The sequence below is a fragment of the Pan paniscus genome, chromosome X (genome assembly GCF_029289425.2).
Source record: "Pan paniscus chromosome X, NHGRI_mPanPan1-v2.0_pri, whole genome shotgun sequence".
NCBI classification, from domain to species: Eukaryota; Metazoa; Chordata; class Mammalia; order Primates; family Hominidae; genus Pan; species Pan paniscus.
Genome location: NC_073272.2, coordinates 143,363,549 through 143,435,637, shown reverse-complemented (window position 1 = coordinate 143,435,637; position 72,089 = coordinate 143,363,549).

The window sequence follows — 72,089 nt, the reverse complement described above, 5'->3', positions numbered from 1 at the left end:
GGGTCTCCTAATGTAATCCAGTATGTAAATGCTACAATTTAACACATATAGGACTTCAGAAATCCTTGCAGATTTTCATAATTTTCTGGGAATTTTTAGAGTATAAAAGAGAAACCAGAGGAACAGATGGCAATGAATTATATATAGCAGCATGTTTTTAAATGGCATAAGTAATCTACATTTCAAATATATATTTGTGGAGGCAGATATGTTAATCAGATATAGATATAGTTATATGCATATGTAATATAAGTAACTGTATTATAAATATATCAGAGAGATAAACAGCTTGGTAAGGGCATCCCTGTATCCCTACCGAAGGTGCATTCATTCACAAAAATCAAAATGTACATTGGGGTTTAGATCTATAGCCTTGATATAAATAGACATACTATTGTTGTTAAGAATAATTTTAATTGTTTTCAAATATACACTGTATAATGAAATATAGTAGACTTTACAGCACTGTATTTTAACAAAAAAATTGGATACATATGAAAAGAAACTGGTATGTAAAACCAAAACATCGCTTTGGGACGTGTTGCATTCTGGGATTAACTAGAGTTTAGCTTAAAAGACACAGTGAGAGATCCTAGAAACTGCCTTGGGTTCACTCCCTGCCTGTTCACAGCCTTTTAACTCTGCTGGATTATTTAGTTTCATGTCATTCTCAAACACAATATGTAAGACAGGTGAGTATCCAGTGTTGGAATGGGCTAGGATTTAGTTGACTGTGATATTTTGTTGCAAATTGCAAAAGCAATGGGGTTTCTTACAGATGTTTCACTGAGAAATACAGAAATAAGAGATGCGAAAACAAAGTTGATTAATGCTATCCATAAGTTTGTTTTTAAGTTCTCAGTTTCACATTCAAGGGTGTCCACAATATAGATCTAGCCTAATCTTCTATTCCCATCATATATTACCTTCTACTCTACACTATGTTCTAGTCCAACTCAATTGTGCTTTTCTTCAATAATTTTCCACGAACAATACTTTTATTATATCCTGTAGTCACATTTCTTATGTAGAATCATATATGGGTTTCTTCTCCCTCTTCCTTTTCAAGCTCATGTAACTTAGTAATTAAGGCTCTGGACAGTGGAGTCAGACTAAATGAAGGTCAGATTATAACTCTCTCACCTGTTTTCTTTGTAATCTTAGACATGTGACAAAATTTCTCTGATCACTGAGATCTTCATCTGTAGGTTACAGTAATGTAATATGTACCTCATAGTCAAAAGCAAAGAAATAATGAATAGCATATGACATTAGGTTGTGATGAAAGAAATATAATATATAAATTAATAAATGTATGAATATATATATGTGTGTGTGTATTCAAATATATGTTTCTGTGTGTATTCTAAAGCAGGTTCCAATTTGTCAAAAGGCAGGATGACTTATCCAAGCTAGCTCAGGGTTCATTTAAGAGCACTTTGGCTATAGAAGGCATATGCCCCCACTCTTTTCATGTTTTTCCTAGGGAAATTAAATTACAATTATAGCAGTTTCCTCATGCTATCTTAACAAAGTATCACAAACTGCCTGACTTAAACAACAAAAAATATTTCAGTTCTGGAGTCTAGAAGTCTAAAATGGAGGCGTCATCAGGGTTGGTTCATTGGAAGGCTGTGAGGAAAGGACGCATTCCAAGCCTCTCTCCTTGACTTGTAGATGGCTGTCTTCTCCCTGTGTCTTCACATTGTCTTCCCTCTGTACATGTCTATCCCTGTCCAAATATCCTATTTTTTTTTTTGAGATGGTGTCTTGCTCTGTCGCCCAGGATGGAGTGCAGTGGCGCGATCTCGGCTCACCACAACCTCCGCCTCCCGGGTTCAAGCGATTGTCCTGACTCAGCCTCCTGAGTAGCTGGGAGTAGCTGAGACTACAGGCGCATACCACCACGCCCAGCTAATATTTTTGTATTTTTAGTAGAGATGGGGTTTCACCGTGTTGGCCAGGCTGGTATCGATCTCCTGACCTTGTGATCTACCTGCCTTGAATTCCCCAAGTGCTGGGATTACAGACGTGAGCCACCTCGCCCAATCCAAAATATCCCTTTTTATGAGAACACAGTCTTACTGTATTAGGGCCCACACTGAAGACCTTGTTTAACTAGATTACATTTGCAAAGACCTTATTTCCAAATAAGTTCACATTTACAGGTATTGGAAATTAGGAGTACAACATCTTTGGCAGGGAAATGATTCAACCCATGACAAGAATTAAGGCAGTGAAATAAGCCAGACCCAGAAATGCAAATGTCACATGATCTCACTTGCATGTGGGCGCTAAAAAAAAAAAAGTGATCTCATAAAGGTAGAGAGTAGAATGATAGATGCCAGGGATTGGGAAGGGGATGTGGGTGGGAGGGAGGAAAAGGAGAGGTTGGTCAATGGGTGCTAACATACAGTTAGAGAGAAGGAATAAGTTCCAGTGTCTTTAGCACAGTAGAATGACTTTAGTTAACAACAATTTATTATATATTTGAAAATAGCCAGAAGAGAAGACATGAGATGTACCTAACACATAGAAATGATAAATACTCGAGGAGATCAACACCCCCAATACCTTGATTTGATTATTAAGCAGTCTATACATGTAACAAAATATCACATGTACCCCATGCATATGTAAAATATTATGTATCAATAAAAATAAATTTATAAGGAATTAAGATAGTAAAAATGGACCTGGGAGCAAGAAAGGACACTGAAGTCCAGTGCAATAGCTCTGAAGCTAAAACTCAGAAAGTACAAGTGCCAGCCTGAATGCTTGCTTTCCACACTGAATAGAGACATCTGGCTGACCGTAATTTGTGAAACTTGCTTCAGATTCTCTAAATTATTTTTTAAAATATATTTGAAGGAGTTTAGAAGGTGCTGAAAGTATACGCACAAGTTAAATTAAAACAATTTCTATGAAATTATATATAATTAGCCTTAATGTGGAAATTTTGAATTAGAAATTTCTCTAGAAAGTTCAAAGCCTTACTTTGAGGTTAAATTATGACTCAATATAATTCAAATGATCATTACTTTCATAGAAATAGTAATCATGCATATAGATAAAATTACTTTTAATTGACTATCCAATTGACTTAAATGAAAAGATCAAAGTTATGTATTTAATTTAGAAAGAAGCTCTTTGGGAAGCTACTTGTGAGGTTTCTATACCAATGTATTTAATAAGAAACTCAGAGATCAAGTTTCAGTGTTAATAATTCATCTTATTATTGGATCTGGCATACAAGTCTATAATCCAAATCAGGCTTTAGGACAAGTGCCCACTGTATACAGAATGTCTCCAAGAAAATATTATGCAGAATATTATAGTCCTGGGTGTGCTCACATGTCAACACCCTTCGTTAGGGCTAATATTAATTATTGTTGGCATAAAGCTTTGCCACTGACTCAGCTTATTTTCTAAAGGTATGTTTCTGTCCAGTTAGGTAAAAGTGGTCAGTTTTCTGGCTCCAAAATCTAGGATGTTTGGCTTTTCGTCTTCTTTCTTACTATGCCATATTGCTCTGCTCCACCTTACCATCTGCCACCCGACTCCTCACCCTCAAAAAGTATATCTGCATAAGTTCAGAAAAAAGAAAAAGAAATGAAGTAAAAAGTGGTCCGCTTTTTCCTTGCAAGGTCACATATTTGAATGCAGTATCTTGGCTGTTAAAAAGAAAAATAATACCTTTTTACATAATTAAAGCAAGCACAGGCCTCTGTGCCCTGTTTCCATCTATTTCCTTTTTAACAAATGTTGGCAACTTGGCTGAATATCGGAGTACCTGAGTCATAATTCCCAGTGTTATATTGCTTTATTATCTATAGTCTCTCCAATCCTCAGATCAGATACACATGAGAAAGAAGCCCTGTGTTGTCTCCCTCCTGTAGCAGGGCCTCAGAATCCCCAGGGATGCTGGTCTTACCTGCTCCTTGGTTTAGGTCCTTTCCTTTATATTTAAACATCAAAATAATATTACCTGATTGCTTTCCCAGCTAAATTCTAACCTGATCTACTTTTTTTTTCTTCTTTTTTAAGAATCAAAAGCTAAAAGTAGATAAGGGTGAGAGGAAAAAGCAATATTCAAAAAACAATATGAAAATTCCTAAGAGGGCCTGGACCACATAGGAGCAACTATTTATTCTTTATTCAACATATAGTTTATTGAGCATTCACTATTTACCAAACACTTTGAGGGATCTCAGAAGGCGTAAAGCTTAGTCCATTCCCTCAAGGAACTGCTGACTAGAAGTGGAGTCCATAGGATATAAACAAGGATGACATAAAGTAGAATGCAGTAAGTATTATAATTAGCATACAAACAATGTTCTGTAGAAGGATAGAGAAAACAATTATTTGTTCTGACTATAGGAATATTTTCTCTTTTTTTCCCCCTAACTTTTATTTTAAGTTCAGTGGTACAGGTGCAGGAAGTGCAGGTTTGTTACATAGGTCAACATGTGCCTTGGTGGTTTGCTGCACAGATCAACCCATCACCTAGATATTAAGCCCAGAATCCATTAGCTCTTCTTCCTGATGCTCTCCCTCCTCTCCCCCATTGACAAGACCCAGTGTCTGTTGTTCCCCCCACCCATATGTCAATGTGTTCTCATAATTCAGCTCCCCCTTATAAGTGAGAAAATGTGGTGTGTGTTTGTCTGTTCCCGCATAATAGTGTTATATAGTGTATATGTACCATACTTTTTTTATCCAGTCTATCATCGATAGGCATTTGGGTTGATTCTACATCTTTGCCATTGTGAATAGTGCTGCAATGAACATATATGTGCATGGATCTTTAGAATAGAATGATTTATATTCCTTTGGGTATATACCCAGTAATGGGACTTCTAGGTCAAATGGTATTTCTGTCTCTGGGCCCTTGAAGAATCACAACTCCGTCTTCCACAAAAGTTGAACTAATTTACACGCCCACCAACAGTGTAAAAGCACTTCTTTTTCTCCACAACCTCGCCAGTATCTGTTGTTCTTTGACTTTTTAATGATAGCCATTCTGACTGGCATGAGATGGTATCTCACTGTGGTTTTGAGTTGCGTTTCTCTAATGATCATTGATGTTGAGCTTTTTTTCATATGTTTGTAGGCTACATGTATGTCTTTTTTTGAGAAGTGTCTCTTCATGCAGCTCCTCCACTTTTAAATAAGGTTTATTTTTCTTTTGTAAACTCTTTAAGTTCACTGCAGACTCTGGAGATTAGATCCTTGTCAGATGGATAGCTTGCAAAAATTTTCTCCCGTTCTCTAGGTTGTCTGTTTGCCATAATAATAATTTGTTTTGCTTTGCAGAAGCTCTTTACTTTAATTAGATCCTATTTGTCAATTTTTGCTTTTGTTGCAATTGCTTTTGGTGTTCTTGTCATGAAATATTTCCTTGTGCCTATGTCCTGAATGGTATTGCCTAGAATTTCTTTGGGGTTTTTATAGCTTTGAGTTTTACATGTAAATTTTTAATCAATCTTGAGTTAATTTTTGTATACGGTTTAAGAAAGGGACTTGCCTTGTCTCAGATGAGACTTTAAACTGTGGACTTTTGGGTTAATGCTGAAATGGGTTAAGACGTTGAGGAACTGTTGGGAAGGCATGATTGGTTTTGAAATGTGAGAACATGAGATTTGGGAGGGGCCGGGGAGGAAAGGAATTATATGGTTTGGCTCTGTGCCCCCACCCAAATCTCACCTTGAATTGTAATCCTCATAATCCCTGTGTGTCAAAGGGAGGACCAGGTGGAGGTAATTGTATCATGGGGGCAGTTTCCACCATGCTGTTCTCATGAGAATGAGTGAGTCTCATGAGATCTGACGATTTTATAAGCATCTAGTATTTCCCCTGCTTGCACTCACTCCATCCTGCTGCTCTGTGTAGAAGGTGCCTGCTTCTTCTTTGCCTTCCACTATGATTGTAAGTTTCCTGAGGCCTCCCCAGCAATGAAGAACTGTGAGTCAATTAAACCTCTTTTATAATTAACTCAGACTCAGGTTATTTCTTCATAGCAGCATGCGAACGGACTAATACACCTACCAACCAAAAAAAAAAAAAAAAAAAAAAGCCCGGGACTACATGGATTTACAGCTGAATTCTGCCAGATGTACAAAGAAGAGCTGGTACCATTTCAACTGAAACTATTCCAAACAATTGAAAAGGAAGGACTCCTCCCTAACTTATTATATGAGGCCAGCATCATCCTGATACCAAAACCTGGCAGAGATACAACAAAAACAGAAACCTTCAGTCAAGTATCTTCGAAAACATTGATGGCAAAATCCTCAATAAAATACTAGCAAACTGAATCCAGCAGCACATCAAAAAGCTTACCCACCATGATCAAGCTGATTTCATTCCTGGGTTTTAAGGCTGGTTCAACATATGCAAATCAATAAATGTGATTAATCACATAAACAGAACTAAAGACAAAAACCACATGATTATCTCAAGAGATGCAGAAAAGACTTGTGATAAAATTGAACATTCTTCATTTTAAACACTCTCAATAAACTAGGTACTAAAGGAACAAAACTCACAATAATAAGAGACATCTATGACAAACCCACAGCCAATACCATACTGAATGAGCAAAAGCTGGAAGCATTCCCCTTGAAAACCAGCATAAGACAAGGATGCCCTCTCTCACCACTCCTATTCAATATAGTATTGGTAGTTCTGGCCAGGGCAATCAGGCAAGAGAAAGATATAAAGTCAGCACAAAAGCTTCTTAAGCTGATAAGCAACTTCAGCAAAGTCTCTGGATACAAAGTCAATGTGCAAAAACTGCTAGCATTCTTACACACCAAGCACAGGGAAGCAGAGAGCCAAATCATGAATTAACTCTCATTGCAAATTGCTACCGAAAGAATAAAATTCTTAGGAATACATCTAACAAGGGAAGTGAAGGACCTCTTCAAGGAGGACTACAAACCACTGCTCAAGGATATTTTTTCAGATGTGACATTTGACTTGTGTTCAGAAATACGGGTAATGTCTTAGTCCACTGGTGCTGTTATAACAAAATACCTGTGAGTAGGTAGTTTATAAACAGCAGAAACTTATTACAGTTCTAGTGACTAGGAAGTCAAAGGTCTAAGTGCCAGCAGATTTGGTGTCTGGTGAGTGCTGCTCTCTGCTCCAAGATGGTGCCTTATTGCATCCTCACATGGCTGAAGGCAAGAAGGCAAAAGGGACCTAGCCATTTTCCCCCAGGCCTTTTTTGTTGTTGTTGTTGTTGAGACACAGTCTCACTCTGTCACCCAGGCGGGAGTGCAGTGGCATGATCTTGGCTCACTGCAACCTCTGCCTCCCGGGTTCAAGTGATTCTTCTACCTCGGCCTCCTGAGTAGCTGAGACTACAGGCGTGTGCCACCACGCCTGGCTAATTTTTGCATTTTTAGTAGAGACAGGGTTTCATCATGTTGGCCAGGCTGGCCTCGAACTCCTGACCTCAAGTGATCCACCCACCTAAGCCTCCCAAAGTGCTGGGATTACATGTGTGAGCCACCGCACCCGCCCCCACTAGGCCTTTTATAAGAGCACTAATTCATTCATGAGAGTGAAGCCCTCATGACCCAGTCACCTTCTGAAGACCGGATAACTTCATATTGTTGCATTGGGAATTAACGTCCAACATAAACTTTGAAAGGCACATAAATGTTCAAACCACAGCAGATAGGATTTCAATAATTGATTAAGAGCCTACCACGCTGAATGTTTTCATCCAAGGAATGGAGATGTGTACTTTTAAAGGCAAGTGATCTGCTAAATAATTGTGTATCTAAATACTGAACTCAAACTTTTCCCAATATTTTCCATTATTCTGAAAACTTTCTTAATTCTCTTGGGCCAAGTCAAAAACATTTCACATAGAGCTATTTCTATAGGCTAAAACCAGCCAAAACTATAGACAGAGATACTGTATCTTCATTGGTTAACATGAAAGGTAACTCATAACTTATAAGGGTTTTAAGAAGATCAAATGAGGGAATGAGGGTTTGGCACCACAGACTCTGCTTACTGTACTCATTGAATTTCTAATTATATGTTTTGCTTTATTTTTGTCTCTTAATGGATTTTAGTTCTCTGAAGAATGGTGTTTTTCTTGTTATCCCAGCATGCAGTGCAATATCTAATGTGATGCATGTGCTTAATAAGTATTTTTGATTGAAAAATATAAATAAAAGAAGTTATGGGCCTAGAATTTCTATACAGATATTATGTGGTTAGTATTAATGTTGTATATCGTATTTGACCCATTTCCTATTTGTGACCATAAAAGCAATTATAAAGCCTAAGCCTAATTGAAAATCAATCCAAACATCTTGTCTTTACTTAATGCCACTCTCCCTTTATATCAAATATTCCTTATTGGAAGTAAAATATGTAGCCTAAATTAAGGTGTTTCCCCAAACCTGGAGAAGTAAATATTAGGGATGGTAAAATTCTTTGGTATATTCTAGTACAACTTCAATATTTTATAACTGAGGAAACTGAAGATCAGAGACGGAGAGGATTTACCAATCCTGACATCTTAATAACAAAGCCAGGGATAAACCATCTGATTCAAGTTCAATTCTCATTTCAGAACACCATGTTGAATTTTTGAGCATTCATCAAACTAAGCCATAATCTTTAATGTGCTATGACTGGTTTCCCTCACAGCTATATTTTGAAAGATACTGTTTAGATAATCATGTTCAATGAGTATCCCAACAATGATCTTCAGGGACATTCTTATGTTGCAAGACCATTTCTTTGTCTCGTTCAGTTTATTTGATGATCCAATCAGTATCAATTATTATTAAGTGTATTCCATGTCAGTAAATAGCTTTCTCTATGAACTAGTATGTTAGGGACCGCCAACAAACAATGATCTAATATAACAATTTTATTAACCAGAAAGGTTAGAGTGACAAATACTAGTGTGGCAGCTATTTATTGCTAAAACTACCCTCCAGGAGTGCCAAAGGCATCTGAGCCTGCTGAGGGATATAGCTGAAATGGGGCAATATTCTTTTCCTTGAAAACCAATGGCAAAGTAGATAATTTTTTAAAAAACTAAAATGACAAGTCAAAAAAAAAGTAATGAATATAAAAGCATAGCTATCTGAACAAGAGTAACCTAAACTGTATCACCATCATTATCATCTATTAAAAATTTACCATGTATTATACACTGTTTGGGATGCTTCTTGGTATCATCTAATTTATTCTTCACAATAGTGTTACACTATGTTTTCATACTAATTTTTCAAACAAGGAAACCAAAGCATTTGCAAGTTCCATAAATGTCCCAATTTCACACAGCTAATAAATAGCAGAGCTGTTATTTTAACCCAGGCCATTTGATGCTTGAACTCCATATTATGTTATTATAATGGGATAAAATGCAAGTAAGATAGATTCAGTTGAGAGAAATCCTTTAATGCCAGATTGAATTAAAACTTGGAATAAAAAATAAAGAAGCCTCTGTATTCTTGCCTAGGGTAGGGGATGCTTAAATGAAAAAAAAGTATACATATAATTAATAGGACAAAAAAGTTGCAGGTAGAATGAGCAGAGCCATGAAGCAGAAAAAAACTAGTGTGAAGAGGGCTGAGGCTAGAGAAGTGGCAAGAGCATAAGACAGAGTACATGCTCCAACACACATCCTATAAATAAGTGACATAACTTAATGTGCTATGATTAATGGAGTGTGGGAAGGAGAAAGTTGAGAGAAAAGCCAAAGATAACTCAAAAGTTCAATACTCAGAAATAAGAATGGCCAGCTGTAAAAGGGAGCATCTTGAATGAAGAGTAAAAATGAGAAATAGTTTTTGTTTTGAGTTTCAGTTCAAGGTGAGACTCATGTGATAGCAGTTTGTGCTACTGAGGTCTTGACCTGTCAAAGCCTGCTGCCATGATTTGTAGCCTTATTGTTATGATTTGTAGCCTTATTGTTTCTTAGTGAAAATCAAAATCAAGCCTTTTCCCGAGGCAGTGAAAGATTGTGTTTATATACTACTGATACGGTTTGGCTCTGTGTCCCCACCAAAATCTCATGTTGAAATATAATTCTCAATTTTGGAAGAGGGTCCTCATGGGAGGTGACTGGAACTCAGAGGTGGTTTCTAATGGTTTAGCATCATCACCCTAGTGCTGTCTCATGATAGAGTTCTCAAGAGATCCAGTTGTTTACACGTGTGTAGCGTCTCCCCCTCTCTTTCTTTTCCTTCTGTTCTGGCCATGTAAGATGTGCCTCCTTCTTCTTTACCTTCTACCATGATTGTAAGTTTCCTGAGGCCACCCCAGTCATGCTTCCTGTACAGCCTATGGAAACATGAGTCCATTAAACCTCTTTTATTTCTAAATTACCCAGTCTCAGGTAGTTCTTTACAGGGATGTGAGAACAGACTAATATATAAAATTGGTACTGGGAGTAGAACACTGCTATAAAGATAACCTGAAAGTGAGGAAGTTACTTTGGAACTGGGTAACAGGAAGAGGCTGGAACAGTTTGGAGGGCTCAGAAGAAGACAGGAAGATGAGAAAAAGTTTGGAACTTCCTAGAGACTTGGAGGGCTCAGTAGATAGAAAGATGTGGGAAAATCTGGAACTTCCTAAAGACTTGTTGAATGGCTTTAACCAAAATGCTGATAGTAATATGAAAAATGAAGTCCAGGCTGAGGTGGTCTCAGATGGAGATGAGAAACTTGTTGGGAACCGGAGTTAAGGTTACTCTTGCTATTCTTTAGCAAAGAGACTGGCAGTTTTGTGCTCTTGCTTTAGAGATCTGTGGAAGCTTGAACTTGAGAGAGATTATTTAGGGTATCTGACAGAAGAAATCTCTAAGCAGCAAAGCATTCAAGATGTGTGACCTGGCTTCTTCTAACAGCATATGCTCATATGCGTGTGCAGACAGAATATCTGAAAATGGAACTTATACTGAAAAGGGAAGCAGAGGATACAATTTTAAAATTTTTTCAGCCTGACCATGTGGTAAAAAAGAAAAACCCCTTTTTTCTGGGAGGAATTCAAGAAGTCTGCAGAAATTTGCATAAGTAAAGAGAAGCCAAATGTTAATAGCCAAGACAATGGGGAAAATGCCTCCAGGACATTTCAGAGACCTTCATGGCAGCCCCTCCCATCACAGCCCTGGAGGCCTAGGAGGAAAAAATGGTTTCATGGGCCAGGCCCAGGACCCTGCTGCTCTGTGCAGCCTTGGGACATAATGCCCTGTGTACCAGCCACTCCAGCTCCAGCCCTGGCTAAAAGGGGTCAAGATACAACTTGGGCCATTGCTTCAGATGGTGCAAGCCCCAAGACTTGGTGGTTTCTATGTGGTGTTGGGCCTGTTGGTGTGCAGAAGGCAAGAGATGAAGCTTGGGAGCCTCCACTTACATTTCAGAAGATGTATGGAAACATCTGGATGCCCAGGCAGAAGTCTGTTGCAGGGGCAGAGCCCTCATGGAGGACTTCTACTAGGGCAGTGTGGAGGGAAAATGTGGGTTCACAGCCCTCAGACAAAGTCACCACTAGGGTACTGCCTAGTGGAGTTGCGAGAAGAGGCCCACCATTCTCCAGACCCCCGAATGGTAGATCCACCAACAACTTGCACCCTGTGCCTGCAATGGCCACAGACACTCAACACCAGCCTGTAAAACCAGCCATTGCAGAGCCCTGCAGCCCTGCAGAGCCATAGGGGTGGAGCTTCTCAAGGCCTTGGGAGCCCACCCCTTGCATTAGTGTGGTCTGGATGTAAGACATGGAGTCAAAGGCCATTATTTTGGAGCTTTAAGATTTAATGACTGCCTGCTGGATTTTTTAATTGCATGGGCCTGGAACTCCTTTGTTTTGGCTAATTTATCCCTCTTGGAATGGGTGTATTTATCCAATGCCTGTACCTCCATTGTATCTTTAAAGTAACTAACTTGCTTTTGATTTTACAGGCTCATAGGCAGAAGGGACTTGCCTTGTCTCAGATGAGACTTTAGACTTGGATTTCTGAGTTAATGCTGGAATGAGTTAAGGCTTTGGGGGACTGTTGGGAAGGCATGATTGTATTTTAGAATGTGAAAAGGACATGAGATTTTGAATGGGTCAGGACCAGAATGATGTGATTTGTCTCTTTCCCCTCCCAAATCTCATGTCAAATTGTAATCCCCAATTTTGGAGGAGGGGCCTGGTGGGAGGTGATGGGATTGTGAAGGTGGTTTCTAATGGTTTAGCATCATCACTCTAGTGCTGTCTCGTGATAAAGTTCTCATGAAATCTGGTTGTTTAAAAGTGTGTAGCACCACCCTCCCTCCCTTTCTCTTCCTCCTGTTCCAGCCATGTAAGACATCCCTCTTTTCTTTTCACCTTCAACTATGATTTTAAGTTTCCTGAGTCCTGCCTAGCCCTGCTTCTTGTAGATTCTGTGGAACTGTGAGCCAATTAAATCTCTTTTCTTTATAAATTACCCAGTCTCAGGTAGTTATTTATAGCAATGCAAGAACAGACTAATACAACTACACTAGAGAATATTTCCCTGGGCCAGCTGGCTAGACCAGGTTTCCACAACTAGATACCACCCAAAGGGTAAGTCAAGAAGGGTGCCAGTAAATTGTCCTTCATCCTCAAACTACCCCCTTACCAAAATACTGGGCTTTCCAATTTAAAAGGATTTCCATTATTTAATAAATGTTTGAAATATATCTGCTTTATACTCATGTGACTGGGGCCAACTCTCTGAACACCAAATATACACAGAGGCCTGTATACAGTAAAGGAAAGATCAGACATGATGTTTCCAAAAAAGTCAAAGGTCACAGATCCAGAGAGAGAGAATACTGTAAAGAAGTAATAGGAGGTTATGACCAGAAACACAGTAATAAATATGCCTGATATAGGGAGGCATGAGGTTGCAGAAGGAGGCCAAATGATTATATATGTAAGAGACATTTGAAGCAGAGTGACTCCATCTTGAACAGAGCTGAGTAAAATGAGGCTAAGACCTACAGAGCTACATTCCCAGGAAGTTAGTCATCCTTAGTCACAAGATGTTTATGGTTAAGGGAACAGATTAATAATGTTTACTGAACAGACTTCAGAGTTAACAGACCAGAAAATGTCCTGATGTCTTCATATCCTAAGGACAAAAGCATTCTTTGTTCAAGAAAAAGTTTTGCTTTAAAGATAATATAGTTGGTATGGTGGCACATGCCTGTAATCCCAGCACTTTGGGAGGCCAAGGTGGGCAGATCTTTTGATCACAAGAGTTTGAGACCAGGCTGGGCAACATGGCAAAATCCTATTTCTATAAAAATTACAAAAATTAGCTGGGCATGCTGCTATGTGGCTCTAGTCCCAGCTACTCGGGAGGCTGAAGTGGGAAGATCATCTGAGCCTGGGGAGGTTGAGGCTGCAGGAGCCCTGATGGCACTACTACGCTCCAGCCTGGGCAACAGAGGAGGCCCTCTCTCCAAAAAAATATATAATAATATAGATTATTGTCAAAGTCAGTGGTTACACAAAGATGAACCATCTTTTGTCACAAGCCCTTGAAGTAGAGCACACCTGCCTCATGGTTATTTTTTGCTTTATCTCATATAAAAACAAGCAGTGCACCTATGGTGGATGCATTCACCCTCGTGCTTTCAGGAATGCTCTGTTCTGTCAATAGAGTAGCCATTCTTTTGTTTATTTACTTCTCTAATAGACTTGCATTCACTTTACTTTGCATGCTCACTACAAATTCTTCCTTGTATGAGATCCAAGAACCCTTTCACTTGATCAGGATTCCTTTCTGATAACTGGTAATATGTGATAGAAAAATCATGAAGTAAGAAGAAAGTATGATCAAAAGTAAGTCACAAGCAGTTCAAAGCCAAAGCTTGATTAAGAATGCCAGTGCTTTGGATGATTACTTTTGTATTGTGATGCCTGCATGGTGAAATGACTTGGATTTAATAACCTTGGAATTATGCAGAATTCCACAGAATAGCATGATTTTTCCAGATGGTCTCAGTTACACGCATGAGAATACAAACCAAGAAGATTCAATAAAGCTTATTTGTAGCGTAATATTTTTTTCAGGCTCTCATGTTTCTTTAAAAACTTTAAGCAATTTTATCTCAGGTATGAATTGGAAAAAATTAAATAAATGATAACACACACACACACACACACACACACACACATATTTGTAACTACAAAGAAGTTAAAGACCCCATGAAGGTAAACGCTGACTAAAATATTCAGTCAGAGTAGATGTGACTTAGGCCCAAGCAGTTAGAGAATTCCCTGCAGTAAAGTGCAATATCATTGACTTTCATGGCAGAAGACAAAGCACACAGAGCATATTTTATATTACCAGTGCCAAGTACAGTACCTGGAATACAGTAGGAACTCTCTAAATATTTGTTGAACAAATGAGAGAAAGACATTGCTCAATGAAATGCAGCATTCATTGTAGTCAAAGAAAAGTCTGACATCCATCTGATTATTCTTCTTCTGCCCATTCCACAAATATAAACAGAACACTTGCTCTGTGGTAGGAAAAATACTACATACATGATCGTTACACCTTCTCCCTATGGAACATATATTCTACTGCAAGAGACAGAAAAATAAATAAGTAGACAAAATGAAATAATTTTAATTTTGGTAAGTACTAGAAGGAACTAAATAGCTTTTTAAAAATAGTTTTTAAATAGAGAATAGACAGCCTATTTAGTGAGGAAGGTTAGAAGAAAGCCTCTCTGAGAAAGTGACATTTACTCTGAAACCTGAAAGATGAGAATGAACCAGCCATATGAGGAGATACTGTTAAATAATTCCAAGCAGTGAGCACAAAAACCCAGAGTAGCTGGAAAGAGAATGAGACGATAAATTATCAGAAAGAGGCTCTTTTGTAAGTTGCTTGTTTTCTATCTCTTCAACCCTGCATTCTTGGCATTCTAAAATTTTACTCACACGTACCTAGGTATTCTTTGCGAATGTTTGTGCTTTGGTGTGAACTTTAAAAAGCTTAATAACTAATAGTCTTTTAAACACAATTTTTTTCAGCTCTGAAATTTTTTTCTCCTTCTCATTCTTTCAATTGTGTATTTTGAAAACTCTGCTTTCACATACTTTAGAACTTCTTCATGTGTCTTCTCTGTCTAATAATTCTTTTCTTATATTTTAAATCCTTGTTTTTTGACACTGAGTTCAGAATGATATTAATCTAGGAGAATGACATCAGCAGGATGGCAGATTAGAAGTGTTTAGCCCTTAAACCCCTAACAGAAACACAAATTTAAACAAATACTCAAGGACTAGAATACCTTTATGTGAGCCTGGGAGTCCAGTGGAGACGTTCTAGCATCAATGGAGCAAAAAATTCAAGAAGAAGGCAAGTAAAACAGTTTCACTTTACCTGTATAACCCCTCCTCCAAAAGAGCATAGCTCAGAGCCAAGAAAGAGCCCTTCAGCCTGTAATTTCTACCATGGAGAAAAGTGAGAGACAAATGAGCACCTGGCTTCCCCAGCCTTGCAAGATACTGCCCAGGAAACTCACGTCCATCTCATTCCACCCACCACAGTGAGGAAATTAGCAAAATTGAATCATTTTGGAGCAGTCAGGTATAGAGAAAGGGGAGGGTGCTCACAGCATCTTGTGTCCACATCTCAATAAACAGATGCAGATGCTACTGGCTAGCTCACACAGTTTACCAAGAGTCCCACTAATAAGCCTTATGGAATGTCTCACCTGCAGATCTCTCAACTACCTGACATACACTGCTAGCTGATATAACAATTATAAGTAAATGTACACCAAACATTGGGGCATCTAAATTTGTAAAGAAATATTAATAGATTTGAAGGGAGAGATAGACTATAATAGAATAATAGTAAGAGACTTGAACACTTCACTTTCAGCAATGGACAGATCATGCAGACAGAAAATCAGTAAGGAAACAATGGACTTAAATAACACTTTAGACAAAATGGACTTAACAGACATACGCAGGACATTACATCCAACACAAACAGAATATGCATTCTACTCAAATGCACAAGGAACCTTCTTCAGGATTGATCATGTGTCAAGCCCCCAAAATGGTCTGAACAAACTTAGGAGAAATGAAATAATATTGAATACATTTTCTGGTCACAATGGTATAAAATTTGAAATCAGTAACAGGAAGAATTTTAGAAAAATGATAAAGACATAGAATTAAACAACATGATCCTGAACAACCAATGAGTCATGGGATGAATTAAGAGGAAAATTAAAAATATCTTAAGACAGATAAAAATGTATACACAACATAACAAAATTTATGGGATGCAGCAGACATCATCTTAACATGGATGTTTATGACAATAAATACCTACATCAAAAAAAAAAGAAAGATCTCAAAGAACCTAACACTATATCTCAAGGTAGAGAAAAAGAAGAGCAAACTAAGCCCAAATTCAGAAGAAAGAAAGAATCATCAGAGCTAAAATAAGTAAAATAGAGACTAGAAAAAACAGTCAAAAGGATTAATGAAACTAAGATTTGGTTTTTTGAGAAGAGGAACAAAATTGACAGACCTTTAGGTAGATTAAGAAAAAAAACAGTAAAAACTCGAATAAATTTATAAATGAAGAGACATCATGACCGTGTAAACCCCAAAAAATCTGAGACAGGTCTCAGTTAATTTAGAAAGTTATTTGGCCAAGGTGGAGGACATGCACCCATGACCCAGCTTCAGGAGGTCCTGATGACATATACCCAAGGCGGTCAGAGCTGTTTGGCTTTATACATTTTAGGGAGATGTGAGACATCAATCAACACATGTAAGATGAACCTTGGTTCAGTCTGCAAGAGGCAGCACAACTCGAAGCAAAGGTGGGACAACTTGAAGTGGGAAGGGGGCTTCCAAGTCATAGGTAGATAAGAGACAAATGGCTGCATTATTTTGAGTTTCTGATTAGCTTTTCCAAAGGAGGCAATCAGATATGCATGAATCTCAGTGAACAGAGAGATGACTTTAAATAGAATGGGAGGCAGGTTTGCTCTAAGCAGTTCTTGGCTTGACTTTTCCCTTTAGCTTAGTGATTTCAGGGCGCCAATAATTATTTTCCTTTCAGAACTCATACTACAGAAAGAATGATAAGAGCCTAATGTAAAAAAATTATACGCCAACAAATTGAATATCTTAGAATAAATGTATAAATTCTTAGGAACATAGAACCTACCAACCCGGAATCATAAAGAAATGGATAATCTGAATAGACCCAATAACAAATTCGAAGGTTGACTCAATAATAAAAACTTTCCTGTAAAAGAAAAGCCCAGAACCTGATGACCTTACTGTTGAATTCTACCAACCATTTAAAGAACATCTAATACCAATCCTTCTCAAACTCTTTCAAAAAATCGAGGAAGAGAGAATACGATTCAAATTCCTTTGACAAGGCCAGCATTACCCTGATACCAAAACCAGACAGAGACATATCAAAAAAAAAAACCAGGCCAATATCTCTGATAAACATAGATGCAAAACTCTTCAGCAAAATACTAGCAGTATTTTACTTGGTTTCTGTGCATTTGAAGAAGTAGGGATTAATTCCAGTCTTTGCAGACTGGCTTTGTCCGAGAAAGCCCTTCAATAGTCAGTCTGTCTAGTGATATGGGACAGGAACTCTGGGATGGTCTGGGGATGGGCCTGCTACTAAAGTCCTCAAGAAGGTTGATCCAGTTCCCGGATTAGCTGGTGGGCAAGCCTGTTACCTGGTACCTGAGTCCCCATAGTTGGGCCTGGAGCTTGGAACCACTGGGGTGGACCTGTGGATTAGTTCTGCAGCAGTGAGACTGAGGCCTGGGTCCACAGCCACAGTGGCAGTTCTGCAGCCTGTATCTGAGGGGCCAATATGAAGCCTGGGTCCACGGGGCCTGACTTGGTGCTCGGGTGGGCTTGGACCCTTAGGCTGAAGGTGCAAACCAAGTGACAGAATAAGCCTTTGTCATGGATCCATGGGGGCTGGCCTATAGCATGTGTCTGCAGGGTTGTCCCTAGAGGCTCAGTTCACAGGAGCCAGCTTGGCACTTGAGTCTACTGGGATAAACATAAATCCTGAGTCTGTGGGAGCTGGCCTAGTGGCTGGCGCTGGCCTAGAGACTAAATCTATGGGGTAGCTTGGAGTCTTGGGCTGCAGAGGCTGTCCTAGCATGGAGACGTGTCTAGAGGCTTTGTCTGTAGATGCTGGCCTTGAGTCTAGGGCTATAGGGACCAATTTGGTGCTAGAGAAATTCTGAAGCCTGTGGCCATGAGGGCTGCATTGATACTGCAGCTGAATTGGAGCCTGGGACTACTGGGGTCCACCTGGCAGTGGGTCAGGCCTTGTAGCACCTGAGGCTGTGAGGTCAGATTGGAGCCTGGGGATGAGGGGGCTGGCTTGGAGTCGAGGTGGGCCTGGAGGCTCAGTCTGTGGGTATCATCCAGGAATGAGGGGCCATAGGGGCCTGCCTGGCTCTGGGTTTTACTAGGACAGACCTGGTGTTGGGGTCCAAGGCAATGTCCAGTGATCATTTCCCTCCCCCTCTCTGGAGAAAAGGGTGTCTCTCTCCAGGCTGCTCTGCCCAGAGTTGGGATAGCGGTGATAAGAGTAATGTGAAACTGTCTTTTCCACCCTCTGCAATGTGTTTTCTCTTATTTCTGTTCTTCGCCCACATGCTAAAAAACTCTCATCTACATTCCTTGGCTCTTACAAAGTTATTGTCATGAGTGGGTAGTTGTTTAGGTAATGTTTGTGTGGAGGTTTGAGCATAGGCAAGTCCTATTCCTCTATCTTGATATCTAACTCCGTACCAGCTTTAAGCATCATGAGCAAGAAAGAGAAAGCCAGAGGCCTCTTACTTGCTGATCACAAATTATATTATAAAACTGGAGTAATCAAAACAGCATGGTATTGGCATGAAAATAGACACATATACCTGTGGAACAGAAGAGAAAGCCCAGAAATAAACCCATACATGTATGGCCAACTAATTTGTACCCAAAAAATAAAAAGAAAAGGATAGTCTCTTCAATAAATGGTTTTGGGAAAACTGGATATCTACCTGCTTTATTTACGTGTAAAAGAATGAACTTGGAATTTTGTCTTACACTATACAACTCAAAATGGTTTGCAGACATACACAAAAGACCTGAAACCATAAAACTACCAAGAGAAAAAAAAACAAGAAAAAAGCTTCTTAACATTGGTATTCTTAATGATTTTTTGTATATTCTTAATAATTTTTTTTTGTGTAAAAGCACAGGCAAGAAAAGTAAAATAGAAACTGATGGAATTACATCACACTAAAATGCTTTTGCATAGCAAATGAAACATTCAACAAAGTGAAAAGGCGACCTACAAAATGACAGAGAATATTTGAAAACCATGTATCTGATGAGAGGTTAATATCCAAAATATATAAGAAACCCCTACAATTAAATAGCAAAATAACTAATAACCTGATCAAAAGGTGGGCAATGGAATTTAATGAGCATTTATTTAAATGAAACATACAGATAGCCAACAGATATATGAAAAGGTGCTCAATATCACGAATCATCCAGGAAATGCAATAAAAACCACAATGAGATATTATGTCTCACCTGTCAGGATGGCTATTTAAAAAACAACAACAAAATATAACAGTGTTAGTTTGGATATGGAGAAAAAAAAATCCCCTTACACACTGTTGGTGGGAATGTAATTTGGTACAGCCTTGACAGTAAACAGTATGGAGGTTCCTCAAAACAGTACAAAATAGTTTACTATCTAATTTGATCCCTTATATTAGACAAGATGGACTCTAAAGTTAAGGAAACAAAGGTATCTATGGGTTGAGGGTTCAGGACTGACTGGCCCAGTGCATTTTTAAATTCCTACTGACACAAGAAAAAAAACACACTTTGGTTAAACTCCCTAATAGTAGCTATCAGTCAAATTTTCAGACCTCTCTTAACTCTGATTTACATTCCAGACCACTGCAACTGATTGGACAGAGGGCCAGTCTTACAAACATTCTTTCTGGATAAGCAATTACAGACTTTTTTTTTTTTTTTTTTTTTTTTTTTTTTGAGACGGAGTCTCGCTCTGTCGCCCAGGCTGGAGTGCAGTGGCGCGATCTCGGCTCACTGCAAGCTCCGCCTCCCGGGTTCACGCCATTCTCCTGCCTCAGCCTCCCGAGTAGCTGGGATTACAGGCGCCCACCACCACGCCCGGCTAATTTTTGTATTTTTAGTAGAGACAGGGTTTCACGCAATTACAGACTTTAAGACACTTTCAGTCAGCTTATAGAGGCTGTGCACAAACTGTCTTTGTGTCCTATAGTTCACCTTTTGACATAAAGAGCCAAGTTCTACCTCATTTTAATGATAAAACCCTATTTCAAAATGAACATAGGATGTATGTTATGTAAATGTTTGCCCTTTGTGCATACGCTTAGCTCCCCTCATAATTATGTATAGCTTTTCCCCAAAACCTGTTTAATTGTGTGACCTAATTGTGTGATACAGGCCCTGTGAGGCATAAAACCAAACCTGTTTTTCTCTCTTCTAAAAGAGAGCACATTTGTCACATGCCAGAGGCTGTTTCTTTCTAGTTTATAAACTGATATCACCAACGAAGCTCTTCTTTCTACTATTTAGCCATCCTGGTGGTGTTTTTTGACAACACCAGAAATCCCACTTATACATATTTATCCAAAGGAATTGAAAGCAGGATCTTGAAGAGACACCTGCACTCCAGAACTCGCTGAAGCATTGTTCACAATAACCAAGATATGGAAATAACCTAAATTTTTATCAATGGACAAATGAATATGGAAAATGTGATAAATACACACAATGGTATATAATTTAGCCTCACAAAAGAAAATAAATCCTGCCATTTGTTACAACACAGATGAACCTGAAGTATATTGTACTAAGTGAAATAAGTCAAACATGTAAAGATAAATACTGTATGATTCCACTCATATGTGAGAGCTGAAATAGACAAACTCATAAAAGTAGAATGGTTGTTACCTAGAGCAGGCTAAAGGGGGAAATATGGATGGCAAAGCATATACAGCTTCACTTACACAAGATAAATAATTTCTGGAAATAGACTATACACCCCAGTGCCTACAACTACAAATACTTTAATACATACTTAAAATTTGCTAAGAGAGTAGATTTTATGTTAACATATTATGTTGTAATATGATATGCTACAGTCTGAATGTTTGTGTTCCACCAAAATTTATATGCTGATACCTAATTCTGAGTGCAATATTATTAAGAGTTAGAGCCTTTAGAAAGTGTTTAGAACATGAAGGCAAAGCCCTCATGAATGGAATTAGTGTCCTTATAAAAGAGGCAAGAGGGAGCTTTTTCACCTCTTCTGTCATGTTCTACAGGAAGTCATCATCTGTGACAAACTGGCCTTCACCAGACATTGAATCTGCTGACACCTTGATCCTGTACTTTCCCACCTTCAGAACTGTGAGAAATAAATTTCCATTGTTTATAAATTACCAAGACTAAGGTATTTTGATATAGAAGCCCAAACAAAGACAGAAATTCATACCAGGAGTGGTTGCTGCTATATAAAATACCTTAAAAAAGTGGAATGGGCTTTGAAATTGGATAATCGGAATACCTTAAAAACATGGAACGGGCTTTGAAATTGGAGAATCAGTAGAAGAGTTTTAAAGAGCACGCTGGACAAAAGCCTGTATTGCCCTGAACAAACCATAAAGGGCAATTTCAATGAGGCCTAAGAAGAAGAGGAGGTCTGCAGAGATAGCCTCAATCTTCTTAGAGATTACCTAAGATGTTAGGAATCTAACGTTAGTAGAAATATTAATGGTAAAGGATATTCTGATGAGGACACAGTTGGAAATGAATGTCATGTTATTGGAAACTGGTGGAAAGCTATTCTTTTTATAAAGTGGCAAATAACTTGGCGAATTGTGTTCATGTCCTAGTGTCTTGCGAAAGGTAGAGCTCCTGGACAATGAAATAGAATATTTGGCAGAAAAAATCATCAAAATGTTAAGGCTTCTCTTGACTCCTAACAGTGTAATCTGAGAAAGAATTAAAATTAAAGTTGGAATTTGTAATCACAAGGAAATCAGAACTCAAAGATCTGGAAAATTCTCTTTCTTGCCATGTTGTAAAGAATGAATATGTGTGTTTGGGAGAGAACACCAAGGTTATCGCCAAGTGGACAGTTCATGAGATTAGTATGGATGAGTAGAAGCCAGGCGTTATTCATCAAGAACATGGAAGAATGATCTCAAAGGCATTTCAGACATATTTAGGGCTGCCCTGCCCATTATGGTCTCAGAATGCCAGGGCTTTTGATGCAAAACAATTTCAAGTCTCTTCTCCCTGTATTCCGTTGCAGCACTACTTGGCTGCCCCATCTGTGGCACAAGCCAGACCAGGTGCAGCTTAGGCCACCCTTCTAAAGGGCACAAGTGGTAAAGTTTGATAGCATCCATGCAGTACCACGTTTGCAGGCTCACAGAGTGCAAGGAGCTGTGGGACAATGGCTACCTTCATCTAGATTTCAAAAGATGCCCTAGTGCCCAGGCAGAGGATTGCCATAGGCAAGGGGCCACTGCAGAAATCCCACACAAGGGCAATGCTTAGTAGAGCCATTGGGTGAAGCCACCTCTGAGATCCCAGAACTTGCAAGAGCTTGCAAGTCCAGCCTGGGAAAGGTGCAGTCACTTGACTCCAACCTGTGAAAGCTTCAACATGGGCCGTACCTAGCAAATTCATGGAGGTGGGGCCACCTAGAACCTTGGGGCCCAATCTCTGGCCCAGTGTGTCTGGAAGGTGGGGCATTGTAAAAATAAAGATTATTCTTAAAGCTTAATATTCAATGTTGTTTGCCCTGATGGGTGTTGGAATTACTTGGGACCAGCTCTTTCTTTCTTCCTACTTCTTTCTTTGGGAATGGGAATGGGAATGTTTGTCCTGTTCTTGCCACACCATTGTAGTTTGGAAGCACAAAACTTGTTTGATTTCTCAGGGTCATAGCTGGAGAGCAATTTGCTTCAAGACCAAGTGTACCTTGAGTCTCAACCATATGTGATTTAGAGAATATTTAGATGAGATGCTGGACTACAATTCTGAATTGATGCTGAAATGAGATAAGACTCCTGGGGATATTGGGATGCAATAAATGTATTTTGTGTGTGAGAAGTGCATGAATTTTGTGGGGCCAAGGATGAGATACTATGGTGAGAAAAATTACGCTTGCCAAAAATTCATATGGTGATACCTAATCCCCAGTGCAACTTTATTAGGAGGTTGGGGATCTGGGAGGTGATTAGGTCAAGAGGGTAGAGACCTCTCGAATGGAATTAGTAACCCTATAAAAGAGACACAAGAGAGCTTCCTTTGCCCCTTCCACCATGTGAAGACACACGGAGAAGGCACAATCTATAGGAACAGACACCATACACCAAATTTGCTGGCATCTTGATCTTGTACTTCCTAGCTCCAGAAATATGAGCAATAAATGTATATGGTTTATAAATTACCAAGTTTAAGGCATTTTGCTTTAGCAGCACAAACAGACTACGACATGGTGTTTTTACTGAAAAAAAAAATGTACAAGACAGGTACAGTCTGTGGGAGGAGGTAGATGTGTTCATGGCTTTGATGACTGTGATGGTTTCACAAGTGTATACTTATCCCTAAACTCACAGAATTGTATACACTAAATCTGTATAGCTTTTTACATGTCACTTATACCTTAGTAAAGTAGTTTTTAAGTCACTCATTTTATATATATTATGTAGAACATCTTAAATAAAAAATATGATCAAATTACATTCTGAAACCTAATACACAAAAAAGAAATAATATTAATCTTAGGAGTCTATCACCAACTACATCTTCAGCTGTGATCAATTTTGATATTTATTTTATCTAAAGACTTATTTTTAGTTTTGACATTTGCATTTTAAATTTTTAAGAAATTATTTACTTTTTCATATCAATTTGGTTTTTTAGTGTAATAGTCACTGAATCTCCCCAAGAATATTAATTTCACCTATTTTATACATTGTATAATTCTCTTTTCATAATGGCAGAACTTCGTTCAGTGCTCCTGATTGTGAACTTTGCATGGAAGAAGAAATGGCTGGATGCGATATTGATTCATGGGCTGTAGCCAATGGTTTGGCTGGATGGTCAGGGACTTGGAAAAAGCATGATTGGAAAATTGGTGACAAAAAAATTTTGGGAAGAAGTATGTGGATGGACCTTGCTGAGTGGTCAAAAATTGTGAAGATATTTGTATTCCCATGTGAGTGCTCACCAATAGGTGACCTCAGCAGAGGAGGATTTTAACAATCAAGTGGATAGGATGACCCATTCTGTGGACACCATTCAGCCTCTTTTCCAAGCCACACCTGTCATCACCCAATGGGCCCGTGAAAAAAGTGGCCATGGTGGCAGGGATGGCTACTCATGGGCTCAGCAACATGGACTTCCACTCACCAAGGCTGACCTGGCTATGGTCACTGCTGAGTGCCCAATTCACCAGCAGCAGAGACCAATACTGACTCCTCGATATGGCATCATTCCTCGGGGTGATCAGCCAGCTACTTAGTGGCAGGTTGATTATCCTCTTTCATTATGGAAAGGGCAAAGGTTTGTTCTCACTGGAATAGACACTTACTCTGGATATGGGTTTGCCTATCCTGGATACAATGCTTCTGCCAGGACTACCATCTGTGGAATCATGGAATGCCTTATCCACCATCATGGTAGTCCACTCAGCAATTCTTCTGACTGAGGCACTCACCTTATGGCTAAAGGAGTGCAGCAGTGGACTTATGCTCATGGAATTCACTGGTCTTACCATGTTCCCTATCATCCTGAAGCATCTGGATTGATAGAACGGTGGAATGGCCTTTTGAAGTCACAATTACAATGCCAACTAGGTGACAATACTTTGCAGGGCTGGGGCAAAGTTATCCAGAAGGCCATGTATGCTCTGGATTAGTGTCCAATATATTGTACTGTTTTTCCCATAGCCAGGATTAAGGGGCCAGGAATCAAGGGGTGGAAGTGGAAGTGGCACTACTCACCATCACCCCTAGTAATCCACTAGCAAAATTTTTGCTTCCTGTTCTTGCGACATTATGTTCTGCTTGCCTAGAGGTCTTAGTTCCAAAGGAAAGAACGCTGCCACCAGGAGACACAACAATTCCACTAAACTGGAAGTTAAGATTGCCACCTGGACACATTGGGCTCCTCCTACCTTTAAGTCAACAGGCTAAGGGAGTTACAGTGTTGGCTGGGGTGATTGACCTGGACTATCAAGATGAATTCAGTCTACTCCTCCACAACAGAGGTAAGGAAGAGTATGCATGGAATACAGGAGATCCATTAGGGCGTCTCTTAGTATTACCATGCCCTGTGTAAGGTCAATGAGAAACTACAACAGCGCAATCCAGGCAGGAATACAATGGCCCAGACCCTTCAGGAATGAAGGTTTGGTTCACTCCACCAGGAAAAACAAACAAACAAACAAACAACAACAAAAAACACATGACCTGCTTAGGTGCTTACTGAAGGCAAACGGGATACCGAATGGGTAGTAGAAGAAGGTAGTCATCAATACCAGCTACAATCACGTGACCAGTTGCAGAAACAAGGACTAATTGTCATGAGTATTTCTTCCTTCTTTTGTTAAAAACATGTTTGTGCAAGCATACACTTATACTAAGAAAATATCTTCATCTTATTTCCTTTTTTTCTTTAGCATGTATCATAGGATTTACTGACTTCATATCAGCATTTAATTATTATTAACTTTATGTAATACCATTTGGGTTGGAGATTGGTGCACTTCCGGTTGTATGAATGATAGCTGTATTATGTTAGGTATAATTATGACCTTATTATTGTCTTTATTTGAAGATTATGTATGATCTCAGGAGATGTGTGTGGCTTCAAGTTGACAAGGAGTGGACTTGTGATGGTTAATATTGAGTGTCAACTTGATTGGATTGAAGGATGCAAAGTATTGATCCTGGGAGTGTCTGTGAGGGTGTTGCCAAAGGAGATTAACATTCGAGTTAGTAGGTTGGGAAAGGCAGATCCACCCTTAATTTATGTGGGAACCATCTAATCAGCTGTCAGCAGATATAAAGCAGGCTGAAAAACATGAAAAGGCTAGACTGGCCTAGCCTTCCAGCCTACATCTTTCTCCCGTGCTGGATGCTTCCTTCCCTCAAACATTGGGCTCCAGGTTTTTCAGTTTTGGGACTTGTACTGGCTTTTCCTCCTCAGCTTACAGACGGCCTACTGTGGGACCTTGTGATCATCTGAGTTAATACTTAATAAACTCCCCTTTATTTATACGTATATCCTATTAGTTCTGTCCTTCTAGAGAACCCTAATACAGCCCAGTAATGGGATTGCTGGATTGAAAAGTAGTTGAGTTTTAAGTTCTTTGAGAATTCTCCAAACTGCTCTCTACAGTGGCTAAGCTAATTTGCAATCCAATCAGCAGTGTTTAAGTCTTCCTTTTTTACTGCAATCTCTCCATTATTTGTTATTTTTTTACTTTTATAATAGCTATTCTAGCCTGTGTCAGATGGTATCTGTGATTTTGATTTGCATTTCTCTAATGGTTAGTGTTGCTGAGAATTTTTTCATGTGCTTGTTTGCTACGTTTGTCTTTTTTTGATAAGTTTCTGTTCATGTCCTTTTCCTACTTCATAATGAGGTTGGTTTCTGCTTGTGGATTTCTTTAAGTTACTTATGTATTCTGAATATCAGACCTTTATTGGATGCATAGTTTGTTAGTATTTCCTCCCATTCCATAGGTTATCTGTTTATTCTGTGGATAGGTTCTTTTGGCGTGCAGAAGGTCTTTATTTTAATTAGGTCCCACTTGTCAATTTTTGTTTTTGTTGCAATTGCTTTTAGAGTCTTCCTCATGAAATTTTTGCCAGAGCCAATGCTCAGGATGGTATTTCCTAGGTTTTCTTCCAGGGTTTTATAGTTTTAGGTTTTACATTTAAATATTTAATCCATCTTGAGTTGATTTTTGCATATGGTGAAAGGAAGGGGTCCAGGTTGAATCTCCTGCATATGGGCAGCCATTTATCTCAGAATGATTTATTAAATAGGGAGTCCTTTCCTCATTGTTGACCTTGTCAAAGATGATATGGTTGTAAGTGTGTGGCTTATTTCTGTGTTCTCTATTCTGTTCGATGGTCTCTATGTCTGTTTTGGTACCAGGACCATGCTGTTTTGGTTACTGTAGCATTGTATAGTTTGAAGTCAGGAAATGTAATATCTCTGGCTTTGTTCTTTATGCTTAGGATTGCTTTGGGTATTTAGGCTCTTTTTTGGTCCCATATGAATTTTAGAATTTTTTTTCTGATTCTGTGAAAAAAATGTCACTGTTAGTTTGCCAGGACTAGCATTACAAATGTAAATTGCTTTGGGTAGTATGGCCATTTTAAAAATATTGGTTCTTCTTATCCATGAGCATGGAATGTTCTTCCCATTTGTTTGTGTTATTTCTGATTTCTTTCAGCAATGTTTAATAATTCTCATTGTAGAGATCATTTACTTCCCTGATTAGCTATATTCCTATGTATTTCATTCCTTCTGTGGCTATTGTGAATGGTATTGCATTCTTCATTTGGCCCTCAGCTTGGATATTACTGGTGTATAGAAATGAGAATCGCTTGAACCTGGGAGGTGGAGGTTGCAGTGAGCCAAGATCAGGCCTCTGCACTCCAGCCTGGGCGACAGAGCAAGACTCTGTCTCAAAAAAAAAAAAAAAAAAAAAGAAATGCTACTAATTTTTGTACATTGATTTTTTTCTTCTAATCCTTTGCTAAATATGTTTATCAGATCTGGGAGTCTTTGAGGAGAGATTATGGGATTGTCTAGGTATAGAATCATATCATCTGCAAAGAGAGATAGTTTACCTTCCTCTTTTTTTTTTGGATGCCTTTTATTTCTTTCTCTTGCCTAATTGCTATGGCTAGAACTTCACACACTATCATTCTTGCTGTTTACAAAAAAAAAAAAAAATCAGGAAGATTCTTACCTCAAGACCTCTGTTTGCACTTCTTTTTGTTTTGTCTAATGTTGTTCTTAGAGATATATTTTTGGCTTGGACATATTTTTCTGTAGCTCCTCACTCAAATGAAATCAACATATTAATAGCATCTTTCTTGGCCACTATCTATAATTGCAATCTCCAGGCCTCCTGCCACCCTTTTTATTCTTTCATTTTTATTTCTCCTTAACACTTACTTCTGTTTAATATTGTTTATTTAACTTATTTAATTTAGTACTGTCTGTTTTGTTTCACTGTAATATAAGCTTCTTGGCAATATGGAATTCTCATTCTCTCTCTCTCTCTCTCTCTCTTTCTCTCTCACTCCACTAAAAGAGTGACTCATACATAGACCTTGAAGGAGTACTCAGCACATAATAGGTGACCTATAAATATTTGGCAAATGAATCAAATGATTCAGCAGTAATATTAACAAGTCTAAAGAATGATCAAAACCATTAGTCTATATTTCTTTACTAACACTATGCCCTAACCAGCTGAGTTAACAAAATAATAACTATTATCTTACATTCTGAAGATACTAAAGTATCATGGCTGGTAAAGCCTTTGGGGATCTCCCTGAGTAATCAATTTATATTACAGATGAGGGCATTTAAACATAGTTTTATGGCTATATAGTAGCAAAGCCACTGTTAAACTTTGTGTCTCCTGATTTCTAGTCTAGTTTTTTAGCTAACTTTGTACATTGCATTTTGATTTATAGCCAAATATGCCAGTCACGATGTGAAAAATTGTCTTTATCTCTGAATTTTTGCAGCTTTACAAACCGTTCTTAGTAACCACTTGTGAACAGGATCAAATATGATAAAAATTATGTTCTTTTTAATATTTAAAGGAAATACTGATCCAGTTCTGTCATAAGCTTCAACTATACAACATCATTATTTGAACAGTGAAGAATAAAATCTATCAGTTTACAAATAACTCGGTTTAATGTGTTTAATGCCAACATAAGAGACATTGTTTTTTCATTTAATTTATGCTGTATAACATTAAATTATACTTGTAGTCTCCATTTTCTTACAACATAATGATAATTGACAAAAATATTGCTTTTAGCTGCTGTTTGTGAGGAAAATATTTGGTGCTGTCTCTATAAGATCAAAAACATTTAGACTATGTTGATATTTACATTAATAGCTTAGTAAGTATTGATTACAAAACAAAACACAAGATTTTAAAAAGCTATTCCTGTTTCAATAGTAGTTTATATAAATACACAGTAGTACCCCCTTATACGCAGGGAATAAGTTCCGAGACCTCCAGTAGGTTTCTGAAATGGCAGACAAACTTAACCCTATATATACTGTACTATGTTTGTTCTTTGCATATATGTATGATAAAGTTTAATTTATAAATTAGGCACAGGAAGAGATTAACAACAATAAGTGATAATAAAATAGAACAATTATAATAATATGAAAAGCTGTGTGAATATGGCCGCTCTCTCACTATCTTACTGCACTGTACTCACCTCTTTTCAGACCGTGGTTGACCATGGGTAACTGAAACTACAAAAAGCAAAACTGTGGATAAAGGGCTACTACTGTGTTTATTTATCACAAAAGATGTACAATTACTTGAAACAGTAATACATATCTGTGATATATTTATTCCATTTACAAATAAGTTTTAATGATTATTTGATATATAATTATATAAAATATTATACATTATGTAATTATGTTATATGATATATATTTTTATATAATATATAAAAACAACTTTATAATTCTAAAAAGTTCTTTTGGTCCAAAGGTTTTGTAAGTGAGGTGTGTGTGTGTGTGTGTGTGTGTGTGTGTGTGTAATTATATAAAATATTCATATAATAATATATAATAATGACTGGCAGTATTGTAGGCTGAATGCTTGTGTCCCCCTAAAATTTTTACACTGAAGTCTTAACCTCCAGTGTTATGGTATTTGGAGATGAGTGATTTGGGATGTAACTAGGTTTAGATGACATGAGAGTGGAGGTCCCATGTTAAGATAAGTACCTTTTTTATGAAGAGGAAGAGGCGGGGTGTGGTGGTTTATGCCTGTAATCCCAGCACTTTGGGAGACCAAGGCAGGTGGATTATGAGGTCAGGAGTTCGAGACCAGTGTGGCCAACATAGTGAAACCCCTGTCTCTACTAAAAATACAAAAAATTAGCCATGCATGGTGGCGGGTGCCTGTAATCCCGGCTACTTGGGAGGCTGAGGCAGAAGGATCGCTTGAACCTGGGAGGTGGAGGATGCAGTGAGCAGAGATCGTGCCACTGCACTCCAGCCTAGGCGACAGAGTGAGACTCCCCCTCAAAATAAAAAAAGAACAAAAAGAAGAGGAAGAGACATTAATGAAGAGCCTGATACTATGTGCTTTGCTTGCATTTTCCCATTCAATACATATAAACATTTATGAGGTAGATACTACAAGTTTTCTCATTTTAGAGATGAGAAAAGTAAAGAATAAAAAGGTAAAATAACTGGCTCAATGTCAGAATTAGGAAATAAATTTGAGTCTGCTGAATTTTAGAGTGCAGTCTCTGTACCATCATGTTATACTTTTAATGCAAGAAAACCAAAGTAGAACAATATTTAAAAATCTAGAATATAAATAATATTATGCCAAATGGGAATATTAATGATTAGACCAGTACTTTCTAGAACATTAATATTGGCTTGATGGAAACTTTCTCCGAGTTGTACTGCATTCTGAAACCCTCCCTATCCAATCATTTCTTCCTTCCCTCTCTCTCTCACTAATGTCAGATCAGTATGATTGTCTGAAGGTGCTACCCACCATTTCTAGGTCTTTCCACTTTTTTTAATCTTACAAGCTTTTTTCTCAACAAATCTCAAGTATGTCTAACCTAATCTTTATGTCTTTTTCTCAGAGGACACAAACACACACTGTAGTAAGTCCCTGATAAGTACTAATTTTCTCCATTACAGCCAACTTTTGGTTATTTGCCAACCAAATGACTCCATTTCTCCATTATCTGTCTCTATTCATCATTCCTTCTTTCTCAAGCAAATATGTTTGTATCTCATTGTAGAGCAGCTCTGTCTGCTCACATCCCCACATACCTACCAAAAGACATGTCTTAATGTGTAAGTTTCTAAGTAGGATTATCAAATCACTTACCTAATAGAAGAAGAGCTCTTTTGGAAGGAGTCATGAACATACAAGTTGCTAATAAAAATAAGATTGTACCCATTATATTGCGTACATAAAATATTTAGGAATAGACATAACAAGATATGACAGAAGCTGTATTTATAAAATTGCAAATACTTGCAGAGGAACATAAAGGAAGTCCTGAAAAAATGAAAAGAAAAACTGTATTACTAAGTAAGAAGACTTAATTTCATAAACTTTCCAGTTATTTCTCACATTAAGCTACAAAACCTAAATATCACAAGTGTTGTTGCTGTAGCTTTTTTTGTTTGTTGTTTTGTTTGGTTGTTTTTGAGACTGAGTCTTGCTCTGTCACCCAGGCTGGAGTGCAATGGTAAGATCTCTGCTCACCAATGGCAACAAAAGCCAAAATTGACAAACGGGATCTAATTAAACTAAAGAGCTTCTGCACAGCAAAAGAAACTACCATCAGAGTGAACAGGCAACCTACAAAATGGGAGAAAATTTTCGCAACCTACTCATCTGACAAAGGGCTAATATCCAGAATCTACAGTGAACTCAAACAAATTTACAAGAAAAAAACAACCCCATCAAAAAGTGGGCGAAGGACATGAACAGACACTTCTCAAAAGAAGACATTTATGCAGCCAAAAAAACACATGAAAAAATGCTCATCATCACTGGCCATCAGAGAAATGCAAATCAAAACTACAATGAGATACCATCTCACACCAGTTAGAATGGCAATCATTAAAAAGTCAGGAAACAACAGGTGCTGGAGAGGATGTGGAGAAATAGGAACACTTTTACACTGTTGGTGGGACTGTAAACTAGTTCAACCATTGTGGAAGTCAGTGTGGCGATTCCTCAGGGATCTAGAACTAGAAATACCATTTGACCCAGCCATCCCATTACTGGGTATATACCCAAAGGACTATAAATCATGCTGCTATAAAGACACATGCACACGTATGTTTATTGCGGCATTATTCACAATAGCAAAGACTTGGAACCAACCCAAATGTCCAACAATGATAGACTGGATCAAGAAAATGTGGCACATATACACCATGGAATACTATGCAGCCATAAAAAAGGATGAGTTCATGTCCTTTGTAGGGACATGGATGAAATTGGAAATCATCATTCTCAGTAAACTATCGCAAGAACAAAAAACCAAACACCACATATTCTCACTCATAGGTGGGAATTGAACAATGAGATCACATGGACACAGGAAGGGGAATATCACACTCTGGGGACTGTTGTGGGGTGGGGGGAGGGGGGAGGGATAGCATTGGGAGATATACCTAATGCTAGATGATGAGTTAGTGGGTGCAGCACACCAGCATGGCACATGTATACATATGTAACTAACCTGCACAATGTGCACATGTACCCTAAAACTTAAAGTATAATAAAAAAAAAAAAAGAAAAAGATCTCTGCTCACTGCAACCTCTGCCTCCCAGGTTCAAGAGATTCTCCTGCTTCAGCCTCCCGAGTAGCTAGGACTACAGGCATGTGCCACCATGCCTGGCTAATTTTTTGTATTTTAAATAGAGACAACGTTTCACCATATTAGTCAGGATGGTCTCAACCTCCTGACCTCGTGATCCACCTGCCTTAGCCTCCCAAAGTGCTGGGATTACAGGCATGAGGCACCGCACCTGGCCATTGCTGTAGCTTTTGAAAATTTTTTTGTCATTATTGTTGTTGACAATATAATTATATTGATCATATGGAAAAATGGACAACCAGTAATGAACAGGGTAATTCTAGTCAAAGAAGAGCAATGAGAGAATACTTTCCTTAAGAGAAACTACTCTGTTCTTCAGGATGATTCATTATAGACTGGACTCAAGATAGCTTTCAGTAAGGTCTCGCCTTCCTCCAGGCATTTATTCATAGAAGGTTGTAGAGCAAAGCAATTCACGTAGCTTCTAACCGGTGATTAAGATCCAAAGCTGAGGGTAGAATCTTCAAACAACCTCCATTTCATAGAAAGCCAGGTATTCATGGGGACATGACACTCTGTTTGAGTTGAATTATGTCCTCCCCAAATTTATATATTGAAGCCGTAAACATCAGTACCTGAGAATGTGATCGTATGTGGGAATACGGTCTTTGAGTATATAATTTGTTAAGATAATGCAGGAGGCTATGATTGACGTCTTTATGAAACGGGAAATTTGTACACAGACATGCACACAGAGAAAAAGTCACATAAACATGAAGACAGCAGCAATTGGGTTGATCCATATTACAGGACAAGTAGTATCATAGATTGACAGAAAACCACAGGAAGCTAGGAGGGAGGGCTGGAACAGAGTCTCCCTCAGAGCCTCTAGAAGGAACCAGCTCTGCTGACACCTTGGTCTCAGATATCTAGCCTCCAGAAGTGTGGGAAAATAATTTTTGTTGTTTAAGCCATCCAGTCTGTGGTACTCTGTTACAGAAGCACTAGTAAACTAATACATACCCTTTGCAGAGCTTATTAAGAATCAGCTAGACAGGCTCTCCAATTCCCAATGTATATAAACAGAAAACTAGGTAAAAAGATGCAAAATACTGGAGAGCAAGCATCAATGGCCTTATGGAAATTTACCCTTTTAGAGAAGGGAAAGAGGTACTTTCTCACTCAGAAGATAAATGAAGAGGCTCCAAGAAATTCATTCTTAGAGACTGGTGGTATATTTAACTGAAGAAGACAGGCAACTGATTACCTTGCTAAATTCATTATTAAATGGTAATCCACAGACCAGCACCATCATCATCACCTGATAAAGTGCTAGGCACGCACATTATTGGGTTTCACCCCAGACCTACTGAATCAGAAACTCTAAAAATAGGGCCTAACTATCTATGTTTGAACGAACTGTCTTGGTGATTCTGATGCACATTCACATTTGTGGGCCACTGACTTATGCGTGGGCTTGCTGCTTTCCCCCGTGCCTATTTCAGCAGAAACAAATGAACATTTCAGAGAAATGGTTGAACAGAGAGAGGGCAGCAACAACAAAGCAGGCACTCTCAGTGTTGGGCATAACAGAGATGCATTCTTTTATCATGATGTCGTAGATGCCATAGAAGAATTTGAACCATCCTGTTGTTACTGTATCCAGAAGGGCTGGCTATGGAAAGAAGGAAACTCTAATGGCAACATGCTAGAGGGTATGCCCTTGAGTATAAAGGATAAGTAGGAGTTAAAAAGGTCTGGCTAGAGTGAGCTCATCATAAATATTGGCTTAAGTCTGAACTTAGAACTCTGGGTATAGAATTACTTAAAATATCTTCTTTCCCAGAACATGGATTAACTTAACCCCAGGGCTTGCTCAGGTGCTGAGCTGACAAGTGAATGCTTAGTGGTCCTCACTATGGAAATTGGTCAGTTAAAGAGGCTGCGAGTTTGGCAGATCCCTACAGATGGTAGGTTGCTGCTATCACCTGTGTATGAGAAAGTTTTTTTTTTTATTATGGTAACGTGCATTTAGAAAGATTTAGAGATGTGCTGGTTTCACAGTGTGATCACAATTTTGTTACAACTTGCCTCACTCTTACTAACATAGATTTCTCTTTTCTGTTTTTTACAGGATGTAACATCAATTCAAATTATTGTTTTATTTTCATTTGGAGGCCAGAGATACATGTTATGATCTGAACATTCAGAAGCCATACACAGACACGTGATATTTGTCCATTTAGACTGAAAAGTAAAATGCAAGATTTAGAAAGTAGTTCTTGAATTGTTATAAGTTCATGAGATGAAAAAACTAGTAAGTTAGCCTACAAACCAAACTGTAGATAAAGAAGAAGTCTCTAAAATGGTAGGGTTTTGCATTAGCCACCATTCACACAAGCAATAAAAAATAGGCCACCAGCTATATAGAAAAAATATTTTCATGGGCTTAGAAATATAAAGGAGTAAAGAAATTACTTAAACCATGCCTATATCTAGTGTAAGAGTTTCCTTTACAATTTTACTGTAGATGATCAAATATCCATTGATGGTGTGCCTCTGGTGATGAGAAGCTCACTGAGAAAGACTGTACCATTTTAAACATTGCTGATTGCTCTGGAAGTTTGCCCTTATATTGAAACGGACTTTGTTTCTCCATAACTTTCACTGGTTGGCATATTGGTGAAGAACTGGGAGAAAAAAATACTAATTAAATTGAATTGAAATTGGTCTTAGGCCAACCCTCAAAGGCTACACCAATTGGCATTACCTAGGTTTAGGCATTAGTCGTAATGAATTTTATATTGAAATACATATTTGTTAATGTCTAAAGTGGAACAAAATAAATTACATAGGGGACTGTACCTAGAAGTTTAAATAGAATAGAGATATAAAAGATCTTGACTGGGCATGGTGGCTTATGCCTGTAATCTCAGCACTTTGGGACGCTGAGGTGGGTGGATCCCTTGAGCTCAGGAGTTGGAGACCAGCCTGGCCAACATAGAAAAACCCCATCTCTACAAAAAAAATACAAAAAATTAGCTGGATGTGGTGGTGCCCGCCTGTGGTCCCTGGTACTTCAGAGGCCAAGGTGAAAGTATCACTTGAGCCTGGGAGGCAGAGGTTGCAGTGAGCCAAGATCATGCCACTGCATTCCAGCCTGGGTGACAGAGCAAGACCCCATATCAAAAAAAAAAAAAGTAAGTGCTATATAAGTTGTAATAAATTATTGCCAAGGCACAGGCACTGCCTGCCCTTAACATAAAGATTTTACCATGTAAAACAGAAAAGGATGATGTTGCTGTATAAGTGAAGATGGAATGTCTTGAGTGCCATATTTCTCTACAGATATTCATGTTTCTTATCTTTTTTTATCTCTACCCAGCTATGTCACAAAAGGAATCAAAGCAATTTATGTAGACAGTGGCACATGTCATAGTTGATATCATGTGCTAGAAACTCAAGGTGGGCAATTGGTAGTGTTAGATGAGTATTCTGTGAATGAAGCCATTGCTGTACCTGAAATAATTTAACACTGGTTGAATGGACAAATTAAGGAAAGAGAATTGAAAGTTATGAAGGGACATGGCTGATCAATTGCATCACTTTGTGCCATGAACATTTGTCTCTAAAGAATCAACATATCTTCCTAGTGTGAGAAATACTATGATCCAAATTATTTTCCAAACAAGTATAACACATTAACACATGAACTTGAATTAGTTTATAAATATTATAACACTGGGAGGAACAGTTTGTTTTTCCTGGAGAAGGAAGGATTGCCAAAAATGTCTATAACTTCTAGAGAAACAGACATACTAGCTAGTGGAAGAGGGCATATCAAAGACAGTCACAGGGTAATATTTTCCATACTAGGTTTCTACTTAAATTTTCACAGTTGCACATTTATGTTTACACAACTTCATACCTTTCTATAAAGGGCTTAATCGACATTTATTTAATGTACCAACCACTAGCATAGCTCCTGTCAGGCACTGATAGTTTCCAAGAGTCTTCCCTTATTGAAAGTAAAAATATTTTCACATAAAATTGGGTAGGAAGTGAAAGAGGAAAACCAATTTGAACCAAATCCTGAAGGTCCAGTAACATGTCCAGCGGTATAAGATGCAGTAATAGATCAATGAGGTTCTGACCAATGAAGGTCACATTATCATCTCCCATGGAAAAAGGAAGGGATGGAGGAAAAGGAGGGAGTACGTGGTAGTTCTTTCCCCAAAGAAATTATCATGTTTGATAAGAGGGGGTAAAAATTCCTTTTCCTCAGTATAGTTGTCTGAGTATAAAGATGTCAAAAATTTCTGTGACATATACGAGATACCAGATGCTATATTATCCTTCAGATATAATTAAAGTGTTTTTCATGCTGGTGCATGATATTAAATACTATATTTTATGCTAAGTGTTATATATGAGCAAAATATTTGGAATTTAATTGCCAACATTTTTGAGGAGGCAAAGCAAGATGGCAGAATAGAAGGCTCCACCAGTCATCCCTCACAGCAAGAATACTAATTTAACAACTACCTACATGTAAAAACACCATCATAAGAACCAAAAATCAGGTGAGCCCTCATAGTAACTGGTTTTAACATCATATCGCTGGGAGAGACACTAAAGAGATAGAAAAATCAGTCTTTAACCACTGGCTCCACTCCACCAACTCTCTCCTACCTCCCCCATCGAAACCCCAGCCTACCCCACTCTATCTCAGCAGCCACAGCATGGTGTGGAGAGCATGTCTGGGAGTTGGGGGAGGGAGAGTCCAGCAACTGTGACATATTGCACTCAGTGCTGTCCTGGAAAAGCAGGAAGGAAATCTAGACCAAAACTCAGCTGACAACCACCTATTGTGGTTGCATTTAAACCAGCCCTAGGCAGAGGGGAATCACTAATCCCAGCCACCTGAACTTGAGTTCCCTCTAACCTAGCATCAAGGGGCTGAAATGCCCTGGGGCTCTAAATAAACTCAAAAGGCGTTGTATGCCGCAAAAACTGCAACTCTTAGGCAAGTCCTAGTACTGAACTAGGCCCAGAGACAGTGGACTGAAGGGGCACATAACCTACTGAGACACGAGCTAGGGCAGCTAAGGGAGTGCTGGCATTACCCTTTTCCTAACTCCAGGCTACATAGCTCATGACTCCAAAACAGACCCCTTCTTTGTGCTTGAGGAGAGGAGAGTGAAGAGTAAGGAGGACTTTGTCTTGCATCTTGGATACTCTCTCAGCCACAGCAGGATAGGGTAATAGTCAGAGTTGTGAGGCCCCCATTCTAGGCCCTGGTTCCTGGAAGATATTCCTAAACACTCTGGGACAGAAGGGAACCCACTGCCTTGAAGGGAAGGACCCAATCCTGGCAGTATTCATCACCCACTAAATGAAGAGCCCTGGGGCCCTTAATAACCAGCAATGATACCCAGGTACTACTTTGACGGTCCTTAATGCTTCACCTATAAAGACACAGATAGACTGAAAGTAAAGCAATGGAAAAAGATATTATATGCAAATGAAAACCAAAAAAGCAGGTGTGACTAGATTTGCATCAGACAAAACAGACTTCAAGAAAAAAAAAACTGTAAGAAGAGACAAAAAGGTCACTATATAATAATGAAGTTGTCAATTTAACAAGAGAATATAACAATTTTAAATATATATTGCCAACACTAGAAGACCCAGATATGAAAAGCAAATATATTGGAGACAAAGAGAAATACCTCAGTACAGTAATAGTTGGGGTCTTCAACACCCCACTTTCAGCATTGAACAGATATTCCAGACAGAAAACCAACAAAGTAACATCAGACTTAATCTACAGTATAGACTAAATGGATTGAATAGATATTTACAGAATATGTCATTCAACAACTGCAGAATACACATTCTTTTCCTCAGCACACGGATTATTTTCAAAGATAGACCATATGGGTAGGTCACAAAACAAGTCTCATAACATTCAAAGAAATCAAAATAATATCAATCATCTTCTCTGACCACAATAGAATAAAACTAGAAAACCACAAACCAGAGGAATTTTAGAACCTATAAAAACAAATGAAAATGAAACCATATGTTCCTAAATGACTTGTGGGTCAATGAAGAAATTAGGAAAACAATTGACAAACTTCTTGAAACAAATGATAATGGAAATACAACATACCAAAATTTATAGAATACACCAAAATCAGTACTAAGGGGGAAGTTTATAGCTATAATGCCTACATCAGAAAACACGAAAAACTTCAAGTAAACAATCAAGTGATGCATTTTAAAAAACAAGAAGAGCAAGAGAAAAACAAACCATAATAAGTAGGACCAAAAGAAATAAAGATCAGAGCAGTAATAAATAAAATTGAAATGAAGAAAACAATTTAAAAGATCAATAAAACAAAGTTAGTTTTTCAAAATTTGAACAAAATTAACAAATCTTTAGCGAGGCTAAATTTAAAAAGCAAGATCCAAATAAATAAATCAGAAATGAAAAAAAAAGACATTACAACTGATACTGCAGTTCAAAGCAGCATTAATTGCTACTATGAGCAACTATATTCCAATGAATTGGAAAATCCAGAAGACATGGACAAATTCCTAGACACATAAAGCCTAGCAAGATTGAGTCAGGAAGAAATGCAAAATCTAAATAGACCAATAACAAGCAATGAGATTGAAGCCGTAATAAAAAATTCCTCACTAAAGGAAACCCTGAGAACCAACGGTTTCACTACTGAATTCTAACAAACATTGAAGTAGAACTAATACCAATCCTACTCGAACTATTGTGAAAAACAGAGGAGGAGGGAATACTTCCAAACTGATTCCACAAGGCCAGTGTTATCCTAATACCAAAACCAGACAAAGACACATCAAAGAAAAGAAAACCACAGGCCAACACCTCTGATGACTATTGATGCCAAAATCCTCAACAAGATTCTAGCAAACCAATTCAAAAATACTTTAGAAAGATTATTAATCATGACCAAATGGTATTTATCCCTGGGATGCAAGGATTGTTCAACATACACAAGTCAGTCAATGTGACACACCATGTCAACAGAATGAAGGACAAAATACATATGATCATTTCAATTGATGCTGAAGAGCAATTGATAAAATTAAACATGCTTTCATGATTCAAAAAATCATCAAGAAAATGGGTATAGAAGAAACATACCTCAACATAATAAAAGTTATATATGACAGAAGCACATCTGGTATCATACCGAATGGGGAAGAATTGAAAGCCTTTTTTTTTAACATCTGAAATATGACACATAGACCAAAGGAACAGAACAGAGAACCCAGAAAGAAATTCACACACCTACAGTGAACTCATTTTTGACAAAGGTGGCAAGAACATACCCTGGAGAAAAACTCTTTTCAATAAACCATGCTAGGAAAACTGGAAATCTATATGCAGAAGAATGAAACTAGAACCCGATCTCACACCATATGGAAAAATAAAATTTAAATGAATTAAAACTTAAATCTAAGTCCTCAAACAATCAAACTACTAGAATAAAACCTTGTGGAGAATCTCCAGAACTTTGGTCTGTACAAAAATTTATTGAGCAATACCCCATGAGCACAGGCAACCAAAGCAGAAATAGACAAATGTGATCATATCAAGTTATAAAGCTTTTGTGCAGCAAAGGGTACAATCAACAAAGTGAAGAGACAACCCACAGAATGAGAGAAAATATTTGCAAACTACCCATCTGCCAACAGATGAATAACTGGAATATATTAGGAGTGCAAACATGTCTATAGGAAAAAGTCCAATAATCTGATCAAAAAATGGGCAAAAGATTTTAATAGACATTTCTCAAAAGAAGACATACAAATGGCAAACAGGCTTATGAAAAGGTATCAACATAATTGATCATCAGAGAAATGCAAATAAAAGCTAGAGAGATACCATCTCACCCCAGTTAAAATGGGTTCTATCCGAAAGTCAGGCAATAACAAATGCGGCAAGGATGTGGAGAAAAGGGAACACTCGTACACTGTGGGAATGTAAATTAGTACAACCGCTATGGAGAACAGTTTGGAGGTTCCTCAAAATACTAAAAATAGAGCTACCGTATAATCCAGCAATCCCACTGCTGGTTATATACCCAAAAGAAAAACAAGGAGCATATATATAAAAAAATCTGTGCTCACATGTTTATTGCAGCACTGCTCCCAGTAGCCAAGATTTGGAAGCAACCTAAGTGTCCGTCGACAGATGAATAAACAAAATGTGTCATAGGTACACGATGGAGTACTATTCAGTCATAAAAAATAATGAGAACCTGTCATTTGCAATAACAAGAGTGGAACTGAAGGTCATTATGTTAAGTGAAATAAGCCAGGCACAGAAAAACAAGCATAGCATGTTCTTACTTATTTGTTGGATATAAAAATAAAAACAATTGAACTCATGGATGTAGAGAGTAGAAGGATGGTTACCATAGTCTGGGAAGTATACTGGGGTGATTGGGGGGTAGGTAGGAATTGTTATTGGATCCAAAAAGTAGAAAGCATGATAAGACCTACTATTTGATAGCACAATGGGGTGACTATAGTCAATGATAAATTTTATCTTTTAAAATAACTAAAAGATTACAATGGGTTTGTTTGTAACACAAAAGATAAATGCTTGTGGGTTGGATACCCCATTCTCCATTATATGATTATTTCACATTGCCTGCTTGCATCAAAACATTTTATGTATCTTATAAATATATGCCCCTACTATGTACCCACAAAAATTAAAGATTTCAAAATTTAGAAAATTTAGAAAAATGAGCATTTAAAAAAGATTGTATTTTTCTGTGGCATTACTATTTACCCAGCCATATAACTGAAGAATAATTTATTTGCAGGAAGAGGGCAAGAAGTCACCATGACACTCATTTAGGCCATATCCTCATTTTACAAAGAGTAAATCGAATTATGGGATGTCCCCACCCAACTCAGCAGACTAGGCAGGCACTAGTTCAGGTTAGCCATTTGGCTTTCAAGGACTCATTGGGGCTGGAAATCCTAACCAAGGTGGTCTAATTCAACAACAAGCAGTAAAGATATTCTGAGAAAAGTCCTTGAGGAAAAGTTCAGAATACTCAAAGTGATCTAATTAGAACAGTGTGCTTAGAGGTATAAAAGCAGAATTATTAAAGAGAAAGCATGCCCAGAACAGAAATAGATGTAGTCTACTGTGGTTTGATGAAATCACAAAGAAGAGACTAGAATCCTGATGTGATGCAGATTAAATGACACAACAATGGATTTTATAATGTTTTCTTTCATCACCTTTTAAAAAAAGATATAGCTTAGCATAAGAAAATTGTCCCTGGATCTGCTCACTGATACAGCTGATAGCTTTAGCACCTGCCACATTTTGCACGTGCAGGATTGGACTTTTCATTATGTGCAGGGCTGCAGACTCTTTCTACAGACTTAACCCTTTTTCACGAGAATGTTTCAGAGACTTACTTGGAAATCTGATTCATCCTCATATTAGCTACACTTAGAAACGAAATTTTCAGTGGCTTCCTCAGCATTTATGAGAGAAATTTAATATTGCACATTTGAAAATATATTTGAAATTTTGCCGAGAAGCAGAAGATAAATTCACACCAGGAAAAGTGGTATTTTGGTAGAAAATATCTATGCTGATGATAAGTGTCAATGACAATTTGTTGTTGTGACATAAAATTTAAATGGACTGGGTATTTAGAGATATGCATTCAATCAACATTTCCTCTTTTTCATGAGGAGAAATGCCTTTTGGTATATAGTTATTATCTTGTTTCTTTTGAACTTGAGAAATATTATGTGGGTCTGATTGGCCTGTTCTTCCAATGGTAAGTGCTAAAACTGTCTTATCCAAGTCTTAATTTGAAAATATGCCATTAGAAACTGTAAATACAATGAAGACAAAACTCCACTATTTTTGGCATTTTCTTCAGCTACGTATCTGTTGAAGTATTGAGAGCAGCACTGCGCTAGTATTATTGCTTTGCCTCCTGAATCTGATTACTATTATGATTTGTAAAAATTGCATTAAATTACATTTAGGCAGATAAGAGTCATCTATCTGACTGTTGACCCTAGTATCACATAGTGCTAGAAGGGGCCTATTAGTTGCTAATACTTTTTAATAATAAAGAGGAAAAAAAAGGTAAGTAATTGTGAGGAGGCAAATAGTTGTGGGATTCTGACTTCCTACCTTTGTGTCCTTGTTGAGGATAAGCATCATGGCTTCATCAGCTGCTATATTAATGGCTGATGGATGGTAATCACCAAACACATTTCTACTAGAGAAATGAATGATCAAACAAAATTCAATGCTCTTCTTTCCCTCTGCATCTTTTTTGTTTTGTTTTAGCAAGTACTAGTTCATTCTGACTTTTAGGACATCCCCAGCCCATCTTATATTACTTGTTTCAAAGAGAGATCAATAGGCATTTGAGGAGTCTATTGAAGATGAAAGAAAAAAAGAAAACTAGGCTGAATTTAGTAGCATCACCTATGGTGTGTTATTGGTATGCAGTACAAATAATACAATGGTTTTACCATTGCTAAGGCAACAAGGTCTAAAAAATATTTGATGAAGTTCAGTTGATTTTGTTGGTTTGGAGCTATACTTATAAATTATAGAGATCAGATGTAGGCTTTTGTATCTCAGCCCACCTGACTATTGCATGTAGTAGCCACCTCTCAAAATATTTTTATCTATCTGGGTAAATTTGGAAACTCATAAAGTAAATGGCATCTCTCCTAAGAAACCTGTACAATTATAGTTCTAGGTCCCTGAGGAATCGCCACACTGACTTCCACAATGGTTGAACTAGTTTACAGTCCCACCAACAGTGTAAAAGTGTTCCTATTTCTCCACATCCTCTCCAGCACCTGTTGTTTCCTGACTTTTTAATGATTGCCATTCTAACTGGTGTGAGATGATATCTCATAGTGGTTTTGATTTGCATTTCTCTGACGGCCAGTGATGATGAGCATTTTTTCATGTGTTTTTTGGCTGCATAAATGTCTTCTTTTGAGAAGTGTCTGTTCATGTCCTTCGCCCACTTTTTGATGGGGTTGTTTGTTTTTTTCTTGTAAATTTGTTTGAGTTCACTGTAGATTCTGGATATTAGCCCTTTGTCAGATGAGTAGGTTGCAAAAATTTTCTCCAATGTCTAGAAATACCATTTGACCCAGCCATCCCATTACTGGGTATATACCCAAATGACTATAAATCATGCTGCTATAAAGACACATGCACACGTATGTTTATTGCGGCATTATTCACAATAGCAAAGACTTGGAACCAACCCAAATGTCCAACAATGATAGACTGGATTAAGAAAATGTGGCACATATACACCATGGAATACTACGCAGCCATAAAAAATGATGAGTTCATATCCTTTGTAGGGACATGGATGAAATTGGAAACCATCATTCTCAGTAAACTATCGCAAGAACAAAAAACCAAACACCGCATATTCTCACTCATAGGTGGGAATTGAACAATGAGATCACATGGACACAGGAAGGGGAATATCACACTCTGGGGACTGTGGTGAGGAGGGGGGAGGGGGGAGGGATAGCATTGGGAGATATACCTAATGCTAGAGGACGAGTTAGTGGGTGCAGCGCACCAGCATGGCACATGTATACATATGTAACTAACCTGCACAATGTGTACATGTACCCTAAAACTTAAAGTATAATAAAAAAAAAGAAACCTGTACAATTATATATGATGTCTCCTTGTTACTGATGAGTTATTCTTTTGCATATCAGTGATTTCCAAATATTTAGTTTCAAGTCCACAGAATTTATGTACATTAATTCTGGAGTCTAGTTCTTCAATTTTCAGATAAACTGTCTTGTTCGGCAAGGCTGTAAATTGTTTTTAGCAATGGCAACATATTTTAAGGATGTATTTGAAACCTTCAGATATTATAGATTGAGTACATCAAATCCAAAAATTTGAAACCCGAAATGCTCCAAAATTTAATAGTTTTTGAGTACCAACATAACACTCAACAGAAATGCTGATTGGAACATTTTGGATTTGGGATCTTGGATTTCCAGATTTGGAATACACAACCAGTAAATATAATGCAAATATTCACAAACCCAGAAAAATAATAAAAATTCTGAATCAATTCTCATTTCAAACATTTCATATAAGGGATACTCAACTTTTATCAGTATCCATATCCATTCCAAGGTCTTTAATTGTCCCTAAATTTCCCACTTTTTGTGAAATTTCTTCAAAACCAAGGAACAGACTCCTTAGAGCAAATCTAGTTCCTTCCATTGCTTTGAGACTAGGTGTTTCAACACCATTAAACAATTCTAATGTATGACAGGTGTGATCCTCACTACCCAAAGACCGTCTCTTTTTATCTTGACTTCCTTCGTAATTAAGGGCCTGTCCATTACAGTCTCGAAATTCTCAACTGGTTTTAATAACAATTTGCCCAAAGGCATGAAATTGTCGTCCACTGCACACACCATCTCTGCAGGTAGCCCCAAGTTTTCTGCCAGGCCTTCTATAAACAGTGGCCGTCCCCTTGGGGGATCCAGGTATCCCTAATTTCCTCACTGGGGATGGCTGTAATTGTCTGTGGCTGTGGTTGAGGTGAGAATCGGTCCTCTTGTTGCTGGGGTCAGCTCTGGGGTAAATTTTAAAGTGAGGTCTTCTAGAGCTACTACTTACTATTGCCTCAGTGCTTAATGTTTGACACCGGTCAGTTAATTGGGAAGACACCCACATGTTTATCTGTTAATCCTGGTTTTGGACCTTTCAATTACACTGTCTTTAATTGCCAAAGGATGTAAGCTTCTTCTTTCCTGAAATGTCACAGAGCATAGTCACTATGCCCTAAAAATGAAATCAGAACTGAAAATGAAAGAATGGTCAGGATCAGCAATTAATGCGGCAAAAGTTAAAATTACCATAAAAACCTTCACAGACTTCCCTCCATTAATCTCTAGAAGTGAGAGGGGTTTGATTCGTAAATGGCACTCGACTACTTTTTCGTATAATTTCTAACTTGCTAACTCTGAGTCAGGTCATTAAAGGTATTCTGTTAGTTTGTTTCTTTGAATAATTCTCCAGTAGTTTTGCAAATATGCTCTAGTGTCAACAGACTCCCATATGTTTTTAATTACTAATGATTGACACAGTGTTGCCTATTGTTAGTAGTAGAATTTCATTCCAGGGTTTGTTATCACTACTGGCAATATCCAACCATCAACAAATTTATTTTCCACCTACTTCTCACCTGCACCCTAGCAACTAAGTGTAACTGGAGAAAAATACCAACATATAGGTTGATCTCACCTCAAAATTCACGTCCAGGACTCCCAAGAGGGCCTTCTCTTTCTCTCCAGAAACCTTGCTGAATTTTTCCTGGTGCTGTGATATTTACATTCTTTTATCTCAACGATTACATTGTATCTTATCAATTCTTAATCTTATCTTTGGATTTGGGATGTAAGTAAGGCATATTCTTACTTGTACCACAATTAACAACCAGCGATGTATTATCTGGGCCTAGAAAGTATTTAAACCTGATTCTATCTCTTGTATTCTGTGTGAAACATACAGAAAAGACAAAGGAAGGCCAAAGCCAAGGACTGACTGATTAAACTAGTAAACATACAATCATACATTTTTAGATTCAGAGACTTTATTGTACATATAACTAAAGAATAGTCAAAGATGCCAACTCCCCATGGTCTGTATCTCACATACTAAGAAGGATGACACTGAAACAAAGAGGCTAGATAACTGCGTTGTGTTGTGGGCTACATTATTATGGAGGGAAGAAAGATCCTACCTCAACATAACCTGAAGAGTAATGAGAAACTGTCACATGATGGCCTCCCAAGGAAGAGAAGCAGGCAAATGAAAGGTGGTCTTGAGGCTGCTTCTCACAGGTTTCCTATCCTCTTGTGTTTTGGGAATATCATAAGGTATTCTACCAAGACTAAGATGATCTTCAGTTCAACCATTTGCCTATATGGCTATGCAGATATATACAAGGTTTGCCTGAGTACCTTGGTGGAACCTTTCCCATAAATTCTGTAGTGCTGCTTGAATTCATCAGAGATCACTCCACTGTTAATACAGATCTTTATTTACAGTTTCCTTGAAGTTCTTGAAACACTCTCCTTCACTCTAGCATTCACTCCTCTTTCTCAGCCCACTGTGTTCCTACCCAAGTGTCAGTTATGTCTTAAGTGCTCAGTCATCCCTTTGAAGTCCTTCTTGTTAAGCTTGAGGTGAGAGGCAAGCCCCTAATTTTCATACCTTGATAAACAGGACTCATTGCAGATCTATGTCTTTCTCCAACAATCAATTTCTCAAAACCTCCCAATCTCCAACTCATAACCCAATTTATAGTCTCCAGGTGTTTAGATTTGGATGCATAGTCCTTCACACTTGCTTGGCATCTAGGTCCAAAAGCTAGATTTGATTTTTGCTATTTGTCAACCTTGGCTCTTTGGCTAAAGTTAATTTTTAATATTATCTTATACATAGTTATCTTAGAAAAACCATAATTGCCAAATAATTCATACCACTGATCACTTATTCAATAAGCCATTCTAACTTAATAGTATCCTGTAAGTCCCCTTGAGGTATACTTTTCAAATTAGAATGCTAGAGATGTATTTATTTATCTTTCACCTTTACTCAAAATAAATTAATAATACACAATCAGCAGGTCCAGCAAAAAGAAAAAAATAGGATTCCCTAGTAGGCAGACTAGGGCAAATACAACTCAATGAGAGGGTGAAGGCTGGAGGATATATTAGAAATCAAATGTAAGTGAGCTATATCAAACTACAGTGGCTTCCACAGGGTTTGGTATTCCATTCCAGTTGAGGTACATACCATTCTGTCCTTCCTGGTTGACCATCACTTCATTGTGAGTCATCATCGTAACTGATCAGGTTGTCATTTCTCTCAGGTTGATTTGAGTTGGCCAAAGTAGGACAAGAGGCTACGTCAGTGAATTTTTAACAAGAGGCCTAGTGTACTGCTAGCGTGGCATATCTATTCAGCTAATACTACTTACTGCTCCATTCATTCACTAAACACATTATCAAGTACTTTACTGTCCTCCTGATACAAGTTTGAATTTTATTTGACTTTTTTTTTCATTGTACCTCTACTGGATAAGCATTTGGAATATGGGATTCTGAGATTAAAGTGATGCCACTAAATAGTAGCTCTTTATAGTATGGTGCAAATCTCAGCCAGGGAAATATTTGTAGACTGTTCTGTAGGAGATTGAGAATATTGTACCTCTGTTTATTGATTCATCCTCAATTCAGTGCACAGATTTATCAGGCATGGAAACAGAAAACTATTTCTAACTACTATTTTTTCTCCTTCTGCACTGTAGGTTTTAGAAAATTTTCAAAATAAATGCTTTTAAAAACTAGTTTACAGGAACTGGTTGCAATCTTATAAACTTATCATTTTGAGAACTTAGAATGGCTCAAATCTTCAGCCCACTTACGATGTTTTGACATTCCTCGAGTCCCCAACTTTGGAATATTAAAATTGTGATTTTTTGACAAGTCTTTTTACATACAATCAGACTCCTCCTCATCAAAATGAGCTTAATGTGCATGCTTCTATTTGTAATTTTAAGGACACTAATCTTAGTTCAGCATCATTAGCTTTGGTGGCCTACAATTTTAAATTTTAAATTCTAAACACCAGGTCCAATGTATATGGATTAAAAAGTCTTTTCCCAGGCACCCATTTTCTAGTTGCTGCTTGGTGATATAGAGTAATAAACATCCTCAGCAATTTCCAGTATGATTGAAATCACTTCATTAGTGAGTATGCCCTCAAGTATCCCACCTGCCCAGGGGTTTTAAACCAGCTTGTAGTGCCTCTTAAATTTTAGCATCGTCCTGTTCACAGATATTTCCCATACCCACAGTGAGCCATGTGCTTTCCTCCACATATCAATCTTTCCACATTGTCATTACTACTCTCCCGAGCATCAAATGACCCTGTTTCATATGTGAATAATACTAGCTTTGTAATAAACCCAAACAACATAAATGTCACCAGCCTTGGTACATGGGTTAGCAAATTACAGCTCAGGATCAAATGCAGGCAGCTACCTGTTTTTGTAAAATAAAGTTTTATTGGAAAACAGCAGTGCTCATTTTTTGAAAACATATTGTCTGTGGCTTTTTTAAATGACAATGTCAGAGTCGAATAGTTTTGAGAGAATTGTATGCCCTGAAAAGGATAAGATACTTGGTATCTGGACCTTTAGAAAAAGAAGTTTGCCAAACTCTACTCAAAACCAGAATTAATCTCAATAAGCTAAGCATTCAAATTCCAATAATGCCATATCTTAATAATTGGCTTCAAATTTCCACTTCAAAATGTTTCCATGCATTCAGTGCACTGGGCAGTTGAATAAGTCCATCAGCTTGTGCTGGTTACCACTTGTTATGACTGCTTACATGCTGAAAATCTGACATCACAAAGAGTTACAACACGTAGTGATATGCTTCCTTGATTCATTGTCCCAGCTAGATAAACATCAACGTTCCAGCATACACACAGACAGTTTTACAAATGTGATTTTCTGATTAAAGTATGGGCAGGAACTTGCAGGTTCATTATAGCAGTATTAGAGTCCATTCATCTCAAAGGAGCAATGATATTTACTGACAGGGAACATCTTGCACCCAGCAGAGTGGTAACTACTGTGCCTAGTGGAGAAACAGGTTGCTCACAAAGGATGGATAGATTTCACATCATATCCACTGAGCCTTAGGAAGGTCTGGGTAAACTAGAACACTGGTTCTGAATTCCGAGTGCACATTAGAATCTCTTGAAGGGCTTTCAAAAAATACTGATGCCTAGGTTGTGTCCCAGAAGGATTAAATCAGTATCTCTGGGGATGGGCCTAGGTATTGTTTTTGTAAAACATTAATACCAATTCTTAACTTATTTTAGGGAGTAATTAATACAAGTCTAAACCATCAAATGCCATTTCCCACTTGTTACTATTCCTGACAAATGCTAACGAAAACCTGATTTCAAAAGAAAAAAAAATAAACTGACATAATTTTACCTTATAGGTATTTTGTTTGTTTGAGCCACTCCAGAAGCATCTTACTAGTTTTCTGTCTCTCTTATTCCCAGTCCACACAAGATACAAGCAAAAAACATTTTCTTAAAGTTTCAATTTAGATGAAATTAACCCTTCTGGGGATGCTCAAATGCTTTATAAATTCTTATAAATATCCCCATACCAAAAACTTCAAAACTTACCTAACATTGGCTGAGTGCTTCCTATGCATTCACTGTGACACTAGACACTTTACATAGATTATCTCATTTGTTAGGTCACAAAACAAGTATCAAAACATTCAAAAAATTAAAATAATATCAAGCATCTTCCCTGACAACAATGGAATAAAATGAAAATTAATAGCAAGAGGAATTTGGAAACTATAAGAAATATATGGAAATAAAAAACTATACTCCCAAATGACCATGGGTCAATAAAGAGATTTGAAACACTTCTCAAAACAAATTATGATGGAAACATAACATAGCAAAACCTATGGGATACAGCAAAACCAGTACTAAAAGGGAAGTTTATAGTTATAATGTCTTTATCAAAAAACAAACAAGAAAAACTTCAAAAAAAACAATCTAATGATCCATCTTAAGGAACTAGAAAGCCAAACCCAAAATTAGTAGAAGAAAATAAATAATAAAGATCAGAGCAGAAATAGAGTTGAAATTGAAAAAATACAAGAGATCAATAAAACAGCTTTTTTATAAGTTAAACAAAATTGACAAACCTGTATCCAGACCAATTAAGAAAAAAAGAGAGAAGATCCAAATAAATGAAATTAGTAATGAAAAATGATACTGCAGAATTTCAAAGGATCGTTAGTGGCTACAATGAGCAAGTATATGCTAGTGAACTGAAAAATATAGTGAAAATAAATAAATTCCTAGACACATACAACCTACCAAGATTGAATCGCGAAGAAATGCAAAACCTGAACAGACCAATAACAACTAATAAGATCAAAGCCATAATAAAAAGTCTCCCAGTAAATAAAGCCTGGCTTAATTCTAATAGCACTTAAAGAACGAATATCAACCCTACTCAAACTATTCCAAAAAACAGAGGATGAAGGACTACTTCCAAACCCATCCTATGAGGCCAGTATAACACTGATACCAAAACCAAAGACACATCACAAAATAAAAAAAAGAAAAGAAAAAGAAAAATCACTACTGGCCAACACCTCTGATGAATATTGATGCAAATATTCTCAATGCAATACTAGCAAACCAATTTCAACAATGCATTAGAAAGATCATTTATCATGACCAATGGGAATTTATTACTGTGATGCGAGGATAGTTCAACATACACAAATCAATCCATGTGATGCATCATATAAAAACAATTAAGGATAAAAATGATATAATCGTATCAATTGATGCTGTAAAAGCATTAGATAATATTCAAAATCCCTTCATGAGAAAAACACTCAAAAAACTGGGTAGTGAAGGAACATACCTCAACAGAGTAAAAGTCATATATGACAAACCCACAGCCACTATCGTACTGAATAGGGGAAACTGAAAGTCTGCTCTCTAAGATCTGGAACACGTCAAAGATCCCCACTTTTACAACTGTTATTCAACATAGTACTGGAAGTCCTAGCTAGAGCAATCAGACAAGAGAAAAATATAAAGGACATACAAATTTAAGTCAAATTATTCTTGCTTGCAGATGATATATTTTTATATTTGGAAAAACCTAAATAATCCACCAAAAAAGATTGCGAATCATAAACAAATTCAGTAAAGTTGCAAGATACAAAATCAACACACAAAATCCAGTAGCATTTATATATATCAACAGTGATCAATGTGAAAAAAAAATTAAGAAGTAATCCCTTTTACAATTGTGACACATAAAATTACATAAAATTAAATACCTAGAAAATAGCCAAAGAATTGAAAGGGCCTTATAATGAAATCTGTAAAATACTGATGAAATAAATTGAAGAGGAGACCAAAAAATAGAAAAACATTCTCTGTTCACAGATTGGAAAAGTCAATATTGTTAAAATGTCCAAGCTGCCCAAAGCAATCTACAGAGTCAACGCAATCCCTATCAAAACAACAATGATATTATCCACATAAATAGAAAAAACAACACTAAAATTTATATAGAACCAAAAAAAAAAAAAGACGCAGAATAACAAAAACTATTCTAAGCAAACAGAACAAAACTGGAGGAGTCATATTATCTGAATTCAAATTATACTACAGAGCTATAGGAACCAAACAGCATGGTACTGGCCGGGCATGGTGGCACACTCCTATAAACCTCACAGTTTGGAAGGCTGAGGTGGATGGATCTCTTGAGCTCAGGATTTCAAGACCAGGCTGGGCAACATGGCACAACCCTGCCTTTATACAAAATACAAAAAAAAAGTTAGCCCTGCATAGTGGTGTGTGCCTGTAGTTCCAGCTACTCGAAAGGCTGAGGTGGGAAGATGCATGAGCCCTGGAGGTTGAGACTGTCATAAAAACAGATGCACAGATCATTGGGACAGAATGAAGAACCCAGAAACAAATCCACACATTTACAGACAGTGAACTCATTTTTGATAATGGTACCGAGAACATACACTGAGAAAAAGACAAACTCTTCAACAAATGGTGATGTGAATACTAGATATCCATATGCAGAAGAATGAAACTAGACCCCTATCTCTCATCATAAAAAAAATCAAAACAGATTAAATACTGAAATCTAAGACAACAAACTATAAAATAACTACAATAAAACTTTTGGGAAAATCTCCAGGACATTGGTCTGGGCAAACATTCCTTAAGCAATACTCCACAAGAACAGGCAACCAAAGCAGAAATAAGAACACATCAAGTTAAAAAGCTTCCACAACATAAAGATACAACCTCATATAAATTGGAGAAATTGTTTGCAAACTACCCCCCTGACAAGACAAGGGATGAATAACCAAAATATAAAAGAAACTCAAACAGCTCTATTTAAAAATGCCTAATAATTTGATCATAAAATGGGCAAAAGATTTGAGTAGTTATTTCTCAAATAAAGACATACCCCAATGGCAAACAGGCATAGGAAAAGGTGTCAATATCATTGATCATCAGAGAAATGCAAATCAAAACTACAATGAGATATTATCTCATCCCAGTTAAAACAGCTTATATTCGAAAGAGAGGCAATAACAAATGCTGGTGAGGATGTGGAGGAAAGGGAACCCTCCAACACTGTTGGCGGGAATGTAAATTAGCACAGCTACTATGGAGAACAATTTGAGGTTCCTCAAAAAAAGTAAAAACGTAGCAACGATATAATCCAGCAATACCACTGCTCAGTATATACAAAAAAGAAAGGAAATCAGTATATGAAAAAAGGCATCTGCACTCTTATGTTTTGTGTAGCACTGTTTACAGTAGCTAAAATTTGGAAGCAATCATAGAGTCCATCAACAGACGAATGGATAAAGAAAATGTGGTACATATACATAACGGAGTACTATTCAGTGAGAAAAAAATGAGATCCAGTCATTTGCAACATCATGAATGGAACTAAAGACCATTATGTTAAGTGAAATAAGCCAAGCACAGAAAGATGAACATCACATATTCTCACTTACTTGTAGGATCTAAAAATCAAAACAATTGAACTCATGGACATAGAGAGTAGAAGGATGGTTACCAGAGGCTGGAAAGTGTGGTGAAATGCTGGTGTGGAGGCAGGGATGGTTAATGGTGTGACGGTTAATATTAGGTGTAAAGTTGATGAAATTGAAGGATGCCGAGATAGCTGGTAAAGCATTGCTCCTGGGTGTGTCTGTGAGGATGTTGCCAGTGGAGATTAACATTTGAGTCAGTGAACTGGGAGAGGCAGACCCACCCTCAATCTGGGTGGGCACTATCCAATCAGCTGCCAGCATGGATTGAACAAAGCAGGCCGAAGAAGGCCGGATACTCTGGCTTGCTAAGTCTTCTGGTTTACATCTTTATCCCTTGATGGATGCTTCTATCCGTTTCTCCTCCCCTTGGGCATCGGACTCCAGTGTCTTTGGCCTTTGGACTCTTGGACTTACACCAGTGATTTGCTGGGGTCTCTTAGGCCTTCGGCCACAGAATGAAGTCTGCACTGTTGGCTTCCTTACTTTTGAGGCTTTTTGACTCAAAATAAGCCACTACTGGCTTCTTTCTTCCTCAGCTTGAAGACAGCCTATCGTGGGACTTCGCCTTGTAATTGTGTGAGCCAATTCTCCTTAATAAACTCCCTTTCATATAAACATATATCCTATTAGTTCTGTCCCTCTGAAGAACTCTGACTAATGCAAATTGTTACAAAAAAAAATAGAATGAAAAAGACCTACTCTTTGATAGCATAACAGGATGACTACAGTAAATAATAATTGTAAATTTTTAAATAATGTAAGGAGTGTAATTTGATTATTTGTCATTCAAAGGATAATGCTTGAGGGGATAGATACCCCATTTCCCATGACATGCTTCTTTCTTATTGCATGCATGTATCAATATATCTCAAGTACCCCATAAATATATACACTTACTGTATATCCACAAAAAATAATTTAAAATAAAGACCACCAAAATATAAAAAGAAACTAAATCCTCTTGATGGAGATTCAGAATGCAAATACACACACCCAAGTATCTGAAGGAAATGCACACATGGACACACACACAAACACAAACACACATGCATGTTCCATGTGCAGTTATTTTAACTCAGGATTTCCAAAACTTATTTGACCATGGAAGAACCTTTTTCTAGCTATACTAAAACTGCAGATCTAGTGTTCAATGAATTAACATTGAGAAATGTTGACTTAAGTCATTCGACCATTTCAGTGATTCAATTGTAAACTGAACAACTCACAAGGATTACTAATACTACCTGAATTATCTGAAAGTGTTACATTTTGTAATTTTTTTTGTGAAAATAAATCTGTTTTACTTACTTCCCCTCCCCACCTACACACACACACACACACACACACACACACACACACAGAGCATAGTTTTTCTCCTTCTCTGGCTGGATGGAATATGATGAACTCAACCCATGCCCTGCCTTGCCTTTCAGCTCTTCCTGTGACTTCCTCAGATAGAGAAGTTGTCTGTGGTAGCATGAAAATGTGGCAATTATATCTCCTGTTCCAGGTTGCATAATTGACAGATGGCCTCAGCAGCTGAATCCTAATTCCACCACTCCATTCACACTGACATCACACCTCCCATGTGCTGCTCTCAATGACTGACTATCACAGGAATACTAAGGCAGCCCATTCCCACAAGTTATACAACTTATTTTATGTTGGGTCACTCAATAAGTTCCTCATTGGCCTCACCAAAATATTTTCATAATTGCTCTGTGGCCTGAAACTGGGTCTATCCAAATCTCCTTCCTTTTCTCTCTTCTTCAAAGGGATTTGACCTGCATCAGAGTCTGATGGCTCCTTCCAAAGTTTCTACATTTCCATCTACTTTTTTTTCATAGACATTTCCACACTATATCACCTCACGTGTCTGATCACATCTTGCCCTCTGCTTCTCAGAGAAGCTGAACTAACAGTGTCCTTCCTCCCATCAATACCCCAACATATTTTTCATATAGCTATACTTTTGCAATTATCTGTTTCTAAAGCTATGACTTTCGCTGAAAACTATAAGCTATAGCTCACTTATATAAGTAACCCCCCAATATCTACGAGTATTTTAAAATAAAATGTTAGAGGGAAGAATAAGATGGAGAGAGAGAGAGAGAGAGAGAGAGAGAGAGAATGAATAAAGAAATAATGGCCAAATAATGAAATTAGCAAATTGACTTGATCTCTTGGGATTAGTTTCCCCATCTTCCCCATCTGTAAAATGCGAATAATAATATCTGTCCTGCTTACCCTACAGAGTTATGTGCATATGAAATAAAGCAACTTAATGCAACTTATGTAGTTACCAAAGAACATGGTCCTTTCCAAAGCTGCTCGCCATTCATTTATTTCCCAAATATTTTTTGAGCTCCTGCTCTGTGTTATACTTGGCTTGAGGTACTAGGAATAAAGAAATCTCAAGGAGCTCAGAGTCAAGTGGGGAATACAGATAGAGACAGAAAAAATATGTTTATGTGGAATAGTGATTGGGTGATGTTTAGGTATGTTCTAGGTACAGCAATCCAACTTGTGTGAGGGGGATAATAACTGGCTTTCTGAGGAAGGTGGCATGTGACTCTTGAGAAGAATCAATAACAGTCAGTGAGATGAAATATGCAATAAGGTGAAATATGTGGGATGAACATTCCGGCAGAGGGAAATACACAAGCAAAGCAGCGGGGAATCAAGAAAAAGCATAGCACATTAGGAAGTTTCAAGAAGATCTGTCAAGCTAGAATATAGAAAAGCAGATGTTTGTGGGAAGAGCAATATATACACATTCTAAATCTCTTCTTAGAATAGAAATGAAAAATATTTAACAATATATAGATGACAAATATTCAGCAAATATTTAGATGTAAGTTCAACATTGTCTGTCAAACAAGCTTGATAATTATTGAATAGTAGATATGTTACCTGGTTTCTACTATTATTTTTTCTTGTATGTCTTTAATTTTATTTTATCCTGGAGATGAAAAAAGTATTAAACTCAAATGTGAATGGAAGGTGATAAGAGTTCTGGAATTTTGAAAAATAATCAGTCTCTAGCAAGTGACAAGATATATTTGAATAGACAATGTGACAGAAAATTGTTATTTTATAGTTCACATATATCTTATTTCAAATCACAAATTGTTTTGACCAAGTAATACTTCATTGAGAGTATTAGGATAGTGGGAACGGGAGGCTGATAGAGGAAACATCTCATGCCCACTATCCTACCATTCAGAATTCACTAAGAAATAAGATTAAAGTTAACATAAATGATTTTTTTGTTTTCCCTCCATGTTGTTAATGTGCATGTTTTGTTTTCATTATAAAAATTATTATATGGGAAAATTATAATTTTGTTTGTGGACCTGCCTCACAATGAAATAGCAAAATGTCAAAAAATCCTAGTTGTCAAAGCTTAGAATTGGTAATGCCACAGAACTCAAAATGGCTTAGAATGAACAGTGTGTTCATAACAAGCAGATGAGTATAAGTTTGACAAGAATGTCAAGTTTCCATATTGCAAAGAGCATAACGGTACAGCTTTCCATTAAGAAGGTGATTTTTGTGTTTCATTTTTGAGTCTAGTACATTTTTATTTTTAAATTCTAATCAAAACATTGACCCCCTTATATTTACCTTTGGTTGAAAGAACAAAATAAAATTTGTCTGTATGTTATTTGATATTTATAGCAAACATGGATTTTATAGATAATTAGTAACTGAGGTGAGAATTCCATCCATAACAAGGTTAGATTTTCCCCTCATCTTAAAACCACCTCACCACAAGGAGAAAGCTTCATCTCTGGTAAAATAAAGGAAGCACTATTTTGGCATAGCACCATACCTCAAAATATATTTAAAAGGGCTATGAAGTATAGGAAAATTTACACTAGAATGAAAGAGAATGCCAGGAAAGAACACATACAGCTGCTGCTATTGTTGGGCAGAGCCAGCTGACCATTATCTTCTTCAGAGTAGCCAGCCCACTCCCAAAAGGCACACATTTGCAAGGATCTCTTTCACATCTAATGATACCTATCTAATGGTAGATATGGAAAGTAAACGAAGATGATTTATAATTGGTGTCTCTGGGGAAGAAAACAGATTTAAAAATTTCAAAGGCATAACTCAGAAAAGACTTTCCTAATTAATACAAGCTTCAACTCTTGTATTAATTACAAGAGTTAATTATCTAGAGCTTACTCTAGATCAAGTGGGCTCATGATGTGCCAAGAATATTGTTACATTACAATAATAACCATCATACTGGCAAACAATAAAATGAACAATGACACCGAGTGTTTGGTAGAGAGTGAGTAAAGGATACTTTCATTCGCTACTAATTAAAATATAAAATTGCAATATTCCTGGAGAGCTATTAGAAACTAAATATCAAGAGTACTTTTTATTAGTTTGTATTTGTATATTTACTGTTGTCTGACTCAGTATTTAAAACCTAAAATGGAAAAGGTGATGAAATCGCCAAGAAATGAAGCCAGTCAGCTGAATCTACCTTATACCATGATCAAAACCTCAAGGTAACCAAACAGGGTAAAATAAAAAAAAATCTAAAGGTCAGCAACCTCAAACTCTGAAGGTAGATAAGCCCACAAAGATGAAAAAGTATCAGCACAAGAATGCTGAAAACTCAAAAAGCTAGAGTGCCTTCTTTGCTCCAAATGACTAAATCACCTCTCCAGCAAAGAAGGGTTTGGAACTGGGCTGAGGCTGAGATAGCTGAAATGACAGAAATAGAATTCAAAATATTGATAGGAATGAAGTTTACTGAGCTGCAGGAGTACCTTAAATGCCAATGCAAGGAAGCTAAAAATCCTGATAAAATATTTTAGGAGATGGCAGAAAAAAATAGCCAGTATAGAGAATAATGTAACCAAGTTGATATAGCCAAAAATCACAGTACAAGAATTTCATAATGCAATCACAAGTAGTAATAGCAGAGGAGACTAAGCAGAGGAACGAATCTCAGAGCTTGAAGACTGCCTTTAGATAATAAGACAGGCAGATAATAATAGAATATAAAGAATAAAAAAGAATGAGCAAAACTTCTGAGAAATATGAGATTATGTAAAGAGATTGAATCTATGACTGATTGGTGTTCCTGAAAGAGGTTAGGAGACTGGCACCAACTTGAAAAACATATTTCAGGATATAATCCATGAGACCTTCCCCAACCTCACTAAAGAGGCCAACGTTCAAATTCAGGAAATGCAGAGAACCCCAGTATGATACTTTGCAAGAAGATCATCCCCAAGGCACACATATTTACCAGATTCTAAGGCAGGAGAATAGGGTCTGGAGGCAGGGAAACTACGGCCAATTCACACTGACTTCTTAGAACTGAATCAAAAGGAAAACCCCACCTCTCCACACCGAAGTAACAAAAGAATCACAGGCTAATATCTTTGCACTGCATCTTGTACCGCATCACAGATAAAAAATGAAAAGTACCTCTGATTTGTTCCCTCCAGCAACCAGTCTTCATGTGCATAGGGTGTAACTTTGTAACTTCACTTCAGCATCTGATTCCTCGCCTCCTGCAAACAACTAGACTGGTCGTGGGCCAAGTCCTCATGTGCAACTTTGTAACTTCACTTAAGCCTCTGATTGGTCACCTCCTGCAACCATTCAGACTGATCACAAGCAAGTCTTTATTTATACAAGGTGTAACCAAGTAACTAATGGGAGACCTCTAGAGCGTATTTAAACCTGAGAAAATTCTGTAACCAGCGCACTTGGGCGGCTTGCTGGAGCCCATGCTCACTCTGCTGAGTGTACTTTCATTTCAATAAATCTGTGCTTTCATTGCTTCATTTTCTGTTGCTTTGTTTTTGCATTTTGTCCAATTATTTGTTCAAAATGCCAAGAACCTAGATGACTCCTAGTCAAGACCTTCCACCAGTAACAATTCTCTAAAGTTGAAATGATAGAAAAAATATTAAAGGCAGCTAGAAAGAAAGGTAAGGTTACCTACAAAGGGAAGCCCATCTGTCTAACAACAGATCTCTCAGCTGAAACCCTACGCACCAGAAGAGATTGGAGGTCAATATTCAACACTCAAAAAAAAAAATTCAAATCCAGAATATCATATCTGGTCAAACTAAGCTTTATAAGTGAAGGAGAAATGAGATCTTTTCAGACAAGCAAATGCTAAAGAAATTTGTTACCATCAGACCTTCCGTACAAGAGCTTCTGAAAGAAGCACTAAATATGGAAAGAAAAGACTGTTACCAGCCACTACAAAAACACACTGAGGTACTCAGACCAGTGAAACTATAAATTAACCACATAAATAAGTCTGCAAAATAACCAGCTAACATCATGATAACAGGATGAAATTCATACATATCAATACTAAGCTTAAATGTAAATGGCTAAATGCCACACACACACACACACACACACACACAGAGTGGCAAGCTCAATAAAGAACCAAGACCAATTGGTATGTTATCTTTAAGAGACCATCTCACATGCAATGATACACGCATGATCAAAATAAAGAGATGGAGAAAAATTCACCAAGAAAGTGGAAAACAGAAGAAAAGCAGGGTTGCAATCCTAGTTTCTAACAAAACAGACTTTAAATCAACAAAGATCAAAAAAGACAAACAAAGAAGGACATTACATAATGGTAAAGGGTTCAATTCGACAAAAGGATCTAACTATCCTAAATATATATGCACCCAAAACAGGAGCACCTAGATTCATAAAACAAGTTCTTAGAGACCTTCAAAGAGACTTAGACTTCCACACTATAATAGTGGGAGACTTTTACATACCACTAACAATATTAGACTGATAATTGAGACAGAAAAGTAACAAAGATATTCAGGACCTGAACTCTGCAGTGGGTCTAAAGAACCTGATATCTATCACAGAAATTCAGAAATTTCCACCCCAAAACCACAGAATATATATTCATTTCATTTCCACATAGCACATACTCCAAAATTGATCACATAATTAGAAGTAAAACACACCTCAGCAAATGCAAAACAACTGAGATCATGACAACCACTCATACAGATGGCAGTGCAATCGAATTAGAAATCAGTACTAAGAAATTCACTCAAAACCATACAATTACACGGAAATTGAACAGCTGCACCTAAATGAGTTTTGGGTAAATAATGAAACTAAGGCAGATATGAAGAATTTTCTTGAAACTAATGAAAACAAAGACAGAACATACCAGAATCTCTGGGACACAGCTAAGGCAGTGTTAAGAGGGAAATTTATAGCACTAAATGCCCACATCAGAAAGTTAGAAAAATCTTAATTTAACAATCTAACATTACAACTAAAAGAACTAGAGAATCAAAGGCAAACAAATCCCAGGGCTGGCAGAAAATAAGAAATAACCAAAATCACAGCTGAGCTGAAGAAGACAGAGCCACGATAAACTTTTCAAAAGATCCATGAATCTGGCACCTGGATTTTTGAAAAAAAAGTAATAAGCTAGATAGACTGCTAGCTAGATTAATAAAGAAGAAAAGAGAGAAGATTCAAATAAACACAATCAGAAATGACAAGGGGGATATTACCACTGACTGCACAGAAATACAAACAACGATCAGACAATATTATGAACACCTCTTTGCACATAAACTAGAAAATCTAGAACAAATGGATACATTTCTGGGCACATACACCTTCCCAAGACTGAACCGGGAAGAAACTGAATCTTTGAATTGAGCAATAGCAAGGTGGGAAATGGAAGGAGTAATAAATAGCTTAGCAACAAAATAAAAGGCCAGGACCAGACAGATTAACAGCTGAATTCTACCAGATGTACAAAGAAGAGCTGGTACCATTTCTACTGAAACTCTCCCAAAAACTTGAGGAGAAGGGGCTCCTTCCCTAACTCATTCTATGAGACCAGCATCATCCTGACATGAAAACCTGACAGAGATAGAAGAAAATAAAAGAAATTTCAGGCCAACATTCTTGATGAGCATTAATGCAATTCTCCTCAAAAAATACTGGCAAACCAAATCTAGAAGCACATCAAAAAGCTTATCCATCAAGATCAAGTAGACTTTATCCCTGGGATGCAAAGTTGGATCAACATACACAAATTATTAAATGTGATTCAATACATAAAATTAACTAAAGACAAAAACCACATGATTATCTCAATAGATACAAAACAGGCTTTACATAAAATTCAACATCTGTTTCTGTTAAAAATGATCAATAAACTAGTTATTGAAGGAACATACCTCAAAATAATAAGAACCATCTATGCAAATCATATAGCCAACATCATACTATGAATGGACAAATGCTGGAAGCATTCCCCTTGAAAATCGGGACATGACAAGGATGCCCTCTCTCACCGCTAGTACTCAACATAGTATTTAATGTCCTGACCAGGGTAATCAGGCAAGAGAAAGAAATAAAGGGCATGTAAATTGGTAAAGAGTAAGTAAAATTTTCTCTATTTGCAGATGACATGCTTCTATATCTAGAAAACCCCACAGACTTAGCCAAAAAGCTTCTTAAGCTGATAAACAACTTCATCAAAGTCGCAGAACACAAAATTAATGTGTAAAAATCACTACCGTTCCCATACACCAACAACAGTCAAGCCAAGAGCCAAATTAGAAATGTACTCCCATTCACAATTGCCACAAAAACAATAAGATAACTAGGAAAACAGCTAACTAGGGAAGTGAAAGATGTCTGCAAGGAGAACTACAAACCAATGCGCAAATAAATCAGAGATGACAGAAACAAATGGAAAAAACATTCTATGCTCATGGATAGGAAGAATTAATATTGTTAAAATGACCATACTGCCATAAGCAATTTATAGATTCAATGCTACGCCTATTACAGTACCATTGACATTCTTCATAGAGCCAGAAAAAGACCATTTTAAAATTCACATGGAATCAAAATGAGCTTCAATTTTCTTCCAAGGAAGTAAGCATAATAAAAAACAAAAACAAACAAACAAACAAAAACAAAGCTGGAGGCATCACGCTACCTGACTTCAAACGGTACAACAGGGCTACAATAACCAAAACAACACGGTACTGGTACAAAAACAGACACATAGACCAATGGAACAGAATAGCAAACCCATAAGACTGCACACCTAAAAATATCTGATCTTAGACAAACCTGACAAAAACATGCAATGGGAAAAGGATTCCCTAGTTAACAAATGCTGCTGAGATAACCAACTAGCCATATGCAGAAGATTGAAAGTGAACCCCTTCCTAACACCATATGCTAAAATTAAATCAAGGTGGATTAAAGATTTAAATGTAAAACCCAAAACTATAAAAATCCTGGCAGACATCCTAGGCAATACCACTTAGGACAAAGACACGGGCAAAAATTTCATGACACAGATGCTAAAAGCAATTGCAACAAAAGCAGAAATTGACAAATGGGATCTAATTAAACTAAAGAAGTTCTGTACAGCAAAAGAAACTATTATCAGAGAGAACAGGCATCCTGCATAGCAGGAGAAAACTTTTGCAAGCTATCCATCTGACAAAGGTCTAATATCCAGAGTCTGCAAGTAACTTAAACAAATTTACAAGAAAATAAGACAACAACCCCATTAAAAAGTGGGCAAAGGACATGAAAAGACACTTCTTGATATGGTTTGGGTGTGTCCTCACCCAAAACTCAACTTGATTTGTATCTCCCAGAATTCCCACGTGTTGTGCAAGGGATTCAGGGAGAGGTAATTGAATCAAGGGGGCCGGTCTTTCCTGCGCTATTCTCGTGATAGTGAGTAAGTCTCACGAGATCTGGTGGGTTTATCAGGGGTTTCTGCTTTCGCCTCTTCCTCATTTTTCTCTTGCCACCAACATGTAAGTAGTGCCTTTTGCCTCCCATCATGATTCTGAGGCCTCCCCAGCCACGTGGAACTGTAAGTCCAATTAGACCTCTTTTTGTTCCTAGTTTCTGGTATGTCTTTATCAGCAGCGTGAAAATGAACTAATACAGTTAATTGGTACCAGTAGAGTGGGGTGTTGCTGAAAATATACCCAAAAATGTGGAAGTGACTTTGAAACTGGGTAACAGGCAGGGGTTGGAACAGTTTGGAGGGCTCAAAAGAAGACAGGAAAGTATGGGAAAGTTTGGAACTTCCTAGAGACTTGTTGAATGGCTTTGACAAAAATGTTTTGTGATATGAACAAAAAGGTCCAGGCTGAGGTGGTCTCAGATGGAAATGAGAAACTTGTTGGGAACTGGAGCAAAGGTGACTCTTGTTATGTTTCAGCAAAGAGACTAGCGGCATTTTGCCCCTGCTGTAGAGATTTGTGGAACTTTGAACTTGAGAGAGATGACTTATGGTATCTGGTAGGAGAAATTTCTAAGCAGCAAAGCATTCAAAAGGTGACTTGGGTACTGCTAAAAGCATTCCATTTTAAAAAGCAAACAGAGCATAAAAGTTCAGAAAATTCACAGCCTGATGATGTAGCAGAAAATAAAAACCCATTTTTTTGAGGAGGAACTCAATCTGGCTGCAGAAATTTGCATAAATAGCAAGGAGCCTAAAATTAATCCTCAAGATCATGGGGAAAATGTCTCCAGGCCATGTCAGGGACCTTCACAGCAACCCCTCCCATCACAGTCCCAGAGGCCAGGAGGAAAAAGTTGTTTGATGGGGTGGGCCCAGGGTCCCCGTGCTGTGTGCAGCCTAGGGACTTGGTGCCTTATGTCCCAGCCGCTTCAGCTGTGGCTGAAAGGGGCCAATGTAGAGCTTGGGTTGTGGCTTCAGAGGGTGGAAGCCCCAGGCCTTGCAGGTTCCATGTGGTGTTGAGCCTGCGGGTGCACAGAAGTCAAGAATTGAGGTTTGGGAGCCTCCGCCTAGATTTCAGAAGATGTTTGGAAATGCCTGGAAGCCCAGGCAGAAGTTTGCTGCAAGGGCAGAGTCCTCATGGAGAACCTCTGCTAAGGCAGTGAGGAAGGAAAATGTGGGGTCAGAGCCCCCACACAGAGTTCCTACTGGGGCACGGCCTAGTGCAGTTGTGAGAAAAGGGCCACCATCCTCCAGACCCCAGAATGGTAGCTCCACCCACAGCTTGCCCCATGAACCTGGAAAAGCCACAGACACTCAATGCCAGCCCATGAAAGCAGCCAGAAGGGAGGCTGTACCCTGCAAAGCCACAGAGGCGGAGCTGCCCAAGACCATGAGAGCCCACATCTTGCATCAGCGTGACCTGGATGTGAAATGTGGAGTCAAAGAAAATCATTTTGGAGCTTTAAAATTTGACTGCCCTCCTGGATTTGAAACTTGCATGGGCCCTCTAACCCCTTTGTTTTGGCCAATTTCCCCAATTTGGAATCTGTATTTACCCAATACCTGTACCCTCATTGTATCTAGGAAGTAACTCACTTGCTGTTGATTTCACAGGCTCAAGGCAGAAGAGACTTGCCTTGTCTCAGATCAGACTTTAAACTGTGGATTTTTGGATTAATGCTGAAATGAGGACTTTGGGGAACTGTTAGGAAGGCATGATTGGTTTTAAAATGTGAGGTCATGAGATTTGGAGGGACCAGGGGCAGAATGATATGGTTTGGCTCATACCTCACCCAAATCTCAGCTTGAATTTTATCTCCCAGAATTCCCCCATGTTGTGGAAGGGACCCAGGAGGAGGTAATTGAGTCATAAGGGTCAGTCTTTCCCGTGCTTTTCTCAGGATAATGAATAAGTCTCATGAGATCTGATGGTTTTATCTGGAGTTTCTGCGTTTGCTTCTTTCTCATTTTTCTCTTGCCACTGCCATGTAAGAAGTGCCTTTCACTTCCCATCATAATAGTGAAGCCTCCCCAGCAATGCGGAACTGTAAGTTCTAAACCTCTTTTATGTTCCCAGTTTCAGGTATGTCTTTATCAGCAGTGTGAAAACAAACTAATATGCTCCTCAAAAGAAGACACACATGTGGCCAACAAACAAGTGAAAATAAGCTCAACATCACTGACCATTAGAGAAATGAAAATCAAAACCACAATGAGATACCATCTCATACCAGTGAGAATGGCTATTATTAAAAAGTAAAAAAAAAAAAAAATACAGATGCTGGTGAGGTTGTGGAGAAAAGGGAACCCTTATATACTATTGGTGAGAGTGTAAATTAGTCAACCATTGTGGAAAGCAGTGTGGTAATTGCTCAAAACCTAAAGACAGAAATACCATTCTAGCTAGGAATCCCATTACTGGATATACACCTACAGGAATATTTTTGTTCTATTATAAAGATACATGCATGTGTATGTTCAATGCAGCACTATTCACAATTGTAAGGACGTAGAAACAGCCTAAATGCCCATCAATAGTTTACTAGATAAAAAAAAAGTGGTACAAATACACCATGAAGTACTATGCAGCCATAAAAGATAATGAGATAATGTCCTTTGGAGGAATATGGATGGAGCTGGAGGTCATTATCCTTCGTAAAATAATGCAGGGACAGAAAACGAAATACCCCATGGTCTCACTTATAAGTGGGAGCTAAATGATGAGAGCACATGGACATATAGAAGGGAACAACACACAGTAGGGCCAATTTGAGGGTAGAGGTTGGGAGGAGGAAACAGATCAAGAAAAATAACTAATGGGTACTAGGCTTAATAACTGGGTGATGAAATGATCTATACAACAAACCCCAAAGACACAAGTTTACCTATATAACAAACCTGCACATGTACCCCTGAATTTAAATAAAAGTTAAAGAAAAATTAACTATAAAAATTTTTTTAAAATGGTGAAGGTGACAGCAGTAGGTTAGAGGGAACATCTCCAAAGTTTTGCATCATGATCAAATGCTTTCATTGTATGTTGCTCTTTTTATTGAAGAGCCATTCCAAATATTGTGAGATGCATTGCTGCAAGAAGCTGTTTAACTTCTCTCAATAGCATTTCAAACATAGTTAGTTTTAACTTACTAACTTGTTTTGAATTGATACTAATTACTTAATAGAATATTCATGATGAGGCATAGTTACAAATGTGTTCACCATAACATCATTCTTAAAAATTAAAAACAAAATCCTCTAAAACTCTGAATATGGGCTGAAGTTTTTCCTTGATGTATATATGAATATATATGGAATACATTTACATGGAATGTGTGTGTTAAATATTGGGATGTTTATGCACTATTATTATTATTATTATTATTATTATGTTGGAGATGGAGTTTCACTCTTGTTGCCCAGGCTGGAGTGCAATGGCGCGATCTCAGTTCACTGCAACTTCCGCCTCCTGGGTTCAAGTGATTCTCCTGCCTCAGCCTCCAAGTAGCTGGGATTACAGGCATGCGCCATCACGCCCAGCTAATTTTGTATTTTTAGTAGAGACAAGGTATCACCATGTTGGTCAGGCTGGTCTCGAACACCAGACCTCAGGTGACCTGCCTGCCTCGGCCTTCCAAAGTGCTGGGATTACAGGCATGAGCCATCGCACCTGGCTGAATTATTATTTTAATAAATGGTTATCTTTGGTACTGAGATTTACTAAAATTATGTTTCAGTTTTCTTTCTTCTTATCTTTTTTTTAATTTTTATTTTTTACATGTGCACATACTAATAAAAGTGGGAAAATTTTCAGGTTAGGGAAATGTAGTCTACTAGACCTTAAACCAGTCTCCAGGGTGTGACCAATACAAGCCCCAGATGTATAAATTGAAAAAAGACTTTAGGGAAATGGTAAGCAAGTTACTTTGCTAATCCGAAAAATATAGGGTTAGGATCCAGACAGATCCAGACCCTGATACTCGATTTCTTTATATAAGGCTTACACCTTGTTTAGCATAACTCAAATTGTAATGCCCGGTACTGAACTACTAGACTCATAATAATTTTAAGGCAATTATATATTTCATATTTTTTTAAATCAATCTCAATGAATCTATCTACCTATCTATATATCTGTAAGGTAAAACACAGCATAGTATTGGGCATATTATTATGTATGTATGCATATGTATATAGAAATATATATTTAAATTTCTTTCTAGAAACAGTTCAATAAATGGAAGGCTTTTAAATGCACGAGTTTCTAGCAAAATTATGTAAACTTATAAGTTGTTGCATCTTTTAATCACAGAAGAATTTGATTCCTTAAGTACAACTCAAGAATATATGACCTTTGTGAATTAAAATGGAAAAACTACTCGGGTAAATCATCACCGTCGTAAGTCTAAAAAATACTTTCATAAATCAATCCAAAGCTTCAGATCATGCAGAAAAGTACTTGTCTATTATTTTCATTATTCCGGAATTTGACACAGCCAAACAGGCCCCAGGCCCCTCCCAAATCTCATGTTCCTTACACATTTCAAAACCAATTATGCCATCTCAACAGTCCCCCAAAGTCTTAATTAATTCCAGCATTAACCCAAAAGTATAAATCCAAAGTCTCATCTGGGATAAGGAAAGTCTCTTCCACCTATGAGCCTGCAAAATCAAAAGCAAGTTAGTTATTTTCTGGATACGATGGGGGTAGAGGCATTGGGTAGATACACCCACTCCAAATGGAAGAAATTGGCCCAAAAAATGGACACCAAGCAAGTCCAAAATCCAGTGGGGCAGTCAAACCTTAAAGCTTCAAAGTGATCTTTTTTGACTCCATGTCCCACACCAAGGTTCTGCGGATGCAAAAGGTGGGCTCCCATGGCCTTGGGAAGCTCCAACCCTGTGGCTTTGCAGGGTACAGCCCCCCTCCCAGCTGCTTTCATAGGCTGGCATTGAGTGTCTTCAGCTTTTCCAGGTGCATGGTAAAAGCTGTCAGTGGATCTATTGATACCATTCTGGGGTCTGGAGAATGGTGGCCCTCTTCTCGCAGCTCCACTAGGCAGTGCCCCAGTGGGGACTCTGTGTGGGGGCTCCAACCCAACATTTCTCTTCTGCATTGCCCTAGCAGAGGTTCTCCATGAGGGCTTCACCCCTGCAGCAAACTTCTGCCTGGATATTCTGGCATTTCCATACATCCCCTGAAATCTAGGCAGAAGTTATGAAACCTCAGTTCTTGACTGCTGTGTACTCACAGGCCCAACACCACATGTAAGCCACCAAGGCTTGGGGCTTGCACTCACTGAAGCAATAGCCTGTGCTGTACGTTGGTCCCTTTTAGCCATGGCTGGGATGCAGGGCACCAAATCTCTAAACTGCATGAAGCAGAAAGGCCCTAGGCCCAGCCCAGGAAACAATTTATTCCTCCTAGGCCTCTGGGCCTGTTATGGAAGGGGCTGCCGTGAAGACCTCTGACATGCCCTGGAGACATTTTCTCCATTGTCTTGGCGATTAACATTTGGCTAGTTACTTATGCAAATTTCTGCAGCTGGCTTGAATTTCTCCTCAGAAAATGGGTTTTTCTTTTATATCACATCATCAGGCTGCAAGTTTTCTAAACTTTTATGCCCTGCTTCCCTTTTAAACATAAGTTCCCATTCCAAGTCATCTCTTTGTGAATATATAAAACTGAATGCTTTTAAGAGCACCCAAGTCACATCTTGAATGCTTTCCTGCTTAGAAATTTATTCTGCCATATACCCTAAATCATCTCTCTCAAGTTCAAAGTTCCACAGTTCTCTAGGGTGGGGACAAAATGCTTCCAGTCTCTTTACTAAAGGATAGCAAGGGTCACCTTTACTCCAGTTCCCAACAAGTTATTCATCTCTAATTAAACCAACCTTAGCCTGGACTTCATTGTCCATATAAATATCAGCATCTTCATCAAACCCATTCAACAAGTCTCTAGGAAGTTGCAAACTTTTCCACATTTTTCTGTCTTCTTCTGGCCCTCCAAACTGTTCCAAACTCTGTCTGTCACCCAGTTCCAAAGTTGCTTCCATATTTTTGGGTATCTTTTCAGCAGCACCTCACTACTTCAGTACCAATTTATTGTATTAATCCATTATGACACTGCTGAAAAAGACATATCTGAGACTGGGTAATTTATAAAGAAAAGAGGTTTAATTGACTCACAGTTCAGCATGGCTGGGGAATGCCTAAGGAAACTTACAATCATGGCAGAAGGCAACAGCGAAGAAAGGCACCTTGTTCACAAGGCAGCAGGAAAGAGAAGTGCCGAGCAAACAGGAGGAGAACCAATTATAAAACCATCAGATATCATGAGAACTCACTCATTATCACAAAAACAACATGGTGGAAACCACCTCCATGATTCAATTACCTCCACCTGTTCTTTCCCTTTACATGTGAAGGTTATGGGGATTATGAGGATTACAATTCAGGATGAGATTTGGGTGGGGACACCCAAATCATATCAATATCAATACACAAAGTCAAAAGCTACATATATAGTGGAAAAAAGCACTGTGCTGAGTATCAGCAAATGGTGATGGTGGTAATAAGAAATACTTGTATAATACATTATATTTACCAGGAATGTTCACAAAAAGCACTTCATGTAATCCTCGCAAAAGAGCATAATAAAATAGGCACCTTATTATCCTCATTTTGCAAATGAAGAAAACTGAGACTCAAGAGTTTAAATGACTTGCCCAAGTCATACACAGCTGGTGGTAGAAGTGGGATTAAAACTTACATGTTATAATGCGATGGACTGGCTTTAAGAGCTGGCTTTATCACTTATTAGCTGTGCAAAATTCAATAAATTTCATCCTTTCTTTGGTACTTAGTTTCCTCATATGTAAATGGTTCAGGCTAGATGGTCTCCACTTTTATCCAGTCAGTATATTTGTGTTCCATAATCTCTTTGGAGGAAAAGATTTAATGGTTTAAAAACAATTAAGACTGCTTCCTTAGAATAAATAACATTGGAAATCTCCTGCTGATTTGATTACATTTGCTTATAGCAAAAATGTTAATACTGTGTTCAATTCCAAGCCATTTCGGCCATGTTGCAATTTTGTAGATACTATATATGACTTACTGTAAAATTCATTGCAAAATAAAATATCTCATGCAAGCACACATACATATACATATACACACAAGCACAGGTATCTCAGATGGAGATTCCACTTGCATAGCTAAAGAATTTGCTAGATAATGTGAGAGAGGTCCGAGATGACTGCTAGTTGACATTGGAAAGCTGCTAGAATTGTACTTGTGTGACTTGACACAATGGAAAAACTGTAGTCAAAAAACCAACACAGAAGTTTGGTTGTGAGGTGTCTCAGCTATGAAGATGTGCACATTAAAGACTCTGACATTAGAGTTAATAATGGGTTTGAAAGAGTGATTTTGGCCACTTAAGTCGATGATAATGGAAGCCTCATTGACCTCCACTGAGATTGTAACAGCATATTGGAGAGCAATGAAGGCACTCAAACAACAGCTCTTTGATGTCTTTATACTTTAGTTATTACTTTCTCTCTTCATCTTTAAACTATAACATTTACAATTTTTAATGAGCTAATCAGCTAGGCCAGCAAAATAAAACATTAACACCATGAGATGTGTACTTAACATATAAGAGGTGTGTTATAGAACATTTTCCTTGTCCTTCTTTTTTATGGCATCTGTATGTTTTTCAAAGGTTTTGAGCTCATTTGTAATGCATCTTTTCCCATACTAGCCCAAGATGACAAATTACATCTTGACAATAACTCCTTCTCTTTCAGTGTGTTCTTAGATGTTTTCCAACAGCTTTCAGTTTTTGGATAATTAGTTCTAACTCAATTAAATTCTTCGACGAAAGGAGATGATTTGAAACTTACATTTGTATTAGTTAGGATGCAATAAGTAAAAGAAAAGGTATTGGTGCATTTGACAAATTGTCTTCACATATAGTTAGCTGTGCAAATACCTCACACCTCAATTCACCATTTTGAAAAAATGTATCACTTTGCATTAGATATTGTACTAGGTGTTGGAAAGACAGAGAGAGAAAACAGGCATTTTATGATAAGCTCTCTAAAAGCCCTGGGTCTAATGCAGCACTCTGTATATATAGGGTGCATAATAAATATGTGTTAAAGGGTATTAAGTTGGGGTACTTACCATGGAAAGATAATTGCGTTGGAGATAAAGTTGAAAACATGAACTTCAGTTTCACAATCTATAAAATGATGAAATAGAAATATATTATCCTTAATCTTTCCCTTTAAGGGAAGTAGACTCATGAAGGAGGTGCATTTTTTTGCTGTCTGTTTCCCCTTAATTATAAATCAAAAGCAAATTATTCCTTTCCTTGAACAGCAATCAAAAGTGAAGAGAGTAAGGTGAGCATGATTTCATATTCCCGATGGTCTTTCTTCTTGTCTCTGAGATCCTGATTTTAATTGCTTTGAATAAATATGTAGAGGTGAGATTGCTGAATCATAGGGCAGTTTCATTTATAATTTCTTGAGGAACATTCATATTGTTTTCCATCATTGCTGTGCCAAATTAAATTCCCATTAACAGTGTGCAAGGTTTCCAATTTTTCCACACCCTTGGCAACACTTGTCATCCTTTATTTTTTTGACAATGATCCTAGTGACTAGGAGGTAATATCATTGTGGCTTTTATTTCCATTTCCTAGATAGTTAGTGATATTAAGCACCTTTTCATGTATCTCTCGGCCATTTGTACATCTTCTTTGGAGAAATATTTATTTAAGTCTTTTGCTAATTTTTAATACTATTATTTATTTTATTTA